The 69,528-nt window shown below is 37.4% G+C and overlaps 9 protein-coding genes and 1 long non-coding RNA gene across 25 annotated transcripts; 4 read left to right on the forward strand and 6 right to left on the reverse strand.

Annotated features, from left to right (window-relative positions):
* Positions 1-290: 290 nt before the first annotated feature.
* On the reverse strand, positions 291-2,181 carry LOC103928037 (uncharacterized N-acetyltransferase p20). 2 transcript variants are annotated; one of them, XM_009337045.2, is made up of 2 exons: positions 1,379-1,934; positions 291-962 (listed from the first exon to the last, which is right to left on the reverse strand). In XM_009337045.2, the coding sequence occupies exon 2, from the start codon at positions 864-866 to the stop codon at positions 351-353; it is 516 nt and encodes a 171-aa protein (XP_009335320.2). In that variant the 5' UTR covers positions 867-962; positions 1,379-1,934; the 3' UTR covers positions 291-350. The 2 variants fall into 2 exon arrangements, with proteins under 2 accessions (XP_009335320.2, XP_048427595.1); XM_048571638.1 differs by having other exon boundaries at positions 698-831; positions 1,379-2,181.
* Positions 2,182-4,392: 2,211 nt separating this feature from the next.
* LOC103928036 (uncharacterized N-acetyltransferase p20-like) lies at positions 4,393-5,168 on the forward strand. The gene has a single exon (XM_009337044.3). The coding sequence runs from the start codon at positions 4,467-4,469 to the stop codon at positions 5,025-5,027; it is 561 nt and encodes a 186-aa protein (XP_009335319.2). The 5' UTR covers positions 4,393-4,466; the 3' UTR covers positions 5,028-5,168.
* On the reverse strand, positions 5,087-9,079 carry LOC103928035 (isoflavone reductase homolog). Of its 2 annotated transcripts, none has more exons than XM_048571544.1 (4): positions 8,691-9,079; positions 6,298-6,538; positions 5,990-6,193; positions 5,087-5,527 (listed from the first exon to the last, which is right to left on the reverse strand). In XM_048571544.1, exons 1-4 carry the CDS (start codon positions 9,018-9,020, stop codon positions 5,376-5,378), a joined length of 927 nt encoding a protein of 308 aa, XP_048427501.1. In that variant the 5' UTR covers positions 9,021-9,079; the 3' UTR covers positions 5,087-5,375. The 2 variants fall into 2 exon arrangements, with proteins under 2 accessions (XP_048427501.1, XP_009335317.2); XM_009337042.3 differs by having other exon boundaries at positions 5,087-5,542.
* A 7,197-nt stretch (positions 9,080-16,276) lies between these two features.
* On the reverse strand, positions 16,277-20,494 carry LOC103928033. 12 transcript variants are annotated; one of them, XR_007253764.1, is made up of 6 exons: positions 20,095-20,494; positions 19,167-19,413; positions 19,015-19,078; positions 18,405-18,678; positions 18,277-18,324; positions 16,384-17,984 (listed from the first exon to the last, which is right to left on the reverse strand). It is a non-coding gene; the product is annotated as an uncharacterized LOC103928033 (long non-coding RNA). The 12 variants fall into 12 exon arrangements; XR_007253765.1 differs by having other exon boundaries at positions 18,405-19,078; positions 19,167-19,234; positions 19,305-19,413; positions 20,095-20,492; XR_007253763.1 differs by having other exon boundaries at positions 16,277-17,514; positions 17,863-17,984; positions 18,405-19,413; positions 20,095-20,487.
* A 1,355-nt stretch (positions 20,495-21,849) lies between these two features.
* Positions 21,850-24,003, forward strand: LOC103928031 (protein CDC73 homolog). Of its 2 annotated transcripts, none has more exons than XM_009337037.3 (4): positions 21,850-22,997; positions 23,163-23,245; positions 23,372-23,475; positions 23,659-24,003. In XM_009337037.3, the coding sequence occupies exons 1-3, from the start codon at positions 21,935-21,937 to the stop codon at positions 23,462-23,464; spliced, it is 1,239 nt and encodes a 412-aa protein (XP_009335312.2). In that variant the 5' UTR covers positions 21,850-21,934; the 3' UTR covers positions 23,465-23,475; positions 23,659-24,003. The 2 variants fall into 2 exon arrangements, with proteins under 2 accessions (XP_009335312.2, XP_048427802.1); XM_048571845.1 differs by having other exon boundaries at positions 21,851-22,997; positions 23,746-24,003.
* A 227-nt stretch (positions 24,004-24,230) lies between these two features.
* On the reverse strand, positions 24,231-25,565 carry LOC103928032 (non-specific lipid transfer protein GPI-anchored 5-like). The gene is made up of 3 exons (XM_009337039.3): positions 24,805-25,565; positions 24,555-24,611; positions 24,231-24,460 (listed from the first exon to the last, which is right to left on the reverse strand). Exons 1-3 carry the CDS (start codon positions 25,118-25,120, stop codon positions 24,333-24,335), a joined length of 501 nt encoding a protein of 166 aa, XP_009335314.2. The 5' UTR covers positions 25,121-25,565; the 3' UTR covers positions 24,231-24,332.
* Positions 25,566-27,113: 1,548 nt separating this feature from the next.
* Positions 27,114-28,430, forward strand: LOC103928030 (non-specific lipid transfer protein GPI-anchored 20). Its single transcript, XM_009337034.2, has 4 exons — positions 27,114-27,555; positions 27,667-27,693; positions 27,888-27,944; positions 28,056-28,430. Exons 1-4 carry the CDS (start codon positions 27,219-27,221, stop codon positions 28,265-28,267), a joined length of 633 nt encoding a protein of 210 aa, XP_009335309.2. The 5' UTR covers positions 27,114-27,218; the 3' UTR covers positions 28,268-28,430.
* Positions 28,431-29,379: 949 nt separating this feature from the next.
* Positions 29,380-31,402, forward strand: LOC103928029 (non-specific lipid transfer protein GPI-anchored 25-like). The gene is made up of 3 exons (XM_048571866.1): positions 29,380-30,586; positions 30,721-30,780; positions 31,036-31,402. Exons 1-3 carry the CDS (start codon positions 30,202-30,204, stop codon positions 31,332-31,334), a joined length of 744 nt encoding a protein of 247 aa, XP_048427823.1. The 5' UTR covers positions 29,380-30,201; the 3' UTR covers positions 31,335-31,402.
* A 39-nt stretch (positions 31,403-31,441) lies between these two features.
* On the reverse strand, positions 31,442-35,689 carry LOC103928028 (probable RNA helicase SDE3). 2 transcript variants are annotated; one of them, XM_009337030.3, is made up of 5 exons: positions 35,463-35,689; positions 34,153-34,957; positions 33,912-34,079; positions 31,998-33,455; positions 31,442-31,868 (listed from the first exon to the last, which is right to left on the reverse strand). In XM_009337030.3, the coding sequence occupies exons 2-5, from the start codon at positions 34,942-34,944 to the stop codon at positions 31,671-31,673; spliced, it is 2,616 nt and encodes an 871-aa protein (XP_009335305.2). In that variant the 5' UTR covers positions 34,945-34,957; positions 35,463-35,689; the 3' UTR covers positions 31,442-31,670. The 2 variants fall into 2 exon arrangements, with proteins under 2 accessions (XP_009335305.2, XP_009335307.2); XM_009337032.3 differs by having other exon boundaries at positions 34,153-34,974.
* Positions 35,690-36,864: 1,175 nt separating this feature from the next.
* Positions 36,865-39,688, reverse strand: LOC103928027 (proteasome subunit beta type-2-A). The gene is made up of 3 exons (XM_009337029.3): positions 39,424-39,688; positions 39,203-39,326; positions 36,865-37,430 (listed from the first exon to the last, which is right to left on the reverse strand). The coding sequence occupies exons 1-3, from the start codon at positions 39,579-39,581 to the stop codon at positions 37,098-37,100; spliced, it is 615 nt and encodes a 204-aa protein (XP_009335304.2). The 5' UTR covers positions 39,582-39,688; the 3' UTR covers positions 36,865-37,097.
* Positions 39,689-69,528: the final 29,840 nt, after the last annotated feature.

The raw sequence follows: 69,528 nt of genomic DNA on the forward strand, positions 1-69,528 counted from the left end.
AGATTTAACAGATATGTATTATACAACTACAACTGATATTGAGAGATGGATGATTTGAACAAAGGACCTTGGGTGCTAAGGTGAAAATTGTTAACCACTCGAGCCATAAGGGTTTTTTTTTTTTTTTTTTTTTTTTTTATATAACTAAAAACGGGTATGGTTGGTCATTTATCACTACACTTAATATGGGTTGATTCAGTTCGTTGGCTGTTCTTTTTCAGGAGGTTTGATTCAGTTATTAGTTTAACTCATCACAATAAATGCAGGAAGATTCTTAATGCAACACAGTGTTCCTCAAAGTAAGAAACCAAACCATTAAGAGATGTTCTAAGAAAATTTGAACAGATGAATCACATAATCTTGTCAGCTGATAAGAAGCTGTAGATAAACATGTCTCTAATCTCACCTTTACAATAACCATACTTCCTTAACAAACCTTCTTTCACAAACCCAACTTTCTCTAAAACCATTTGGGAAACCTTATTCTCAACCTCCACCAAAGCCTCAACCCTCACCAAACATGGGAACTCTTTGAACACTCTAGACATGGCCATCCTCAGTGCCTGTTTGGCAATCCCTTGTCCCCAGTATTCTGCAGACACGGCATAGCTAACATGGGCTCTACACATGTCATCGCCCGCTTCGGGCTTGACCGAAACATATCCAATCGAATGGTCATCCAGACAGATGGACTGGCGCCATGGGTGTGGTATAGCAACCTTCTCAATGTATGCCAAGGCTTCTTCCCTAGAGGTTATGGTGTTCCATCTCAAATAGCGCGTCACTTTGTCATCACTCGCCCATTTCAAGAAGTCATCAGCATCGGAGACTCTGAAAGGACGCATTGAAATTCTTGAGGACTCCATAACTTTGAGGAAGTTTGAGATGGTTCCAAGCTCAATTGGGATATATAAATAGGGGGTATAAAGTAGTCAGTCATACGATTATGTGTGATCCAAAATCTGTTCAAATAATAGATTTGGATTCAATGAACTTGCCTAGTAGTACTACTAGTAGACAAATTGGTCACTAACATCACCATCTGCAACTAGTCAATTATTAGATAATACCTAGTGATATGTGTTACTGTGACAAAAACAGCTGACCGGTTAAAACATAACATGTGTAGAGAATTTAAATTAATAAAAAATAATAAAAAAATGGTAAGAGTAACACATGCTTATGTTTTAACTAAATGATACTTATTATTAAACCTATCATGTAATAGGAAAGTTCCCACTTAATAAATTGCCTAGCAATAAATATAGTAAAAGCATTTTTTAACTGGTTTAAATCCAGATTTACAGAAATAAAATGGTCAGGTTCATGGCATAAGATCAGTGGATAGAAGACTACATGAAAACATCTTTAACTGTACCTTTGTGAATGGTATACTCCCTCAAGAGACCTTCCATGTGGAAACCAAGTTTCTCCAAGACTCTCTGGGAGGCCTTGTTCTCTATCAAAACCAAAGCTTGCATTCTAACCAAATCAGTGAACTCTTTAAACCCTTCAGTGATGGCCATCTTCACAGCTCTGATTAGTATGCCTTGTCCCCAGTACTCGGCTGCTAACGCATGCCCGATCTCCGCTCGACACTTGTCATCACCATCTTGTGGCTTGACGAAGACCATTCCGATCGAACAGTCATTGATGCAGATGGATCTGCAATAAGGGTGAGGAATACAAACGTCATTGATGTAGGAAAGTACTTCCTCCTTGGATTTGAAGGTGTTCCAACGAGTGAATTGTGTTACCGTTTCATCCCCAGTATACTTCGAGAAGTCCTCAGCATCTGAGAGCCTATAAGGACGTAGTGTGATTTCCAAGGATTTGTTTTCCATTTCCATTTGTGATGGTTACAAGAGATGGTACTAAAAATATTCAATTGTGATGAGTTTTCTAGTTTCTATATTGATTGGATAGCAAATTTCCATAACAAATAGATAAAATGTTTTTTTTTTTTTTCTAATTTTATAGGTTTCGGTATTTGGATGTTGACAACAAAAGAAAGTGTGAAATGTTCACTGATGGTAGGTAAACCAACCATTCACAAATTGTTACATGCTATTCTTTGAATTCAAATCAGGAGATGCTTTACTAACCAGTACTAGAGTTTAATAGTATTATTTTTTATTTGTAGGTAAAAGTTTCAGTTCAACGCACATGGATGCATGAAGATAACGTATAATAATTGTATTGAGTCCTGTACTTAATTATGACTTGTGTGACTTAGCTTAATTTACATCTCATAGAGTAAAATACCGTTGTACATATATAAAACAAATAAAATGCTTAGTACCCAACGTTCTTATCAAACTCCTCTGAACATCAACCTTTCCATTCTGCAAGTCATATAACCACCACTACTAGTATGGTAAGACTGTTATTGTCTCCTAACATTGCATTTCACTCAGCAAAAGTTTGGACAATCTCATCTCGAATTAAGAGAAAGGCTGGAGTTCGGTTTTTAGTCGATGTTAAAATTATTTTCATGTTGCAGATGTTAATTATTATGGGCAAGGGCGAATCCACATAGGGACCTGGGGAGGTCTCAGGATCCGTCAGCGATCCTAAATTACTGCTATAAATTTTTCGAGGACCCCTTGTACTCAAGCATGAGGTTTGTGCAGGTTGTAGGTTGCAGGTTGCAGTGGCTGTCTTCTTCTCGGAGAAGATGACGGCGCACGGACAAGAAAGAAAATAGGGACCCTTCTTGCCTCTCTCCTCCTTGCTTCTGCCATGGTCTCATCCGTCGGTGTCACCCACTTCTCCTCCAACATTTCTCTGTCATCTGGCGGGGGTAGTACATAAGCCCAAATTTCCCCAAATTATTTCAACCATCTTGGTAATTTTTCTTATGGGTGAAATTTCCTTCATAATGTTAGTAAGATGGATATGATCTGTCATGGGTTGGTGAAATTTGGGGGTGGAGCTGCCATGGCTTCAGGTGAAATTTGGGGGTGGAGCTGCCATGACAGCTTTGTTCTTAATGAGAGAGAAGGTGGATGTTTGGAAACTAGTAAAAAAGAAACGTGGTGTGTTTGGTTAGAAAGATAATGAGAGTTTGGGGAGAGTTTTATTTGATCGGTGTTTTAAATTTAATGATTCATATTAGATAATCAATAACTTAGATACTCCCTAGTAACTTATGAAATCTCGTAATGGACGCTTGAATTATGATTTTATAATTTGTAATATTGTTTTGCATATGATTTTTGAATGAAGTGTATTATATTTAAATTTTCAATGTTATTTTTGTTTATAAATTTTTTGACCTTTATAATTGGGACCCCCCGAGTTTAAAATCCTGGATCCGCCACTGATTATGGGTAGTGTCATCCATATCTCACACATCCATTTTTACTTTTTACACACTTCTATCAATTTTTGGTGGAACAGATCAAATAAATTGAAGAAGATTAATAACAAAAAATTAATAAAAATATGTAAAAAATAAAAATAAATGTGTGAATAGCAATATCCATTACTATTCGACTAGTTCCTTAAGAGATTGTGTCTCTCTTACACCCAAACTTCAAACGCAGTTGTACCAAACATGCTAACGTAGTCATACAGTTGACAGTTCTTTCACACAAGAAACATAACCAATTAGTCCAGTTGCACAAAGGCGACGTAATAAAAAATGTAATTAAGTTAGTTCCTCAATAGATGAGGAAGAATTCCTTCTTGATAGATGAGGAGGAATTCCTCCTCAATTCACTATGTAACCGATTTATGGAACTTCATTTTTGTGATTAGAATGTTCATATTATAAAGCATTTTGTAAAAATCATTTGTGTAAAAAATTGATAAAATATGAGATTATTTAGTTATTGAACTATGTAACAATTGATGGACGGATTTGGTAAAAGCATTAAGAACCATCAATATCTATTTACTACAATAGAATTACTAAACAATCTTAGTTGTAATTTATTTTATGTAGAGATGATATTTTACAAAAAGATTAATAATATGAACGACCTCGATTATAAACACGAAGTTCAAATCGATCACTAAGTGAAATAAAGTCACTTTCTCAATTATTCCTTCCAAAAATTTACATTTTTGTTCAACACATTAAGCAATCAAAGATCGAAGGGAAGCAGAGCATCCATTTGTGAATCCCTTTTTTTTTTTTCCTTTTTTTATTCCCATGGAAACTTCCTAGTGGTGCCTTGCCAGTTGGTCAAACAAGGCGGCCAAATGCTCCCATACTATTTGCGGCAGTTTTTCTAATTCTTATTGATCACTCATATCCATTTACTTCTTTCTTCACTTCCAAGTAATTGACCGACGCAAGGAACCCATTTGGACCCAACTCAATTATAATTCAACCTTCTAGGCAAGTTCTTGTGCCTTCACTTTTCGTGCATATATATATAAACTTCAAAGGCCGTTACAACTTCAAACAATGGTATATTTTCATATATTCAAAAGTGAAAATATTGAGAATCGTTCATATGGTGGGAAGTTCTACTATGTCAAATGGAAGAGAATGCAGCGAGATTGACTTGTCCAAGATCACCCTGAGGCCCTTGGATCTCGATGATATTGATGATTTCATGGTGTGGGCCACAGATGAGAAAGTCCCAGTTTTCTGCACTTGGGAACCTTATGCTTCCAAAGAAGAGGGCCTAAACTACATCAAGGATGTTATCATCCCACACCCTTGGTTAAGGGCAATCTGCCTTGACAACATGCCAATCGGTTCCATTTCTGTGACCCCTTTCTCGGGCAATGATCGGTGCAGAGGTGAACTTGGATACGTTTTGGGGTCCAAGTACTGGGGCAAGGGAATTGCAACCCAGGCTGTGAAATTGGTGGCTGATGCTATATTCAAAGAGTGGCCACATTTGGATAGACTTGAAGCTCTTGTTGACGTGGACAATGTGGGATCACAGAGGGTGCTTGAGAAGGTAGGGTTTCAGAGAGAAGGTGTGTTGAGAAAGTATTTTATCTTGAAGGGAAGAAGTAGGGACATGGTGATTTTCAGTCTTCTTTCTACAGATTGGCAAACTTGATGTATTTGTACCCAATAAAAGTAATAGGACAAATAATGCAACTAATGTTCTATCTGATATATATTACTGAAATGTTAGTAATATTTGATATATTATGGCTTTGGTGCAACAATACAACACTGGCTATTGCCTTTCGATTTCTCACTCAGCCCTCACTCTATTACATATAACACACACACACACACACACACACACACACATAGTAAGGTTCCTTATCACTAGCAGTATATATGCCACGCTCGTATTGATTGAACATACACTACTACTACACGCATAAAAGTGCATAGATGGATTACAGTACAACATATAATTTTAGGAGAAACTGTTATTAAATACATTGAAATGATTTCATACATATAATTTTAAGTATTCATCCATGCGTGTATATTTCACTTCCGGGTAAAGCTTTGAAGCTTCTTCTACTCCTTCTCCCTCGATTTCGAAGTTTGTCAGATCGCCTTCATAGAAAATGTGGTAAAAATGCCCCACTCCTACCTGGCCTGCATAGTCCATGCCTGAAGTATAATATTTCAGATCGAGATCAAAATCAACTAGATAAGATGTGTAACTCTCTAATGCTGACTAACCACAAGTAGCTATATATGAATGTTGATTGATCCCCGTAGCGACAGATTAACATCCTATAATTTGAGAACTGAAAGTACCCCACTTTAATTTATTTCTATCATTTTTGTAAGTTTTCTATATGTTATCTTACATGGTTGCCTACTTTAAGGTGTGAAATTTAAGTTTAAAGCTTATGTTAGATTTTAAACAATGGATTCTTAGCACTAATTGGTGTCAGTTAATCCTTAATTGATCGACAAGGAGTTGATTGATCAACAGGATTAACCACATATATATAAATGCAGTTAACTGGGGTTAACCTAGAGCCATTAATTTACTAATGAATATATGTTTGTAATTTTCTTGAACACAACTGATTTCAAATGATTAAATACCTTTCATAGAAGCAAGAAAGTCTTGTTTAGAAATAGTGATCTTTTCTACTTTCTTTCCGAGAAGGTTCTCCCACATTTCGACCAATTGCTTCTGAGAGAGTACGTTTTCAGGTGGACGAAGGTACAATGTTTTGTTCAATGTTCGTGGATCATCTATCGTCTTGATCGTGTATGTTGCGATGTCATCTTCATCCATAAGAGTGACTGCACAAAACATGGAGATCATCAACAAAGACAATTAGTTTCTGCGCGTGTCGTTTAAATTAAACCAAACAAATATAGTAATTGATGTAGAAACATATGTGTACCTTTAGAGTTACCATCTCCATAAAGAAGCACTTTCTCCCTTGGAGGAAGGACAGTCCCCATCTGCGAAAGGTTACCCGCAAAATAACCCCCAAAGGCAGCACCACATACATAAGTGAAGGGGATTTTAGCATCTTGTATTGCCTTTCTCACCACCATTTTCTCGTCAAATGTGACTCTTCCCGGTTCAAGTGCATGTCCCATACGTGCTGGGTCTAGACCGAACTCTGATGGCAAGAAACGCTGCACAGAAAATCAAGGGAAGGAAGAGAAAAGTACATAATTCAACACCCCTACAATAACAATAGGATTTTTTTTTTTAATGATATTTTACACTTATCTATACGAAGGAGAGGGTTTTGATTTTGACGCAGTGAGTTGAAATGAGAGACCCTAATCATCAGGGTAACCCACCATTTGCATTATCAATATGGTTTATGATATTAGAGAAATGTTAAGGAGACTCTTGGGACTCTTCGCCACCTCATATTTTTAAAATAATATTTTATAATATTGACACAAGATATTTTATAATATTGACACAAGATTGTGCCAAAATATGAGGTGGCGTAGAATACCTTGAGAGTTCCACTTTTTGAAAAACTCTCCTTAACATTCCTCATTATAATAAACAAAGAGTAACACCATATTTCATAAAGAAAACCAATGAAAATAACATGAAAATTTTGAGTTTTAACGATAAGGACAAAATAAATGGTAAAGTGAATAGTTAGGATTGACTCTTTAGTGTAAAAATATGATTTTTCGTTAAAATAAATAGTAACGAGATTTTTTCGTTAAAGTTTCATATTTCATATCATCACTATTAAACAATAAATAACCGGCCACAGGACATTGATCTTTTGCCCAATTCCACCTACCACCAAAAAGCTCATTAAAAGATTTTTCTTAATGAAAATAAATGGGTTCTCCTTAAACCTGGTAATTTTTTACATGGTTCGTTAACATATGTAAAAAATACGAAAATAATGAGTTTCAGATCAACACGATAACTAATCGGATTGTTATCGGGTTACATGATAACGACCCGTTAATAACGGATTATTACAGGTTTACACGAGGATGACACGTGAGTAATCCGTTTTGACACATTAAAAAAAAGTTATTTTGATGATTTTATTTTTTAAACTACTAAGGCAGCTTATATATGTATATATACTAAGTATGTATTATTGTAATATTATTCTATATAAATTTAAAAATTTATTTATTTATTTTTATAATATACTATAGGCAAAGAGTGAGATTAAAAAAATTACAAAACACATTAAAAATAAAATTATCAAGTAAAGCGCGCTGCCCGCCTTTCAGGCGGCAAGTGTTTGGTAGGCCAACAGCCCACCAAACACAATAAAAAAATTCATAATAATTAATTTACAATTGCGAAAAATGTGAAAAAAAAAAATGCAAAAGCTCATGAATAGTATTTTTAAAAGAGTTTAAAATAAATTAAATCTATAATCATTAATGTACAAATCTAAAAAATGTGAAAGACAATTTTTTTTTTTAATGTTTTGAAGTAATATTTATGTAACAATATGGTATGCATATACTAATTTAGCATTATGTTTTCCAATTTTTGGGTCAAATTATGTTTTTCATTTTCATTATTTATTGATAAAAAAATATTTTTTCTTTAATGAGTCAGGTCATATTATCTAATAATATTAACGGGTTAATTTTGAGTTGGGTCATATTACCCGTTTACTTTAACGCGTGTTACACGATACGACTTGTTAAAATATCAGATATGTCACGAAAATAACACGAACACGGAAAACACAACACGAATGTCAGGTCTAATTATCCTCTGTAAGGAAGGACCTTTATTAAAGGGAAAGAACATGGGTGTGATATCCACACCCCTTGTTTATTTCTCACACTCTTCTTATTTTCGGCGGTCGGATTGAATGAATTAAAAAAATATCAAATGACAGAATTTAACAAGAGATGTGTGAGCAGTAAAAAGATATGCGTGTAAATAGCACACCCCAAGAACAAAAAGCTGTTGACCTAAAATTGTGAATTTCTTCGTTCACCATTCATGTTGAACACAGCACGCACAACCTGTGTGGTTTTACTCTAGACTTGTAACTCCTGCATGCTGTGTGATGTGTGCTATAAAACATCTAATCAAAACCTACATTTTTAAATCCAAACTTTTGGTGCGGTGATTTGTTCATATATAGTTGTGTAACTTGTGTTCGTTCTGAACCTCTATTTGTTAATTTAAAAAATATGAGGTCATACATCGTAGTTACCATGTCATTTGATAATTAAAGTTACACTGTTCTTTTTTATACAAAGTGGACAAATAAATACTACTACTTCAGTAACTAATTGATGACTGAAGATGGAAATAATATACACATACCTTAATATTTCCGGCTTCTTTGATAGCTTGAACAAGCTTGAGCTGCAACAAAATGTTGTGACTCCTAAAATGCACCCCGGACATGGTACAAATGACAACATCGACAAGCTTGACAGCACGAACAAGGCTTTGGAAATCAGAAAAGGAGCCCTCCACAAGGTGAGCCCCTTGCTTCTTGAAGGACAAGAGCATCTGCAGCTTCTCAATATCAAGACCAATCTCTGGCCTTTGAAGGACATAGGTTGGGTGACCTAGGGCTAGGCTTGCCTTAACAATCCTTCGTCCTACGTACCCAGTACCACCTACCACCAGAACCTTGCTCATTTCCATGTGTACCAAATGTTATTGGGATGCTTCTTTTTGCCTCTTGGTTTGTTTGTTTGTCTTGAAGGCAAGACTAGCTCTATATATAATAGTAGTTGAGAACCCCTGCAGGTTGCAGGTAGACTTTCACATTTCCTTCCCGCATACAATAGTTGACATGCAAGCTAGCTCTATATATAATAGTAGTTGAGGCCCTAGACTTCTGCGTTGTCGTAAAAGTCACTCCATATCATTTCATAAGTTGGTGGGGATCTGGCAAAGACAGAACAATAAAAATTGACAAAAATACAGACCTCATTTCAAACTGGGTCGGCCAAAGCAGTATAAATCCTAATTGATTAAGAATTATAAGTGGTTGTGTTATAGATCATGAAACCTCCAGGTTTTTTTTATTTATTTATTTTTTTTAATTTTAAAAATTTACCTTCGCTAGTACTATAAATAAAAGCACAATGAGGTGAGAAAAAAATCTACCTTAAAGTAACATAAACTCTCTCCTCTCTCTTGTTGCCACGCCTCCTCTCTCTCTGCTCTTTAGTTGTTTAGTTAAATAGGCCTATAACACGTTACCAACACACTCTAACCTGACACTAAGGAACTGAAGGTTCGTGGAGATTATTTTAAAAATTCAAAGGCTCAATTGTTTTTTAGGAAAATTAATGAAAAGGACTTGAAAACTTTGAGTTTTAACGATAAGGACAAAATAAAGGGTAAAGTGAATAGTACTAGTTTGACTTTTTAGTGTAAAAATGTGATTTTTCATTAAAGTGAACAGTATCGTGGGTTTTTCGTTAAAACTCTCTTGTTTTTTACCAATCAAATTCTCCTAAAATCCCTGTTTGATATTTTCAACGACCATGATGCATGAAAACATTCTCTATGATGCATGAACTCCCTACATTTATTTTTACCTTCCTAAATATATATATATAGTATATTTGATAAATTTGTCAATATATTTATGTTCATGCATAACGTAATTATAAATTTGCCATGTGGAATTTGAGTCAAAGAAACAAAAGAAAATAGAAGCAATTTTGGTTTTTTTCTAACCCTAGAATTGAAAGAAAAAATAAAAAAGATCTGGGAAATTCGCGTCAAAGCTGCGGCTCGAAGCCGTGCCGAGCCACGCTGGCTAGCCTGCAGCCCAGCCGCGTTGAGCTAACGACTGGGAGACGTCGGTTTGACGTCTAATGAAGGCAGCTGCTCTCTAGGCTCTTGCTGCACGCGAAACGACCATGCCCGAGGCCTGGGTTCTGATCTCGTTGGGCTTGAAGCTCACCAATCTTTGTCCTAAGCCTCGGCCCGCTACTCTGCTGCATGTGCCTGAGAACCCAAGGCTTGCAACTTTGTTGTAGGGTCGTGTACCGGCAGCCGGAAAATCCTTGTCGGACTGCGATATCTTTCAACCCAAATGCCAATTTTTGGTACCCTCGCTTATCAGCCACACCCAAATATTTTTGGGGTGCTTTAGGTTAAAGTCATGCTAAACCATATTTTCGTAATTGCTTGGCCCGAAGAAACCTTAACTACTATGACTTGAACGTCATTATTTTTCTTCCACGATCAAATTCGATATTGGATTAATTAAAGTGACCAATAGTCCATTAATTCGACAATAATCTAAAATTATTGGCCTGAAGTTCACTTTTTTTCATTAACGATTCATTATTTTATTTCTTTTCTTTGCACCGTTGATATCCTTCCGTAGTCCCGAAGCTACTCACACTTTGGTTTCTAAAGCAAACCCCAAATTCACTATGCTTTAGTTATATATCGTATTCTGTGTTCTTGCAGGTACCCCTACATTCCTAACGAAATTACAACTGAAGCAGGCTATTGTTTTTTTAAGTTTTGTTGACAAGATTAATTTGGTCTTTTATCCTCTTTGGATTGGAAAAGAGAGTTTGCTAATATATAGTTGGGAAGTTTTATTTGAACTCATATAACTTCACTTTACACCCAACTTAAATTTAAAATGTGAATTGTCAGTTTTACTCCATTGTATAATTACCATCAAATACATGATGAAATCAAGAATCAAACTAAAATTTATCAATTAACCCACTAATAATATACCCACTGCCGTTTCCAATGACAACTCAGGCATGAGTTAATTATTATTATTGGTGTACGTGTATATATAAAATGATTTTGAATCCTATAATTCTTGCAGATTTGAATTACTGTGGCTAAAACCCAAGTGATGCCTAAGAATATGGATTTACAGATTACAATTCCACCACCCAAGACACCTAATCCTAAAACAGAGGTAAAAACTTGAGATTAAAGCATTTGCAAAACGCTAATGCATCTGTTTATCAAGCGACAATGGGATAAAAACAATGGGAATGCAATTCAGATAAAGCACACAAGGATTAAAACCAACTCGATTTCTATTGTAAGAGAAATAAGCATATTGGTTTAACATTTCAATCTCAAATAAGCACAATAAGACCATAACATATGAGTTAATTGTTAACAAAGCTTACAGAGAGACTTTAGAGAGAGAAGTAGAGAGGAAAGTTTAGGGAGAAACTGATTGTAATATTTCACTTCATTAACTATCTGAATATTACATCTCTTGTTTATATATAAATAATTTTCCACACATAACTAACTCACCTAATACACTTGTGACACATGGCGCACATCTAATACATAACACTTGGCATAATCCTATGCTAATCTCTACAGCCTAACATTCCCCCCCCCCCCCCCAAAGCTTATGTAGGTGGGAACCGAGCATAAGATTGGAGCAATGCACATGGAACTCTGAAGAACACAACCCTTTTGTAAGAACATCGGCACACTGTTCTGCAGAAGACACAAACTACAACAAAATGGTGCCTTGTTGAACTCGTTCTCTCACAAAGTGATAGTCAATTTCAATATGCTTTGCTTTAGAGTGTAAAACAGGATTAGTGGCCAGTGCCACTGCAGAAATATTATCACAATGTAGAAGTGGAATAGATGAATTAGAAATGTGAAGATCCTTGAGAAGTTGTTGAAGCCACACAACCTCGGCAATAGTAGTAGCTATGGCTCGATATTCCGCCTCTGTAGAAGATCGACTCACTATATGTTGCTTCTTAGAACTCCACGATATGGGATTAGAGCCTAAAAACACAACAAAACCAGTAGTTGAACGCCGATCATTAGGATCACCAACCCAATCAGCATCTTATATGCCTTAATATCCATGGAACCAGGTCTAAAACAGATACCATGTCCAGTTGTGCCTTGAACGTACCTCAAGATCCTTTTAACAGCAACAAAGTGATCTTCAAGAGGTGAATGCATGAACTGACACACTTAGTTAAGTGAATACGCAATATTAGGCCTTGTGAAGGTGAGATACTGTAAAGCCCTAACAATGCTTCTATAGAGACTGGGATCTGCAACAGAGGAACTACCATGATTTAACAGCTTTCGATTAGGATGACAAGGAGTGATGAAAGGTTTGTAATGAAGCATATCAGTTTTATGAAGAAGATTTGTAATATACTTGGACTGATGAACAAAAATACCTTGAGATTGATATTCAATTTGTAAGCCAAGAAAGTAGTGCAACAAACCAAGATCCTTCATATCAAATTTTTTGGTCAATTGACTGATTACAGCTTGAACATGACTCTCAACATTCCCAGTAAGAATGATATCGTCAACATATAAAAGAAGAACCACAAGACAGTGACCATTTGATTTCATAAATAACGAAGGATCAACATAAGATGAAGTAAATCCCAAACCTGGTAAAGTGCTCATTCCAAGCTCTCGGAGTTTGTTTTAAACCATAAAGAGACCTTTGAAGTTTGCAAACATACTCAGGATGATTAACATCCACAAATCCATGTGGTTAAGCCATAAAACTTCTTCTTCGAGAAACCCATGCAAGAAAGCATTTTTGACATCTAGTTGTTTCAGTTTCCACTCATGTGAAGTAGCTAGAGACAACAAAAGCCTCACAGTATTAGGTTTAACTACTGGACTAAACGTCTCATAGTAATCACGACCAGCTTCCTGAGAGAACCCCTTAGCCACTAATCGGGCTTTGTAACGAGCAACTAAACCATAATGATTCTTTTTAACACAATATATCCATTTACACCTGACCACATTTTTATTGGGAGGAAGAGGAACTAAATTCCAAGTTTGATGTTGAATCAAAGCATCCATCTCCTCTTGTATAGTAGCATGCCAGTGAGTAATTTTGGAAGCTGCAGAATAAGACTGAGGTTCCTTGACAAAAGAATCGTCCTGAACATGAGCACTAAAAACTTTCTTTTTCTTTATCATACCAGACTTTGACCTAGTTTGCATAGGATGAATATTAGCTGAAGACAAAGACACTTGTTTTAATTCTGTAGCTTGTGACACAGCAACATTGGGATGCAACTCAGAGTGAGCCAGTTGTAGAGAAATAGAATCTGGAACTGACTGTGAAGCTCGATCAGTAGAAACAATATCACTGTTTGACAAATTGCATGGCTGAGAAACATGTGATGATGTAAAGGATTCTGAAAAAACTTGGGGAAAAGGAATAGGCACTAGTGATGGATGATTAAATGTATTGGGATGCATCACCAAAGGTGGCATAGATGACTTAGGTTTAGATGTCTTAGAAGAAGAGAGTGAATGAAGTTGAGGAAACACAGTTTCATCAAACAAAACATGCTGAGGTACAATGAGGTTATGATCCTTAAGAGCATAACAAATAAACCCCTTGTACTGTGCTGCATACCCCAAAAAAATACAAGTAGTAATTTTTGGATTAAGCTTATTATTTCGATATGGTTGCAAAGAGGGATAACATGCACAGCCAAACACCCTTAAATGATCTAACTTGGGTGCGAAATGATACAATACCTCAAAAGGAGACTTCATCGACAATACTGAGGTTGGCATCCTATTTATGAGATATATAGTTGTGGCACAAGCATGATATCAAAACTGAGAAGATAAACTGGCCTGTTGAAGTAGAGTTATGGTAGTTTCAACAATATGTCAATTTTTTCTTTCAGCGAGGCCATTCTGTGCAGGAGTATAAGGACAAGATCTTTGATGTTGAATACCTTTATCCCTAAGAAAAGCTTGAAATTGAGCACTCACATGCTTACCACCACCATCACTCTGTAAAACTTTGATATTTGCAATAAAAGAAGTCTGAATAAAAGCTTGAAACTGAACAAAAGTTCCAAAAATCACAACTTTATTCATTAATGGGAATATCCATGTATATCTTGTACATTCATCAATATAGGACACATAGTATCTATATCCCTCGATAGACATACTAGGGGTTAGTCCCCATACATCAGAATGAATGACTTCAAAGGGAACAACAAACTTGGAAGCCATTACAGGAAATGGTAGTCTAGTAAACTTGTTGTGCAAGCAATACACGTATGAGGAGTATCATTACAAGAAACATGAATGTTTGCTTTACTAAGGGCTACCTTAGTAACTGAATTTGTAGGATGACTCAATCTGCAATGCCAAAGTGCGAAGTTTATTTTTTGTCCTATAAATGCTGCTGGAGAAGGTTTTGAAGACTTAAGCACATTAAGTGGATATACGGCATTATCACTGAGTCCGTGATAGAGTATTTTCTGAGTGGCCTTGTCCTGTATGCACACACAGAATTCATCAACAATACACCTACAGTTATTGTCTTTGGAACATGTTGAGACAGCTTTGGAACATGTAAAAGGGACTTTAGTTGAAAACTATGTGATGGAAGTGAAAGATTTGATTTGCCAATATGAGCAATATGCAAACCTTCACCATTAGCTCATGTGACTGTGTCGGACGATGGATATAGAGTAGCCATTTGCAGGTTGGACAAATCAGAAGTCATGTGATTTGTAGCACCTGAATCCAGCAACCAATACTCATGTGAAGGAGCAGAGGGATAAGCATTTGTTCTGGCAGTCATTGCAATAGAACGCACAGAGTGAGACACCATCATAGCAGGATTATAAGAAGAATACGCCATCATGTGAGAATTCTGTCCATTAAAAGGTGTTGTAGAGGATGAAGACTGAAACTGCTGAGAATAAGGTGGAAAAGCATGTGGTACAGGCATAGATTGACTGGGAGAATTCGTTTTGTCAAAATAGGTTGCTGCAGTATGGCCAACTCTGTGACATATCTGACATCCTTTTTGAAAACAAGTAAGAGCAGTATGACCTTTTCTGTTGCATATTTGACAAAATTGAAAAGGTTGATATGCTTGTCTTGGTAAAGACTGATGTGATGACTGAGAACCAGTGACTGAAGGTTGCTGAAAAGATGGTTGAGAACTAGAATAAAACTTCTTCCCTTTGCCTTTTGATTTGAAATTAGGACCCCTGAAATTGTCCTTTGCCTTTTGTCCACTCATCTGTGAAAATGGCATTGGTGAGACTTGTTGACTCTGAGAAAATGACATTTGTGGAACTGATGACATTTGTGGAACTGATGACATTTGTTGCAATGCAGGCATTGGATGAAATGAAGAAGCCTGCTGAGGACTACCTTGAGAATAGTACTTTAATCCAGAAAAGTTACCATCTTCAAAATCAGAATTGAGAGAATTAGCAAACATGGCAGTCTTCACAGAAGCTTGCTTAACCTCCAATGTAGACTCTTCAGCTTTTAGTTGAGATCAGAGTTCTTTAATAGTGACAAGATTTTCTCTTCCCCTAATAACAGCTTTGATAGTATTATACTCAAATGGAAGACCTCAAATAGCCACAATAACAATATCTTCATCTGAAATCAGCACTCCCACAACAGCAAGTTGATCTCTACAATCTTTAATGGGATGCAGATACACATCAATAGATTCTGGTCCGTTCTTGATATTCTGTAAGTCAATCTTCATTTGAACAATACTAGTTCTTGTCATATTAAAAAACCTTTCTTTGAGATTAGTCCCCATTTCACGAGAACTTTAACAGCCAATGACACAGGATAAAGCAGCAGTGGATAAGGTAGCAGTTATAAGAGTCATTGAAGCTTTGTCATGAATCTTCCACACCTTATATGCATCATTAAGCACTCGTGGATTGTCAACAGTTTCATCTGCAGAATCAGAATCTACATATTTGTTTGGACAGGGAATGGACCCAGTAACAAACCCAAGAATCCCATTTCCATCTAACAATAGTTCCATTTGAAAATTCCAAGTGACATAGTTGGAATCATCAAGCTTTATAGTCACAGTGTTGCCAACACTAGGAATTAACGAAGAAATTGGTGACTGAGGGAAAGCTAACTGAGTAACCGTAACCATTGTATAGTAGCACAACAAATCAATAGAGTCAACAAATATACGAAATACACAGAGATTTCCAAAGCATAAAGATGAACAAATGTGCCAAAATCAAGAACACACCGACAGTTGAATGTGATTGAATCAAGAATCATTCAACAAGCACAACACAAATCCTTCAAAGAAAACAAGAATCAAGAAGTTAATCACCGACTTCCTGCACCGACATAGCATTGACTGCACACCGACATAGCTTCAATGAGCAAACACCGAAAGACAGAGAAGTATACAAAAGCACCACCACTTACCAATACGAGCGGAAGCACAGGTGCAGAGATCGTTGTCAACGAATGGAGTTACCAGTCGCCAGCGAAGATACCATGTTAACAAAGCTTACAGAGAGACTTTAGAGAGAGAAGTAGAGAGGAAAGTTTAGAGAGAGAAACTGATTGTAATATTTCACTTCATAACTATCTAAATATTACATCTCTTGTTTATATATAAATAATTTTCCACACATAACTAACTCACCTAATACACTTGTGACACATAACACACATCTAATACATAACACTTGGCATAATCCTATGCTAATCTCTACAATCTAACATTAATTACCTCATCTAATCTTGTCTTCCCGATTCTAGATTGCTTGTTTGACCAATTCATCAAACACGACTCCATAGATGCATGGACATTACACTCTCAATCAACGAGTTGTGGAAAACAAATTGTAGAACACTGATTTTGAGTTTTTATTTTCAAAATGAGTGTAAAGATAAATTTACATATTAAATTAAGTTTGTGAGAGTAGTTTAGGTAATAAAATTGGGTTTAAAGAGACATTTGTTGATAGTTCAATCAAAAACTATATAGGTGTAAAGAATAAGTTGGATGTAGAAAGAGGTTATATAGATTCAAATAAAATTTTCCTACGTAGTTTACGTATATTAAGTTGGACTTGAATTTTAAAGAAAAATATTAGGCCAACTAAATATACGTATACTGTCCTATGATAGGCCACAAGTTTAAAATAAATGTATGACACTGTCCCTAGATATATTAAATTATGACATAACTATTGCTCCAGATAGTGTTGGTATATTGTACCTGGAAGTCTAGAACTTTGGTAGAATATTTCCTCTAAGTTGGTATCATTTTACTTTAAATCCAATACGTTGAACTGATGAAGTTTAGATGATCACTAAAATTTGTACGCACGCGTCGCTGCGGGATTGAAAACTATATGAAAGATTATACAATTTCAATCTTCATAAACAATGTTTGCGTCAAAAACTGAGTTACCAATGCCAATACAAATTATACACAACCTCATCATGAATGAAACAAATTTAAATATCAAAAGAGAAACCTATTTCGTCTATTAAAAATATTACGAAGTTCTTTGGATACGAAAAAACACTTCCTATCCAAAAACATTAATGGGAAATGTTGTTTACTGCAACACTAAAAGTTGTGCTCTGCTATGTTGGTCATTAAGGAAGCATCCCAGGCAAGGAAAAAAAATTGAGATAAATTTATAGATTGTAGAATTATATCATGAACAAAATAAGGATGATGCGTGCTTACCTAGTATTTTCGTGTGCAGAAAGAAGTCTGATTTTGCACAAAATGGAGATGACCTTCTCTGGCAATTCTATAGGACGCGATCAAACTTTTTTGCGCTTCCAACTTGCCTTGCAACCAAGTTTCTGCAAAAACAAATTGAATTCAAGAAAGTAATTAGACCAAGGCATAAGAGATTATAAGAAAAAAGTATAGAAAATATAGACCACATATACCACTTATTATATTACTTTGTATTCCAAATACACCTAAAAATATATCGATTTCTAGTGAATGGTTCGGTTCCAATTAATTCCACTTTAGTTTCTTTCAAACCCTTCAACTTATCCTTAACTTTCTTTTTTTTTTTTTTTTTTTTTTTTTTTAACGGCATCATAATTAAGAGATAGCTAATAATAAATATACAAATCTGTTAACCTTTAGTTGACCCTCGACATGTGCTCAGAAGAGGGCTCTTCCAACACCCTGAAATCATGTCAAGAGTTAAAAAGGAGCAAGAAAAAACTAATGTAAGAGCTTTGTAACATTGAGGCAGAGCATATTACCTTATAGGGCCTCTTTAAAATCAGATGGACCAAATTCTATTGCCATGGTTTCATCATCCAATTTGTCAACCATCTGAAAAATGAAGAGAGAGTATTTACATAAGTAAAATCTGAAAAGTAATAGCAAAAAATGAGTCAGTTGTTTAAAACAACGATCTGCTAAGACAACATCCATACCTGCATATAATTCACAACTTTTGAGACAGAATAGTGTAATAAGGAATTTCTACCAAGTTCCTTTTCAAAGATCCACCAGTCCCTCTCAAAAATCCCACTTCAATGAAAAGGAAGTTAGGCCACACTAAAAAATGCACTACTCCAGTTTTTTCAAAAATGATATTCTAAGAAGCTAAATGCTTGAAGAACCTAAGAAGAAGATAATATATAACTTTATACTAAATTTTAATACTAAATCTACATATACTAAAGTAAAGTTATGTTAAATGCCCAAAAATAAATCTAAACAAAAACTTGAAACTAAAAACCAAATGGTTATCAAACGGCTCCTAAAGGAATACACGTTTTGGATTTATTAAATGGAGTTTTTCAAGACCTTCAACTAAGTGAAACTAATATACAAATACTAAAGAATAATATCGCATAGCCTTACCTCAATCTTCTCAAAATTGTTTGATCATGACACTCCCTTTTGTACCGCATGGAATATCCCTTACCTACAATGTTGCTAACAGAAGCTTTCAAAGCTATAATGAAGGGAAAGACAGAATCCTCAATCATCCAAACATGGATTACCAAAGTTACCTGATCAGTCTGTAGGGTCACTTGAACGGGTTCAAAATGGGTGACCAGAGGCAACTTGAGATGAAAACCTGAAATTTGAAATAATGAGAAGCAGGCAAATTTAAGGCCCTATGCAAGCAACTTCTCAATGCACATCACTTGGATCTGTAATTGTCTTCAGAAGAGCGCCTCCTCTCCAATATACCCCACCATGACCTTCTGGGACTTGGTGTAGAATTGATATCAGTCCTTGGTTGATACCCAGGTTCTGGTTCACAACTAAATTTATTAATATTCACATAATCATGAGACACAATTAGATTATTAGGTTCACAACTAAATTAAAAAAAAAAAAAAAAAAAAAACTTTCACATAATCATGAGACATCATTCCAACTCATTTCTTAAACCCAAAAGAAAATCTAAAATGAAACTATGATTTCCACCACAAAGAAGTTGGAATTCTCTACTGTCACCACCCTGTTTTCTCTGCCCAGAAATTGGAAGAATCTAATCTTGGACCCATATTCTCACACTAAATAGGGAAAAAAATAAGTTTTAAGAAATTGGGAGCCAAAATTCCATAATTAACCAAAACAAAGAAAAATATCTAAAACCCAGATTTGAAAACATAGAAATAAACATATATGCCACTCGCCATTTCAGTGGCTTCTGGTTCTGTAAGGTTATTTATTTGACTGCTGTAGGGTATATGAAACCAAGCATAAATTAATGGAGCATGTTCAGAAAATAACCCAGATGAAAACCCAAAAAATAAGAAGAAAGAAGACCAAAAAACAAAATGCACGTTCCTAAATTTCTTTTTGAGGTTTTATCAGAAATTTGTAAATCAAAATTAAATTCCAATCCAAACTCAAATTGCAAAACAATCAGAGCATACAAATTTAATAACCCAAAAGGTTAATGAAACCAAACCTATACTTGAGTACCTCACTCAATGTTTCAGTTGGGTGTGCTGCATATGCTTCCCTGTAAGAAACCAAGAGCTGCTTCTTTCTCACTTTGATATTTTCCCATTTACAAATCCAACAAAATGCAAATAAGTCCTTAATAAATCAAGAAAATGGGAGATGGAAAGCACTTCGTACACAGGAAACTCATCAGAAACATTAAAGAACTCAACCTCCCCTAAAATTCAAACGCCAATTTCATCAGTTCCTCCAATTTCCAGAAATCAATCTGAAGCACGCAGCAATCCTTAAAATTGTTGGAGAGAGCGAGAGAGTAGGAGAAGCAGCGATCTTTTTCTTTATTTTTTTTGGATGAGGGAAAGCAGAATAAAGCAGAAGAGTCGAGAAGCGGAAGTCGAAGCAGAAGGTGCATCGATGATGGACGCGTGGGCTTGGAGGGCAAACCCGTCCTTTTGCTGTGTAAAATGGAAAAAAAGGACTGATATCAAAGGAATTAGAAGGCATTTTTGTCCTCACACTGTTAAGGAACAGTGTTTTGGATGAGTTTTAAGTATATGTATAATATCCTGGCTGGTGACCGTTCTTCTGACTTGTGTGGTAAGCTGTTAAACTAACCTTCGATCACAATGGAATCTATTCATACTGTGTAGATCTTGTTCAAGAGAGCATGCAAATAATTAAGAATCCCGTTGAAATATACAGTTTTAATGTATTGTATTTGCATGTTGGATCGGCTTTCTTTGAAAATTAAAAAAAAAAATTTAATAAAGGAAAAATAATGTCTTTGGTTTGGTATTCTATGATAAGTGACTACCTCATAAATTCTCTCTTGCGTGTGGATTTCACATAACCCCGATTGACAACGTATTCTTTTATATAAATAGTAATCTCAAGGTCCTGTGTGCGGAAGGGAATTAAAAGCCCTAAAAGTTGCAAATTTTTCATTGTATCCGGAACATAAGGTGGTACGGCATATGTTATTATATATAAGTGGAAGAAATATTTTTTTTTTCCAAGTGTTCCTCCACTTGTATAATGACATACGGTATATGTATCTTGTGTTCCGAGCACACTGAAAAATCTCTCCCCTTCATCATGCTACCTAGTCGCTAGGTGTGAGGAATTTGATAGTTTCTTCATCTGCTTACTCGCTAGTGGCCTGGATCGCATTCGTCGCTTAATTCCCTCTCTTCATGGTCTGAGGTTTAAGCCACACTCTTTATGGTCTGAGGTTTTAGCCCTATTTTTAAGTGTCTTTCTACTTATATTATGATAGATGATGTATCTACTGTCTTCCAAATATACTAAAAAAATCTCTCCTTTATGACTCGATAACTATTGCTTACATTTTAACAATGTGCACTAGATTAAATTCACAGCACCACCATATGTCAAGGCCCAATGTACAAACCCACTTTACACAGAAGCCCTATAAATGCGAGGGAACCCCATTCCAAAAGAAAGGAGGATTCTCATCCCTTATTTTTTTTATTTTCTTTCCTTTTATTTGAACAGTGATATTTAAATTACGTCGATCTCTTATATTAAATTTTTATAAAAAATATGTATATCTATATATATAAAGTGAGAAGGATTAAAAGGTGAAACATTCAAAATACCAAAAATTATCCTTCAAGAATTCTTAAAATTACAATTGAACCATAAGAATTTAAAGTAATAGAGAAGGTGAGAAGAGGAGGTGAAAGGAGATGGAAAGAGGAGGTGAAATAATCATATTCCTCCCTAAGCGAGCCAAACCCTGAGCCAGATACGTGCCGTTTACTCTCCGCACGTAATCAGAGTGTTTCAGTGATCACTCGGATCACTTTCCACAGTTGAAGCAACAGCATCATCCTCCATGGACCCGCTCTCCGCCCTCCGCGACTTCACAATCCGCGGCGAGCTCGACAAGATCGTCCGGGTCAACGATGAGTTCCGGTTCGGTTCCGACTACAGCTTCCCCTGCTACGCCGAGACCGCCTACCGCTCCAAGCAAGGCAATCTCTACACCCTCGAAACCCTCCTTTATTACGTCAACAACCACCAAATCAAGCACACAGACTACATCCAGTGCGCCCGCACCCAGGGGATCCCCTCCGTCACTTTCCCCGACCGCAAGCCCCTCCTCGACTACCTCACCGGAAAGATCTCTTCCTCCGACTCCATCGAGTTCATCCTCCCTCCCCAGAACGACGCCATACACCACCCCAAAATCCCTGCCGCCCTCGATTCCGCCAGCAACGGTAACCACATCAGCAACGACAACGGCGATTACGCCGCTTTGGATTCTAGGGTTTTCACTCAAATTGAGACGCCGGTGGACTACATGTCTTTGATTTGCTCCAGCGAGAGGCCGTTGAAGGACCGCGAGGGGTTGCTGGAGTGTAAAGGCAGGAACTTTTACGCCGTTTTGACTTCGGCGACGAAGAGGGAAGAGGAACGGCAGCGTATCGAGTCGCAGCAGAGGAAAGACGGGCTGGTGGCGAAAAGCAGGCTAATGGGTTCCGACGAGAGGGGCTTGACCGGGTTCGGAGATGAATCGGGTTACGACCCGAATACGAAGCCCAAATTGCACTTGAAAGGAGGTAAAGTTGGGGAAGGGGTGCCCATAATTTTGGTGCCCAGTGCGTTTCAGACGCTGATTACGATTTACAATGTGAAGGAGTTTTTGGAAGATGGGGTTTATATACCCACTGATGTGAAGGTGAAGCAGATGAATGGGGCGAAGCCAGACTGCGTGACGGTGCAGAAGAAGTTTAGTAGGGATAGGGACCGGGTGGTGACGGCTTATGAGGTTAGGGATAAGCCCTCAGCATTGAAGGCGGAGGATTGGGACCGTGTTGTGGCGGTTTTCGTGTTGGGGAAGGAATGGCAGTTCAAGGATTGGCCTTTCAAGGACCATGTTGAGATTTTCAATAAGAGTAAGTGGAAATTTTCAGTTCTGAGGTTTTAATTGCATTGAAAAATAGTTTTCTGGTTCGTTGAGATTTAGCTTTCTGACTTTGTTTTATGTGGCTTTTGAAACTTCATTGTATTTGTAGCTGATATGATTTGGCTTATTTTGTATCTGTCTGATTGTAATACAGTTATGGGTTTCTTCATGCGGTTCGAAGATGATAGCGTGGAGTCGGCAAAAATTGTGAAGCAGTGGAATGTGAAGATCATCTCAGTAAGAATTTTCACCATCTTGAGCTAGTTAGGGACTTGGTTTTGTAATTGAAATCATTGTCACTTCATGTTTGTTATTTATTTGTTCTGTTCTCGAACGATATTGAACTGTGTTCTAAATGTGCAGATTAGCAAGAATAAACGACATCAAGATAGAGCTGCAGCATTAGAGGTGTGGGACAGATTAGAAGAATTTGTGCGGTCAAGATCACATTCTTGATGTGCATCAAGGTGCGGAAGAAAGAGATTACAGCAGTCATGTTGGTGCGGCTTGCGCTTTTGTGCTCCTTTAAATTTTAAGTTTTGTTATCAAAATTTTGATGATTTTTTAGGATAATGTAACATTACAATTTTTCTGAGTGACGATACTATATCAATCTAAGAGTACATGGAGATGCTTGGCTGAATATTCAGGGTTGGCAAGGAGAATGCCTGAGGATGTATACTTGAAGATGGACTGGTCGTTTTACATATTTGCAAACCCTTGCCTGCTCATTGCAGATATGCAGAGGGTTTCCCAGTTAATCTAAAACTGACTGAGAAACAGCGGTCGGTGCCCTTGAACCATCTTCTCCGGAGATTCAGCAAGACATTGTTGAGGTTCATCTGAGTGTAGGATCTCTGCATATGTGCAAACTAGGCTGAAGTTAATACTGTTCCTACATCTCCAGCCGCCTGTAGGGAGACAAACCTTTGCACAGGAAGTGCAATGTGGCTATCCGGGAGGACGGAGATTGGAAAGCTTGTATTACAATAAGTGTAAGTTTTCTACCGAAGTTGTTATATATTGTGATTGATGTTTATTATCATAATTCTAATTCAATTGATAATTTTGTCACCCAAAAGCTAGAAAAAGTTTATTATAACAAAAAAGGGAAGGGAGCAGGATTGCCTCTTTCAATAGTACAAAAACCATATTAACCTCTCTGAGTGCAAAAATAAAGTACAAAAACTATATCAACCTCTCTGAGGTCACAAGGAATATATCAATAATCTAACAACTGAATTCAAAATAATAATCGAATACGTTAACAATCACAAACAGTATTATGCGTAACTCGAAATGTTTGGCCGACAGAAAAGAAAAATTAGCACATTGTAAAGATAGCATATGCCGCAGCCAAGAGAAGAAAGAGTTGAGTCGTGGTAGACATCTTGACGGAGTTGCCGGCCGACGAGCCACCTTGAGTCGATGGTACATTTTTTGATCCGGTTCCTGCACGATATGAACACCAATACAGCGTCAACCTTGTAGAAATTGCTATAGATTCATTCACAGCTAAAATAATCATATGAACTGTTTTGTGTACCTGAAGGACTATTTGGAGAGTCCGCTGCTCCTGTTGGTGAGTCAGCTGGAGAACCGGCTGCGCAAATATAACGGTATACAAGTTATTAGAAGAAGATTAAGACGATCATTAGAATGTGAGCATCCACCCGAAACCAATAAATAGGGTGGAAAGGCCTAAGATCATTTATACTATTAGGCAAGGCTTCAATTCCCTGATGTGAGAGTCACTCTAAACACCGACAGAAGGCATTGAGCATGTGCAGGCTTACCGTTACACTGGCTGAGTGGTGGAGTCTGGACATTGCAAGCACCAGGCAATGCCAGAGCCTGAGTCCGATTCACGTTGACCCCCAGGGATGATCCACCGCCGTTAAGAACCTCACACAAGCACTGTGGGGAGGAAGCAACAACGCTAGCTAGCTGCGAGCAGCATTGGGAAGAAGGGGTTGAGGAGTTTCCAGTGATGTAACTTAGGCAGGGTGACATGCTGATGATCACGTTTGTGCAACTGGACTGTGCTGCTGCCCTTGCCAAGAACATGGTCGCTAGGACAAGGACTAGAGACATCTCAAACTTTCGTGCCATTGGAAATTTGGAATAAAAGTTGTTTGGATTTGTGTGAGAAGTGATTGGGAAGTAGTGATATCCGAAGTGGGATACGACTGTTTTGATTGATTTGGTGAAGTTAGAGGAGAAATATGTGGCTTTTTGTAGCGGGGGAGATGAAGAAAGAGGACAAAAATGTTGGATTAATTGGTAACCTAACTATTCCTACTTGTATTATGTCACAACGGGTTCTTCATTTAGTTAGAAGCTAAGATTTATTAAATTGTCAATTGTTGTGTGGTTTAGCTGGCTGTGGAATAGTATGAAGGTCGGTTTTTGGGTTACCAACTTCTATTGTTTTTGGCATAGATTAGATCACAACTTAAAACATTTTGGATGTCTAAAAATGGGTCGCTTCATATTTATGATTGGATTAAATGATTCATTATATTTAAAGTATGTTGAATGAAGAAATGTTTTTTTAATTCCATTTTGAGCAACTTAAAGAAATAGTATGTTGAATGAAAAGTTATTTACTACTACGTTCAAATAGACCTCAAATTATGAGTTATTCAATGCAATTTAATAGGCACCAAACGAGCTCCATAAAACCTTACAAACTAATTTATCTTTTATTTCTGGCTATGAATAATAATAATATTAAGAGAGTGAAGAAGAAATAATAATAAGAGTTACCCTAAACACCATCTCAAATTTAAGAGTTAAGATGCAAGTGGCCATTTACCACAGTAATGGAAATGAATTGAGCTCTTGTATGATGGCGTGAGTTCAAACCCTGTCGGTGACTAATCTAACATCTAATACATAAACTTGTTAAGGCACGTCTTCTTAAATTCCTAGATGCTATGTATGTTGGAAGAGATTTTGGGGAGAAGGTTACCGTTCTTTTATTTTCAGAATAATGCACACGATTTGTTTGACGGCGATATTCTTGGTAGTTTCTAGAAGGAAAGTTGACTTGAGTTTATGATTGTGAACAATGAGGCATGTTTTAACACCTGTTCATGAGATGAGGTATGGTGAACTACTTTTATCTTGTATTTCCATGTTGGTCAGCAAAATGTTCGAGTTGTCAAATGATTATTGAAACCCTAAGTTTGGAGAGCAAATTATACGGAATCAGTTTACTGCAACTGTGATGTCATGCATTGTCATGTTGAGAGAAATTTAGACATGACAATAGGTTATGAACTTATTAGACAGAAATGTTACGTAATAGTGAAATCATTTTATGTAAATTCTTCTCTAAGTCTATAACAAAAAGGAAAATGATTATTGAAACAATTTTTTTTTCCTTTTCTTTTTAGAACTAAAGAATTATTCTCTTTTCATGAAAAGTGAAAAATCTGACAACTCGAACATTATCGTTAAGCTTTTGGAAACTCAACGATAATGCTCCTTGTACATAATTCTTTTGCTAATTCCTAATTGTGTACAAGAAGCATTATCGTTATGTTTTGGTTCTCAATTTTAGGAGTCCTTGTATTAGAGAAGTCAAATAACAAGGATCAAAATTGAGGCAAAATCTTAAATGTAATTGATTTACTAACATCTGTTTATCTCACACATCATATGATTGAATTAGAAGAAAATAATGACGAAATCATATGACATGTAAAACACATTAACAAACCATCGGATACACGGAAGAATCTCTCACACCTTTTTCACTTGGTGTTACTTCATTTTGGTCACATTTTCATTCTTTATGTTCCTATTAGTATGATTCTAAACAAATGATATGAACCAACCATATGAAGCCACATAATAAAAACCAGGGTTGGACGTTTCTTACTCACCAAAGTCTCAGCGAAAATGCAAATCAAAAGATGGTGCATAAATCTGTTACGCCATGCTAATCCCACCGCTAACAAAAGTGACAAAACACCCTATTTTTTTCCACATAGGTTCGTTAAGGTAGTTGAGCTCCAAAAACCAACTCAGAAAATTCACCTTTTCTTGTTCCCTCCACTTCCCTTCATGTATAAATTCTCTCACCCTTCTCACTTCCAAACGCAACTCAAACAACTCAGAATTCATCATAAGTTTGTACGCATTTCCAACTCCTACATAACCACAGATTTCCTTCCAAGTTCCACCAAAAGATTCAGATACTATGGAGATTTTCGTGTCGTTTCCCCGCCTAGTTATGGCAATGGCAGTGACTCTTGTCCTGGCTCTGGCAGTCTCCGCGCAAGTTCGTTCCCCTTGTACTGCCAACACGATTGCTAGCTTTTCCTCTTGCATGAGTTTTCTCACTAACAGCAGCGCCAATGGTACAGCACCAACCGCAGACTGCTGCAATTCGCTAAAATCCATCACAAGTACTAGCAGGGACTGTTTTTGCCTCCTTGCGACTGGAGGCGTTCCCTTCCAGTTGCCAATCAACCGGACTCTAGCCATCTCTCTTCCTCGTGCCTGCAACCTCCCTGGCGTCCCTCTCCAATGCCCAGGTTAATTTAAAACTTTAGTAATTTTGACATGGTTTTTCAGTATTATAAACATGATTAATTATGTGTACTTTATGATATGATTACTAACATGAACACATGATCAACGTGCAGCCGCTGGTGCACCTATTCCTGCTCCAGGTACCATTTTACCTGAAGTACTGTAATTTTAGGTTAATGTTCCCTTGTCAGACAGTCGAATATGTTATATTACGATAATAATTGATATTGACAATCTAATATCATAACATGTCGGACTGCCTGACGAGTAAACATTTTCTTATACTGTATGGTTGTTAGTTGGTGAACTAATGCTGTCTAATTGAATTTGGCAGGTCCTAGCTCCCTGTCGCCAGCTCTTTCTCCTGGAGCTTCACCATCTGCTCCAACAGGTAACTTCTTAAATTAGTACATTTTCATCGAAGCTGTTTAATGCTAAAAGCGCTCGAAATGGCGATGGTTCTTGATATTGATTGCCTCATAACATGTTTTCTGTTGAACAGCTTCCTCTGTCCCAGCACCCACCTCCTCTGCTGAGTCACCAGAATCCGACAACACACCGGATTTAACTCCGCCATCTACAACAGGGGGTTCTGCAGCTCCAAACGCAATTCCTGGGAGCCGCCCGGTTCTGACTCCTTCGGCTGCCACACTCTCTTACTCGCCTTCCCTTCTGCTATTGGCATCCGGCACTCTAGCTATGAAGTTTTTCTAGGCTGATTGTATATGTTTGCCTCTACACATTTTTCGTACATTGTTTGAGAAATATTATTTATAATTGAGTGTGATTATTGTATTTCATTACTTCAGATCATTGTAAACCATATTTAGGTGGTTATTGATAGAATCAGTGAAAATAAATATTTGTTTCATTTTAATTTGGGACCTTTCACAAATTCAGTTTCAGTAAATTACTTCAAGACTCCTACGAATGGCTGACACAATTTTCTTTCTTCGTGAGACGTTGCATCGATCACTTCACTACTCACTCCACCCTAGATGCAAGAATGTTGGGGTCAAACACTCAATTTTGCGCAGAGATGTAATTGATTATGACATTCTTGAAGTTTTGTGTGGACGGAGGAGTGAAGTGTTTGATGAAATGACTCATAAGGTTATCATTTGTCTGCAATGAAAAATGATTTTGGTTTCTATCTGTTGACTTTGAGTAGATATTTGGATTCAAAATTCGAATTTGTAACCATATGACGTGGTTATCTTCAAATTTGAGAATTTGCAAACTTTTATATAAAAGCTGAGGAAAAACAGACTCATCATCTCATTTCACACAATGTTTGTGCTTAACTTGTGGCTCAAGTCACAAATTAAAAACCTCCTCTGCAGTTGAGAATTCATGAATAATACTCCTCACAATCCATGTGAAAGGGTTGTATTTTATCAACCCACCATGCAGGGCGAATTGCATGATTTTTTTTTACGATAAAAAGACGAAAGGAGTGATACGTTTCAACTCATTTTGTTCTGCCTGTCACAATATGAATTTGTTCCTATACAAAGATGACAGAGCATTTGCTTGACAAAAAAGATAGCAGACATAATCGATAATGTTTCAAATTGTAATACAAACCAATTAATAAAATGGCTTTTCAACTTTAACTTGCATTTTGGTGCGGTCGCCTGGGAATTAAGACAGTTAAATTTCAGTAAATAGTTTCGTTATCAAAATGCTGGAATGCTGTAAACTAACAAATGTATCAATAGAGCAATATTTCTAAAATGAAATGAAATAAATTGAAGGAAAATAAGGCATAAAATCAAAGTGTCAGTTGAAGTTAATAAACATGCAGGAAAAAGACATAAGTAATACTTCTTGAGCATTGCTGGAAACCCAGTAATGTTGGGATTATTTCCGTGGATGATTCTGAAACTTGTTTCACTGCCCTTAATCAAATTCTCCAAGCTGGGTATGAATGCTTGTGCTCTGATAGGAGAATCCTTCCCACCCCTACCTTCTTCCGGCATCTCGCTGTCATTGCCATTATCAAAGTCTAACATATCTGCACCTCCTTTAACTCACTGTCCAGGTATAACTGTGCCATGTCTATCTTCTACTACAACTGATCCAGGAACCGTCCTGTTGGCCCCGGTTGAAGCACTGACGACGCTACAATAGAAGCACATCAGTCACAGGCCCTCAAGTAACCAAAACCAACGACGATACTCCCAAGAGGAAATCAAACAGAGAGGACAAGACCAAGGTTAATCCACTACCAATGCTGCTACTGCCATTTGCTCTTCAAGCTTGTAAAGCATTGTATTAGCTTTAATGAATTCTCTATTTCTTGTGCCACAGTAAATTGACCAATAATGTAATTTTTTCGAATAACGATTATGTTGAGGCTTCTATCATTTTCTTGTTGAGCAATGCTAAAAGGATCGCGTTACTAAATGTAAGTCGGTTGGCCTAGGCAATGTTTCCGCGTTATGCACCCAAAGTCGATTCCTTCCAGTAGATTGGAGTAGTTTGGCTACAAAATTTGTTAGAAGCAAATTCTAACCGCTTCCATAAGGTTAAGCTTGGGCAGTTAAAATTACACTCTTCGTTATTAACTGCAGACCTGAAAAGGGCACTTCTGGAATTATCAAAACTCTTCTGTTTCCCGCCATTTCTCTCTCAAACTCTCGAGCATGATAACCACTGCCACCGCTCCTCCGCCCCTCATGGCCATCCTCCTCGCCTTGACGCTCGCCATTATCAGCACCGAAGCAGCAGAACCGCCTTCGCCGCTACCCAGTTGTGGTGACGAGCTCGTGAGATTCTCGCCGTGCCTGCCGTACGTGTCGTCTCCGCCGAACAACCTCTCCGACTCGCGCCCACCCAAGTGCTGCGACGCTTTCTCGCTGTCGCTGGAGTCCGGTGGCGCTCTGTGCCTCTGCTACCTGGTCCAGGATCCTCCTATGCTCGGGTTTCCCGTGAACGGGAGTCGCGTTCTGTTTCTGTCTTCCACTTGCCCTCTCGGAGACATTTCCACAAACACAAGCAGTGCAGAGTCTTTGGAATCGCTCTGCTCAGGTTCTTGAGCCCAATTTATGGTTTTATATATCGATTCATAAATTACCAATCTTTTAACTTCTTGACGCCATGAATGCGAATTTTCAAGAAACTTTGGTTCTGAAAATTCTGATTGTATTGTGTAACTGCAACAGGATCGCCAGAACTCCCTCCTCTCCTCAGCTCAACAATTTCAGAGATTTCTCCTCCTTCTGGTAATTAGTCCCAATTACTCCACGATTTTCTTGGATTTTTACTTTCAAAAATGCATTTATTATTTAATAATTATTGTTAATTGTCTTTGAAGTGCATTGAGATTCAAGAGGGATGCTACATGCTAATCTTGGCTAATTAAGAAAAACCCTAAAAACCCCATTTGTCACTTTTCTAATCTCACTTCTAAAATGCCATGCAGAAAACTTCGATTTTGTAAAAACCCTAAAAATCCCATTTTTATTATTATCTTGCAGGTTTTGAGTCTGTTGGCAATGCTTCATCTCCTCTCATGAGCTTAGCACCAGAATCAGCAAACACTACAAGCATTCCACCGGGAAACAGATCTCCGACTCCACCAAGCTCAGCGGTATATCCGGCTAGGGTTTCAGCAGCAGTGAAGCAAATTCACACAAGCAACACTTGGTTTCTACCTGCACTACTGAGTTGTTTCCATGTCCAGCTGATGCTTCCTATATTCATTGAGATTGTAGATGAAAATTCCACCGCCCTTTCGGCATTTCTCGTACTGACTTCATCAGGAAAGCTTGTGTAGTTACCCTGTCACATTGGCATTCATGAAAAATTATACATTCACATATAAATTTCTGCCTAATTTTGAGATGACAACCTGTGATAGTTGAGCAATGAAGTATAATGAAATTCACCCACAAATATGTTTCATCTGCATAACTTATAAAATCAACTTTCGTCTTTCACACAAACACAACGAGCTGAATGTAGTCCTACATGAAATTGGCATGTCAAATCATGCTGGAATAGTGCCGTAGATTCATGGCACGTAAAATAAAATAAAAAGTAAAGTAAATTATAGTTCTGGCTAGCATCCATGGATTCATAGTATATGAAGAAAATAAACTTCTGTTCCAATTTATATGTTCCAATCAGACCATTCAGCTTCACCAACCCCAGCAGGCTGGGGGACTTCTGTTTGCAAGAATTCTTCCGGCTGCCCATCATCTATAGAGAAAGATGTGTCTTCATCATCTTCCTGTCTCTCAGGGGGACTACAACCCTGATAGGATGAGTTGTCAGCACAACGCCAAAGCAGCTTGTTCCAGTTCCGGTCCTGCCAAAACCAATCAACTGAAATCATAAGAAAATAATCCTAGGATTGCACGCACGCGCACACACACCAGTAGACACCAGTAGTCGAAAGATAATGTCCTGTAACCTGCTGTAAGACAAAGGAACATACCTTGGTGATGATGTGCGGGTTACCAATTACAATTAGCAAAGCTTTAGCACGAGTAATAGCCACATTAAACCTTTTTGGGTTGCTCAAAAATCCCAAGCAGTACGTTTTGTCAAACTCATTGTGTTTGATTGTTGATCGGACAGTTGATATTATGATAACTTGCCTCTCTTGTCCCTGGAATTGCTCAACACTTCCAATCTTGATATTAGGCATGTTCTCATTCTCGAAAGCTTTCTTCAGTTTTAGCACTTGCTGCCGATAAGGTGTTATGATCCCAATATCTTCCTCGCTCAAATTCTTTCGTGCAGTCAACCGTTTAGTGATCTCTACTACCTTACTTGCCTCAGTCCGATTAAACCATGATGGATTACACCCTTCCCTCTCATCACAGCCTTGGATGCCAAAGAAAAGAACAGGGAAATCCTTGTTAGGAAGAAGGTCCACCCTTGCCATGAAGGAAACTGGGTCATCCTTGCAAGCAATCAACTCTCGTCCATAGAACAGCTCATTAGGGAGATGCAAAATTTCCGGGTGAGATCGATAGTTTTTAATCAACTTTGTAACATAATTTCTGTCCCCATTTCTATAAAAATCACATTCGTAAATCCTCTCTAAGTATGATTTCCCCAAACCAAAGGTTTCTGCTTCTCTGGAGTTTATGATTGGACCTAATTGCATCGGGTCACCAGCAAGAACAACTACTGTATTCTGTTTATAGAGACTCGATATCGGGATCATGGTCTCTGGTTCTGAAGCTTGGCCTGCCTCATCCAAGATAATATGAGAGAAGTGGCCTCGACGGACACCTTCTGCATAAATCAAGGAGGCACTCGTATAGGTGCATATAATGATCCGATAGCTCAACAGGGCATGGAGTTCAGGACAGGTGAAGGCATCATCATCATAGAAGCAGTAGTCAATAAGGTCGGGATTGACATCTTCATAAGGGCGGGTAGATGCATTGAGCCTCAATATATCAAACTCTTGAACTACAACATCAGCATTTGCATTGAGCAGTTTCTCCAGAATGTGGTCTGCTGCGCTATTTGAAGGAGCACAAACAAGGATTCGATCTCTCTTCCGGGTTGTGTAGAGTTGCAGGATTGTTTCAACTAATGTCATAGTCTTACCTGTTCCAGGAGGGCCGTAAATTACATAAGGTGGCCCTCCTTTGCAGCCAAGGATCATCTCAACCGAGCGCCTCTGCTCCTCATTAAGGGTACACGATATAGGCACCATTCGCATGGCTCTAATCATCCTTCTTTGAGTGGACTCAGATGGAAAAAGGAACCCTACATCTAAATCTTCTGTAGCATCAACAGCTTGATATAACCTTCTCATGCCGATTCGATTATATGTGAATTGTACCTTATAAAGGTTACCGTCTCTATGATGTGAATGAAATTCTGGGGCAAACTTCAAGTAAACATCATCGGCCTCGACACGGTAGATATGACCCTGAACAGAACACATTAAATATTTTGAAAGATAAGCTACATATTCTGGATATTAAAATAACACGGAAACATTTTAGCAACGACTAAAAAAATCCCTAACACATGAATTAGTCAACAGCTTATGAAACACAAGGCATACGCATGGATGAAATTCTCTTTCTTCATGGATGAACCCACCAATTGGTTTAGGACATAGTCATGAATGACCAACTTCTGCCAGACGCTAAACATTTCAATTATTTGGTTTGGCCAAAAATCACTCTAGATGACAACTTTAAGAACATGAAACAATTATTAAATGTACCTTGGTAGAACTAAGCATTTACAAATAGATAGATGATTACATAAATAATTCGAATAGCCACTCAATTCATCATACTAAATATTAACAATCATTGAATTTAGTAACGGATTGGAGGTTTGGTCTTGAAGATAAGTTTTTGGTTTAGGAAACAACCTTATATGGAAGGCTTCTCTCATCTTCATACTCAAGCTTGGCAAAAACATAATCTCCTTGAACAAGTGAAGGCCTTCTCTCAGCAAGCCCTGGCACTTCAAGGGACAAATACTGCTGTCCCCTCTTCCTCAAAGGAACGCCTTCCATATCATAACTTCTCATGCTGTCCTGAAGGAATCACAAAATTAAGCACAAATCACAAACAACTTCATAAAGTGTTGTTTCAAAATGAAGAGCTTACCTCTAGTGCTATTTCCTCCATGATGAGTAAATTTTTGAAGAAATGTTGATAGTTCCCTCTTGTAAGACCTTCAGTCACAACAGAGGGAATCTGCCCACTCTCAATCAAGCTTCTGATGTCCTTTGGAATGTCATATCGAGGAAGCCTATTTTTGTACATTCGATATGTTTTTCTACTTGGACGTACAGACCCAATATGAGATTCCACATTAAGAGGTTTCTTTTTAATGCCTCTTGTGTATGGCTTTGTAGAGGCTAAAGACTGGGATATCTTATCTTCTGCCAATAGAAAGACAACACGTTCAATCACGTCCGCCTCAAGATCAAAATGCACAATTGAGGTGTGCACTCCAATTTCCTTGGGTTTGCATGATAGCCATACAGTCAGAGTATCTCCAGGATGCAGCGCTCTGTCCTCCAGGGAAGTACACTCAAGGAAGGCTTGGATGGTTTCCAAATCAGAGTTGTCTGTTGGAGGTTCCATCAGAGAAAGCTTGAATGAGTCCTCTGGATTCGATGCATAAATTGTAACACCCCACTGCATGGGATCAGTGGTGGTGTTCTTAAGAGTTATCTTATCCACAGCTGTTTCTCCTACAACTACTGATTGAGGCTTTCCACCTTGCTTTCCATCCACAAAAGGGAAAGGAACTGAAACAATAATTGGACCCTCTTCATTAGGATTGTAATTACGCACCGATTTATCATGATCGAAATCTATGTATCGGACTTCTCCCTTGTCTCCGATTACAGAGCGTTCTTCATCATCCCACTTATCACCAACTGAATCCATCACCAAACACAGACTGACAAGAACAACAGTCTGTAAGTTTCAAATAGGAAACTACATTACAGGTAGATAAATGAGAACTACCACAACTCCAATTCGCTACAAAGTAATTGTTTTTAGTTTATTGGAAACCGAAAACCAAATTTTGAAAATTCACATGAGTAGCATTCGGATTTTGGTTTTCGTTGAAAACTTGTTTGGTAAAAAGGTGTAAACAGAAACTGAAAACGAAATGGTTCTCAAACGTCCGTTAGTAAACCTACATTGAAGCAAAGAAGTGGGGAAAAAGGGGACAACGAACAATGGCATACAAGCTCCACCAACAAAAACCAGCACAACCACAATCAGAGAAAACACAGAATACAAATTACCAACAAAATCAATAAAATCAGACATCAATATCCAAAACCCATACGCGAATTAAAGTCCAAAATTCGACATAAATTAAGCAGAATCGGGCAGAAATCGTTAAAAATAAGATTTAAAAAAAAAAAAAAAAGGAATTTGGTTAAGAGACGAACCTGTGAAGAGATATGAGGAGGCGGCCAACAAGAGAGATGATTGCCCAGAACCCACCGCCGATCAAACGAAAACAACCCAAAATATTAGATTTTTTAGAGAGAAACGAAGAATCTGGAAAAGGGTTCAATGCAGTTCCATCCAATTTTGAACCGAGAAAAGAGAAAAAAAAGGTCGGAACCTGGAAACAAGTGTGCACGGAAGAGTGAGAGAGTGAATGGTCACGGAAAAAACCAAGTACTAATCCTCTTAAACTTCCTAGTTAAGTTTACTATAATGATTACTTATGACCCACATTGTCTACTGATTTTAGTATGATGATTCCCCTTTCTCGTCCAATAATGCACTGCCGTCTGGATAAATACTTTTACATGGCATTATTTGATTATAACGTTGTGTGATAGTAAACGTGTTTCATTTAAGTCCTTCACATAATCGTTTGAAGATTTCTATATACTAAATTTTTTTCTATTAGATTATTGATCGAGAATTTATTGACCAAATTTAATAGCTGAAATTTTGATATATTGGATACGTTGAAGCATAATATGTTCAATGTATCAATTACATCGAGTGTGGATAAAAAGACAAAGAAAGTAGTTTTTGGTGACAAAGAACAAAACAAATTAACCTGCACTAATGATTCGTGATAACTTAAGTGGCATTTTCATTTTGGGATTAATCTTCTTAAGCTTCCCCATTATCACTAAAGTGGTTACTTTGTGACCCATTCCCCTATGGACTATTAAGTATTATATTTTGAATGTTTTAACAGTTATTTTAATTTTTATATTTTAAACAAAAATTTAACATTTAAAATATTTGGAGTAAATATAATCCCGAGTAAACAAAAAAGTCCCCTATGCCTATGGTCATTGGATTCCACTGCTGCCCAATAGCGGCTTCCCGTCCTGTCCTGCCAAAAGTCATTGTTTCCAGGTCAAGTCGTACAAATCAAAACGGATGGTGATATAAATATCTAGTTCTACTTTCATGCAAGTTTTGTGGGTGGACTCAGAGGCCCGCGGGATTCGATATCTTCCTTGCTATAAAAGCAATGAGCAACTCATTGCCTCTTAAATACAATATCATTTTTTTTTTTTTTGGTCAATTTTATATGATGCTTTCGTACAAGTTTTGCTTGCATAAAATATAAAACGGAAATGTTAAAAGTGACCGTGTCACAAACCACACATAACCATATAAAAAACTTAAAACACAACAATCGCTATTCACTTTAGAGTGCCGCCATCTTAGAATTCCTATTTCATGCGAGTCTCAATCTAATTTGAGGGTTTGCGATTTATCTTCATGAAAGATATATGAAAATATAGTTTTAGGGTTTGGAATTAATCTTCCAAACGGTAAATGTTGGTTCCTTTGACATGAGGGTAAATGCAAGTATGGTTGTTAACAGATTTCTTGGATAACAAATAACGAGTCATTTGCTTCCTCCAAAATACAAGTATTCCAGCAGCTTTCGTATCATAAGTGCAAACAAGAAGGGAGCTACTGTGAGTATTTTAGGTGGGTTCTGGAAGGCCTTCAAATTCACTTACTAGAGCATAGTCAAATGTAGCCAACAAGCGTTTAAAAGTAACAAAAACACGAGTCTTGTGATACTTTGAAAGGATCGATCATGCAGCAGCAACGTTGATATCCCTGATGGACTCCCGCCATGCATACACCCTCGCCCCGTCCTTGTCGACAATCTTGATCACAAAGTTTGGGGGAGCCACCACTAGTCTTGACCGGATCTCGATGATGCACTTGTCAACCAAGTCAATTGCTTCCTCCACGGACATGCCACTGTGGTAGTGCCTGTCCATCAGTGAGAGCGCAAAGTACGACCCATATCCGAAGGCTCCCTTCTCAACCTTGTGAAGAGAGGCAATGTAATCGATGTAGTAAAGGGATGCCCCCGCCTCCTTGTCAAAACCAGCCATCAAGATGTTCACCATGTACGGATTCTGCAAAATCAAATTTTTAAAAACCAGCCATCATTCGTAACAACTGAACTCTCTCTGAAGTTAAAAGCATCCCTCTAAACTCAACTGTACATGGTTTTTTGTTTTTCTCACATGAAAATTTAAAGCGGATAAAGAAAAATTTTGCAACTCAAAAAGGAAAATCATAGAACAATATAATCCCCTTTGAGATTTTAACCACAACCCCCCTTATTTCAGGTTAGAGCCATATTACTTTGAACCATACCCATGAGAAGTGAACTGGTAGTGCCTATAACACTGGTGCAGCCAGCATGAGGAATACAAGTTGACTACATAAAATTTTAGGAATACCATTTAAGCATATTCACTTTTTCCTCAATAATTCTTTCGCCTAGGAACAGCCTCAAAAATGAGAAGCATACATAATTACTTGAGACTTGCCACATTTGCCCTCAACATTCCAAGCATTTGACGAAAAGGTACAAACATCCATGAGATTGTGTTCTAGAATGTAGATGCCATATTGTTTGAAGATGCCATATTGTTTGAATTCATACGTTTAAGCAGTAATTCAAAACGAGGTTTAATGTACAAATACAAATGGGAAGAAGGATTGGTAGGATACTCTGAAGACTACTAGGGTTGGACTTGAAGACAAGAAGTCACTAGAATTTTATCATTGATTCTGGAATTTAGAGCAGCAACTACTCCATAATTTTAGGTGCCGTGGCGATTAAGCTAAAGGCGGCTATCAACAAAAATTGGGGAAGAGTAAACTTAGGCTATCAGAATATTTGAGTGAATGGTTTTTGGTTTTGAAGATAGAACAAAAATCTGGAAATACCTAATCAGACCACACAAGAAGGAAGCCCAAAAATGCCTCAAAAGGCACAAATGGGGCTGAAAATTGTGCATCCAATGTTAAACACATGCTACGTTAGAAATTATGTTATAATATGGTGGCATAAACATATAAGACAAAGACTTCAATAAAAATGAAAACTGAAATAAAAAGAGTTTGATAAGTTAGCTTGCAAACTTTCAGACAAACACTTTGAAGCTCAAGCGTCTAGGAAACTTACCAAGGGGCCTCATTTCTATTAAAATGTTTGACTAGTTAACTAACTTTCAAATTTGGTTTTTTAGATACATTCTGGAAGTTTGGATTTCGTAGAAACATTATATGCAAGTTATACACGTCTAAAACAAAATTTAGATCAAAATTAGATTTCCTTAGTATTCCTAATTAGAGTCATCACTCTTGTCAACCCAGATTGTAAACGAAGTATAACTAGCATCTACAGAACCTGCATACATCCCTATCAGATTATTTGATACACGAATTCAATCTTTCAGTCTCTGATCACTTAACTTTGCAATACAACTTTAAATCGCTAAATTAACTCATATGGGGCTGTCAATTAAAGCATACCGTTGAGAGATTTAGTCAATGTATAAGGTCAAGAACCAAACAGTCTTACTCAAAAGAACATTACAACTGCATTTGTTCAAACCAAAACAACGTGCACAACATAAAGTATTTACCCGACTCACATTGTTAATCTTTTTTCCGCTTGAAGCCCACTTCATGTAGTTAATTTCGACATGCTTCATTCTAACTAAACCCCAATCACCATACCTCAACAAAAACCCTAAACTTGCAGGAGAAGAAAACCCCTCACAATAATAAGACTATTAACCTTAACACCAGATCCCTAATGCTGGGCAAAAATCCAATCAACCAAACAATGAAACCACAAATTATATCTAACGTATCAAGAAAAAGCCCATACCTTTCGCAAGGCGGTGGCAAGCTCGCCGCGGGTGAAATTGGCGGCAGCAGCGGTGGTCAACGGAATCCCATTCCGGAACTGGTACAAAGCCACGTTCTTCTGTATGTACTCCGTAAACTGAACCCTAATTTCCCCAAAATATTCCAAAAAAAAATTCAATCAGATTCCATACCACAGTGATCGACAATCAAACCGAAAACTAGAAAGAAAAGATTTTGAACCGGTCGCCTGGCTCGCCGCTGGCGGCGACGAGCTTGTGGGAGTCGAGCACCATGATCTTGTCCTCGTTGGACTTGTGCACCAGTATGCTATGCACGGCTGAAGTGTCCGCCGCCACGACCGCAAAGCCATCGCCTACCAAGCCGAAGATGGACTCCATTGCTTGTTGATCTGGTGGGTTTTGGAGGTTCGATCTCTGGGATTTTGATTGCTTTGGAGCTGGGACGCAATGTTGTTCGGTGCCTTTGGGCTACGAAATTGGAGTTACATTTACTTATTATTTTTTGTGTTAATATTAGGGGACTTTACTTGCAAGTTGGGCCCGGACTGTTTTTTCTTCCTTTCAAACTGATTTTTATTTGTCAAAGACCACTTAGGATTTGTAGCATTCTAATGAGAAACGATAATTGCAATTTTTTAAGTAGAATGACAGTATTAGCAGATTGTTATAAATAAGTCAAAGTTAGAGGAATAATCTTTTTAATTGTAGGTGCAAGGTAGATGCAAAATGCCACACTAAAACTATAGCACAAGAGGATAACAAATAAAAGGAAGAAGATAACAAATAAAAGGCAGAGGAATAGATGATGTTACTGATATTTTTCTCACGTTCTCTTCTTCTTATATTTTCTGTTCCTTAAAAACATGCGGAGTGCTCTATTTATAGAGCAACTCCAAACTGATGCAGTTAATGCATTTTGAAATTTGCAACACTTCGTCTGACTATACAATCTCTATGTATTCAACTTTTACTTTGCATGGGCATTGAAAACTTCTGCCCATGCTGAAGACTTTTGCTAACATACTGTGGGCATTCATTGCCATCAGACTTTTCAACACTCCCCCTTGGATGCCCACATATCAACATGAGTTGCCTCGTTAAAACCTTGCTTGGAAAAACCCAGCGGGAAAAAACCATAGCGAAGGAAAAAGAGTACAACTTTTCCTGGATCGTTGATATAGTGTCAAGTATGCTTATGTTGCCTCGTTAAAACCTTGATAGGAAAAACCCAGTGAGAAAAATCCTAATCGAAGGAAAAAGAGTACAACAAGCATGTATCATGGATACTCTTCCTGATATGTATCTTCCCCTGATTCCGCATTCTCCAAATTTAGCTGTTTGGTAAGTCGACGTAATCCGATGCCTTGCACTAACTTCTGAAATGTGCACTTTGGTAAAGATTTGGTGAACAAGTCTGCCAGATTTTCATTTGAACGGATTTGTCTGACTTCAATAACTTTAGCCTTTTGAAGCTCATGAGCACTGAAAAACTTTGGAGATATGTGTTTAGTCTTATCGCCCTTGATGAATCCTTCCTTCATTTGGGCAACACAGACTGCATTATCTTCATGGATGACAGTTGGGTTGTCTATCTTCGAAGCTAGACCGCATGAATTCCGAATATGATGGATCATTGATCTTAACCAAGAACATTCATGACTTGCTTCATGTAAAGCAAGTATTTCTGAATGATTTGAAGATGTAGCAACTAATGTTTGCTTGGTTGAGCGCCATGAGATTGCTGTATCTCTATTCTTAAACACATATCCAGTTTGTGAGCGGGCTTTATGCGGATCAGAGAGGAAGCTAGCATCTGCATATCCAACAAGGGCCTGGTCATCTGTGGAGTTCTTTGAGTAGAAGAGACCCATGTCTGTTGTCCCACGAAGGTATCGCAATACATCTTTGATACCCTTCCAATGGCGAATTGTTGGAGTATAGCTATACCTTGCTAACAAGTTAACTGAAAAAGCTATATCTGGTTTAGTACATTGTGCTAAATACAACAAAACACCTACTGCACTCAGATATGGTACTTCTGGACCAAGGACCAGTTCATCATCTTCTTTTGGACGAAATAGATCTTTCTTAATGTCCAAAGAACGAATGACCATTGGCGTGCCTAGTGGATAAGCCTTGTCCATACCAAATCGCTTCAGAATTTTTTCAATGTAAGCTGATTGGTGGACCAAAATTCCACTAATACAATGCTTGATCTGCAGGCCGAGACAATATTTTTTTTTTCCAAGGTCTTTCATTTCAAATTCGCTTTTCAGATATTCAGCAGTTTTATTGAGCTCTTCAGGAGTTCCAACTAGATTCATCTCATCAACATATACTGCCATTATAGCGAATCCATAATTGGATTTCTTAATGAACACACAAGGGCAAATAACATTGTTGATATACCCTTCTTTGATCAAATACTCACTGAGACGATTATACCACATTCGTCCAGATTGTTTCAGACCATACAATGATCGCCTTAATTTGATCGAGAGCATACCTCGTGGTTTGTTACTTGTTTCAGGCAACTTAAGTCCTTCTGGGACTTTCATATAGATGTCAGTATCTAATTCTCCATATAGATACGCAGTGATGACATCCATAAGTCGCATGTCAAGTCTTTCTGAAACCACTAAACTTATTAAGTAATGGAACGTAATTGCGTCTATTACAGGAGAGTATGTCTCCTCATAATCAATTCCAGGTCTTTGAAAAAAACCTTGTGCAACGAGTCATGCTTTATATCTTGCGATCTCGTTTTTCTCATTGCGTTTCCTTGTGAATACCCATTTGTAACCCAGAGGGTTTACACTAGGCGGGGTTTGGACTACTAGTCCAAAAACATTCCGCCTTTCCAAGGAATTTAATTCTGCCTGGATTGCATCTTTCCACTTAGGTCAATCGTGTCTCTGTTTGCATTCATCAACAGAGCGGAGCTCAATATCATCACTTAAGATGATTTCAGTGGCTACTGCGAATGCAAACATATCATCGATGATTATTTCATTCCGATCCCACAATTTATAGAGATTTCTTTGCTTTCATGTACTTCTGTCTCTTCAGGGACATATGTCTCATCAAGGACATTTTTTTTTTCTGGAAGTCCAGAATCATGAATTGTGGATGTGTCATTCATTTTCTCTTCTTGAATGATTTCATTTGGATTCAGTTGTGCCCTCGACTTTCTCTTTCGAATGGCTGAATCTTTTGAACCTTGGAATCTACCACGCTTCAGGCGTGCACCAGGTGAATCATTCGCTGCCTCTTTATTTTATCCAACAGGGACATCAATTCTTGCAGGTGCATTTGCAGCTGGTATATATGATTTTGTCACTTTCATAGCATCATTAAATGCATCCGGCATTTGATTGGCAATGCTTTGAAGATGAACGATCATTCTCACTTCATTTTCACATTGAATGCTGCGAGGATCAAAATGAGACAAGGTGGGAACAACCCATGTCAGCTCTTTCCATTCTTCTGGAACGGTCTTATCTCCCCCTAACAACGGGAAAATTGTCTCATCAAAGTGACAATCAGCAAAACGAGCTGTAAACATATCACCTGTCAAGGGTTCCAAATATCTAATGATAGATGGTGAATCAAAACCCACATAAATTCTCAATCTACGCTGAGGTCTCATTTTAGTGCGTTGCAGCGGTGCAATAGGCACATAAACAGCACAACCAAAAACTCGTAAATGGGAAATGTTTGGCTGATGTCCAAACACGAGTTGTACTGAAGAGTATTGCTGGTTAGTTATAGGTCTCAATCAAACCAATGATGCAGCATGTAAGATGGTATGTCCCCATACAGAGACTGGTAATTTGGTTTTCATAAGTAGAGTGCGAACTATTAACTGGAGTCGCTTGATCAATGCTTCTGCTAAACCATTTTGAGTATAGACATGAGGAACAGAGTGTTCAACATCAATGCCCAATGTTATGCAATAATCATCAAAGGTTTGAGATGTAAATTCACCAGTATTATCAAGTCGGATTGACTTAATGGGATAATCTGGGAACTGTGCTCGTAACTTAATTATCTGAGCAAGAAGTCTCGCAAAGGCTACATTCCAAGTAGACAAGAGACAAACATATGACCATCGGGTAGATGCATCAACCAAAACCATAAAAATATCGAAATGGTCCATATGATGGTTGAATAGGCCCACAAATATCCCCTTGAATTCTTTGCAGAAATGATGGGGATTCAGCATCAACCTTTAGTTGTGATGGTCTAATTACCAACTTCCCTTGAGAACAAGCTTTGCAAGGGTTATAATTTAAGGCAGCAATGTGTCTGCTCACTAATGGATGTCCATTAGAGTTGGTAATGATCCTACGCATCATGGTAGATCCTGGATGACCCAGACGGTCATGCCAAAGCATGTAAACTTTTGAATCAATGAACTTCTGGTTCATGACAGTATGTGATTCAATTGTCCTTATGTATGTATAATACAATCCACTCGACATACCACGCAACTTCTCCAATATACACTTCTGGGTATCATTGAAGGTAAGGCATATATACTCCACATTTTCTGTACTTTTTGTTTCAATGTGGTATCCATTTAAACGTATGTCTTTGAAACTCAATAAATTTCGAGTAGTTTGAGTGGCATACAATGCATTCTGTATGGACAATATTGTTCCATTTGGTAACATAATCTGGGCTTGCCCTGAACCTTGAATTACATCTGAAGGTCCTGATATTGTTGTTACCCCTACTTTTGTAGGTATTAAGCTTGAGAAATACTTTCGATCAAGAAGTATTGTATATGTGGTTGCACTATCTGCAAGACAAATATCTCCGCCATTTCTCATGTTCTGAGAATAACCACAGTTTTTATCCATGCTCTCTGAGTAAGAGAATCAGAGTTAAAAGCAAGTTATAACAAGAAAATTTACATGTCACTTTTATTGAATCTGAAATACTACAAGTTCAGCATAATAAAAGTACATCAATGTTTTAATCGGACCGGTATACTTCATTTCCCATTTCCACAATAAAGTCTGGAACATCTAGATGAGTTGTGTTCAACTGCCCTGATAAGTCAAACACCGGATCAGGTATATCCATTGGTCTAGCCTGGTCGAGAAAATTGGTCTCGACACCTTTCTCCTTGAGGGATGCTTGATACAGATCCACTAAATGTTTTGGGGTATGACAAGTACGTGCCCAATGCCCATTGCCACCACACCTATGGCAGGCTCCTTCAGAGTTTCTAGGAGCATTGTTCATATGAGCTTTGCCTTTGTGGAGATTCGCATTTTTGAAGCTCCGACCTGAATTATGCCTCGGAACCTGGTTGTGAAACTGAACTCCATGGTTCTTGCCTTTCCTATTCCATCGACCTCGTTTGTGGTCACGTCCTCGTTTATGATTATCACCACCAGAGGATGTAGCGTTCACCTCGAGGAAAGCAGCATTCACTTATGGGAATGGTGCAGATCCAGTAGGTCGGGAATGATGGTTTTTCATCAGGAGCTCATTATTCTGTTCAGCTACTAAGAGCACAGATATCAGCTGGTTATACTCAGTGTAGCCTCGCGCTCTATACTGCTGCTACAGGAGCACGTTGGAGGCATGAAATGTACTGAGAGTCTTTTCCAGCATATGCTCCTCAGTAATCATATCCCCACAGAGCTTCATCTGAGAGGTAATTCTGAACAATGCAGAATTGTATTCTGCCACTGACTTGAAGTCTTGGATCCTCAAATGAGTCCACTCATAGTGGGCCTTTGGAAGAATCACCGTTGTCTAGTGATTGTATCTGTTTCTCAAGGTATTCCAGAGAGCTAACGGATCTTCAACCGTTAAGTACTCGTTTTTTAGCGCCTCATCAAGATGGCGGCGAATGAAAATCATGGCTTTTGCCCGATCTTGAGAGGATGTGTTGCTTTCTTCCCTGATGGTATCTCCAAGATTCCCTGCTTCCAGATGGATCTTGGTATCCAGTACCCAGGTCAGGTAATTCTTCCCGGTAATATCCAGGGCAGCAAATTCAAGCTTCGCCAATTTCGCCATTTTCTTTTCTGAAAGAAAATGAGATGTGTAAGAAATTGTAATAATATGTATTTCTAGAGGAATATAATGTTAGAACTTCTGGTTCTTACAAATTTTTCATTTTGATCTTCAGGCCAAAATAATAAGCACTCGAAACTTCTAGCTCGAGATTTTCAGGGTGAATGAGGAGGGCGATTGTACCGCACCATTCTCATTGAAATAATGTAATATAGAATGGGCGATTATTCCGCACCACTCAAGTAACAGGAAAATTAAATATGCAGAGCAGTGTGGGCGATTATACCGCACCACCTAAAATTGCAATGAAATTAAACAGCAGGTAAATTTATATATGCAAGGTAGGGTGGGCGATTATACCGCTCCACCTAAAATTTGCAGTAAAATTAAATCTGCAATCCAAGATAGGCGATGATACCGCACCGTCTTGGATCGCAGTAAGAATAAATTTGCAGTTCAAGATGGGCGATTGTACCACACCATCTTGGATTACAGTAGAATTAACATGAATAAATATTGGGATAGTAATCAATCTCTACACCAAACAAGTAATCAAAGATGTATGTAACCGTTAGATTGAGAACTAAGAGCAGACATGGAGCAAACAGTTCATCGCGAGGGTATACGGCGCAGTTGAGGCAGAGGAAGAAGATGAACAATAAAAACCTTAAAGGAAACATTCTTTCTTTCTTTCGTTCGTTCGGCGAAGAGAGATGAGAGAATAATTATATTTAGAGACTCGTGCTGATAACGTGTTATAAATAGGTCAAAGTTAAAGGAATAACCTTTTTAATTGTAGGTGCAAGGTAGATGTAAAATGCCACACTAAAACTATAGAATAAGAGGATAACAAATAAAAGGCAGAGGAATAGATGATGTTACTGATATTTTTCTCTCGTTCTCTTCTTCTTATATTTTCTGTTCCTTGAAAACATGCGGAGTGCTCTATTTATAGAGCAACTCCAAACTGATGCAGTAAATGCATTTTGAAATTTGGACACTTCGTCTGACTATACAATCTCTATGTATTCAACTTTTACTTTGCATGGGCATTGAAAACTTCTACCCATGCTGAAGACTTTTGCTAACATACTGTGGGCATTCATTGCCATCAGACTTTTCAACACAGATTAAATAATTAGTGGATAAGAGAGAGGAGAATCGATGAGAATCAAACATATACTATAGTGCATGATTATTTATTTTCTGCTATTGTGTAGAACGTTAACACTTTTTTGTTTATTCATTTTATGATCTTTTATTTATGTGATTGATATATGTATGTTTTTATTTCCTTTTTGTTTTGTAAATAGAATTGCATATAGCACAGATTTTATTCTTGTAGTAGGGGATGTGCAATAAAACTTGGGACTTATACGATAATGAAAAAAGTAATTTGACTAAACACGAATACGATCTCTTAAAGTATTCTTCCATAAAAGGAATAAACAACTCTTTGAAGACAACTTCACAATGCGGCAATCTACGGCTGCAAAAGAATGGTATGGTGCCTCAAATCGTGTATGCGTGGGATCCACCTATTGGAGAGAAGGTGAAGCTTAATGTGGACGGTTCTCAGATCAATACTATCAGAAATATAGGTGCAGCAGTTCTTAGAGACAACATTGGTGATTGGCTTGGCGGATTCTCGGTCAACTTGGGCAAAGGTCAGGTAGCTGATGCTGAAATTTGGGGGCTATATTTTGGATTGAAACTTACAGTAGACGAGTATTTCACGATTATGTGTGGAGATGGATTCGGCTCTTGTGGTTAAGTTAATCAATAATATGACTGATACCAGTTTTCATCCTCTTGGCAACATACCAACAATGCTCAACCCAAAAAACCAACTAACCATACCAACAATGCTCCAAAAAATTAACAACTTGACGATCCAAAGGAAAGATAATTTTTATTGATGATTTGGTACATTAACTAAAATGTGGGGTGGCTCCCTTTATTTGCATTACAAAGAGGTGACTTTACATATTAACTCATGATTTCAATAAGATTGGTTGAAGAATGAGGTCGAGGCCAGTTTGGACACTTGGGCGGACCAGAAGGACTGCATGGAGCACCGTCCGACATCGCACAAACACAACTATCATATGGAAACCCTCCACCACCAGCTCTGCAATATGATGCGACCTTGCCAACGCCGCGGTAACAAGTACTGCATGTCAGGGCACACTGGTACTCATCAGGACAACCCCCGCCGATCGTCGCCAAATAACACACTTTGTTGGCCTTGACAATTGTCGCCATTGTTTTCACTGCACCAAAAAACACATTTCTAGAGTTTCATATTCATAATAATTTTATGATACATGTTCAATACATCTATCAATTACGAAGAAGCTAGGTGCTAAAATATTGAACAAACCTGAGAAGAATGCAAAGAGGACGGCGAGAAAATAAAAGGAAGCTGAGGTGGCCATTTTAATGGTTTGCAAGTTGCAAGAACGATGAGACAGTGGAGTTGGAATATGGATGATGGCGATATTGCTGAGATTGGTGGGTTTTTATAGGTAAAGATAGTTCGTATATGCTTCTTACCTCAGGGTAATCATACACATTATTACTAGATGCAATTTTCTATGGAAGATATGGTTACCAATTATATGATTCGTGTATTGATATATTACCAATTTTGTTTAATAATCTGTTGCACCTGGTCAACGCAAATTCTATGCGATTAACTCAAATATTGGATACCATTTTTTTAATATTTTTTTTTTTTGAAAATCGTGGGGTACAATGGAAATTTATTGATATATAAAAAAAAAATTACATCTAGTCAGAAGAGACATAAACCTACCTTACAAAATACAAGAAAAAGAAGGAGAAAAGGGGGAGGGGGGGGGGGACATACACCTTGTCCCTCTTGAAAAAGAGGGGTGAACATAGGACCAAACCCATTTAAAATAAAACCTAAACTGTAAGAATCTGCAAGACAAGTTACAAAACAAAAAAGAAAAATTCAAAAAGATTACGTAAAAATGAAAAATCACACATCAAGAAGAGGAGACAAACATGTAGGCTGGCATGCTGAAGAAATCTGAATGTAGAAAAGGAAGAATCTCTATAAGAGGAGTGACATGCCAGTCAAGTGAAGGTGAGAGAAGCCCTAAATTGGCTAATTTGTTAGCAACGACATTTCCTTCTCGAAATGTATGAGATAACAAAATAACATGTGTTGTAATCGAGAAATACAGTTTTGCCAACGAGTCTGGAGCAACCAAGGAGGAGAAAAAGAACCAAAAGCATAGCAAGATATCACGCTAGAAGAGTCACTTTCTAGTTATAAATTTTGCCAACCCGCCACGTAAGCTAACTCTACAGCAAGGATGGCAGCATGGAACTTTGCATAGAAAGAAGTACGATGCCCCAAGCTCAGGAAGAAAACACCAAGAAAATAACTTTAGTAAGTCCATACGTGTTCAATTTGACACAAAAAATTGGAGAGGGGATGCCAAAAGATATGAACTATAGAAGGAGCTTTATAGTACTTAGCCGAGATTCCATGAGGTACTAAAAGTTGCTCATCCAAAATACCACGCACATGACCAGGAGTGAAAACTCCAACCTGCCTAATCCAGGCCAAAGCGGATCGACAAATGGGTGAAAGGCAAGGAGATGCTTAGTTTCAAACTTCATTTTATTACGCATCTTCCAAATAGATATTAGTAAGAAAAACCTTGATGCTAGCCAGACATTGCGAAATTGTGGAGAAAACTGCTTTGGCACACCAAACACATTGTGAAGAAGAATAGTGCCAAATTGACTAGCAAGCCAACACCAAACACGTTGTGCAAATTCACAACTAAAAAATTAGTGCCCAATAAGTAAATTCACAATGTGTGATACCAATTTATTCTCTCACCTCTAAATGTAAATATATCGTTCTATAAAAATATCAAAATGATTAGGATGTCCTTTAATTGAGCTAAAATTTTAATTATTATGTTGAGACCCAAAAATTTTGAATAATAAAAGTTTAAGGTTAAAACAAATTTAAACAAAAAAAATTAAAAATATATGCTTCTAATGTGTTTGTGCCTAAATTTATATATCTAAATTTTTAATTTGAATCAATTATAAGGCCAAATCATGGCTTATAGTGCGATTTATTAGAAAATAGGCCTATTGAACTATATTTTCTAATGATCTTTGAATTTAGGTCAAATGAATATTCACAATATTATGGATATATCAAGCATATTTAACTTATATAACAAGAAGTGAATGAATTTTCCTAAGATATGCATCTGAACCAAACAAAAATTACAAATACGCATCTAATATGTCAACCTGACTTCAGATTTCTCTATTGCAATAGGTATTCAGACTATGTTGTATTTTTTATTTTATTATAATCAAATTAATCACAACTTATATTGGATTTCTTTTTTTTTTTTATTATTATAATCAAATTAATCACAACTTATATTGGATTTTAGTACGATTATTGGCTTCAAATTCCTTTTTACTTTTTTTTTTTTTTTTTTTTAATTTTCATTTTCAACCCGAACATATTTTTCACCAAATTAATTGCTTTAATTTTGTCTTAAGGTTTAGCTTTCAGGTTTTGGTGTCGAAAACACGAGACCTAACCCACCACTTGAAAATCATATACGACCGAGGTACATCGCATTTGAATCTCTAGATCTGAAAAGGCTGCTTTGATTATAGATTTATGGAACGATGATGAAATCTAGATCAATAGAGATGAAGCCTTCGCCATGTGCTTTGTTCATCGAGAGTAGGAATTAAAACAGTGAAAGCCTGAGAGTGGGATTTGCAAAGTAACGTTAATGTTGGCATCATTTATATGAAGGATTTGTCCCCGTGTTTGAATGAACATCAACTTGGGGAAACTGAAAGCTCATCAACTTAGCCTCTGAATGAATGAATCCCGTGCAGGCATCACAAGTTCAATCAAATCTCCAATACAAATACCACATTTAGGTCCTTGCTTTACACTTTTTATTCAAAATTCATACTGAGAATCAAATATACCTTTTATTGACAGTTTATTTTATTCGGCAACTTTAATTAATTAAGAGTTCTATTGACATTATTTGTGTGATTGCTACTTAAAGCATCTTGCAGTTGTGGGGGACGACAACCATCAAATGGTGGACATGGTGCACCCTTGCTGAAGCTACAAATACATCGCCAAAATGGCGCAAAATCCTGGTAGCACCACGCCACAACCTTTCCGATACCGACCTAGCAAGGGCGGCATGTTTCGAGGCACTTTTTTGAATCCGGACATCCACCACCACTCCAAGAGATCTCGCAGTCTTTTGCTTCCACTTTAGGTACCAGCATTTTCACTGCACTTTCAGCAAGCACCAAGGCAATTAATTACATATACAGTTTGATTTTCTTAGTAAATAAGTGAGCAAGTTATTAGAAATATTAATAAGAACTTAAGAACAAAACCTGAACAGAAAGCAACCAGGACCAAAAGCAAGTGAAAGAAGGTGGTAAAGCTTGCCTTCCCCATTTTTTCCAGCAGAGGATTAAAGAGGGGCCAAATGTGGACGGAAAGCTGCGGGGAAAGGTTGTTTTTATAGAAATATAAGCTCTACCGGTGGATATGTAATCATTAATTAGAATAGATAACCTTCCATAATGTTTCAATATATTTCTCTTTCCGTAAAAAACTTGTTATTAGCATTTAAAAATGTCATCTTGCACATTTTTAGAGATCGTTTGATAATCATTTTGTTTTCAATTTTTACTTTTTTGAAAATTGAAAACACTTTATGAGTTTTTGGAATTTGATTTTGAGTTTTCACTTTTTTTATTTTTAAAACGAAATGATTATCAAACGGTCCCTTATAAAAACATAAGAAAGAAGTTGCACTTTGAGAAGTGCACCTTTTTGGAGTGTCATAAGCCTGTAACAACTTTATTTATGAAATTCATTAATAATTAAAATTGAAATTTAATATGGAAACTATGACACTCCTAAAATCTCATTGTTGCACTCCTCATAAGTGTTTTTTTCTTTCTAAATATAAAATGATTGAAGTGCACATTGAGAATATTAGAGTGTTAGTAACAACTCCCTTTAATGTCGTGAATACTAGTAGTCATTCGTGTTTTTTTTATGCTAGCTTGTGAGCTAGTCACATTAATTGAGTTATTTATGGGGTTTTATTGCAATGGTCCCCGAAATTGAGCCACTTGATCAAGATAATCATTTAAATTGAAAATCAATCAACGTAGTCCTTGAAAAATGGGTGGCATAAATCAATATAGTTCTTCCGTTACAATTCCGTCAAAAATTGTGTTATGTGTTGATGTGGCACATAAGTGAGTCCTACAAATCAAATTAAATATTTATTTTTATATAATTAAAAACAAAAAATAAAAAAGAAATTTTTTGTTATTTTTTTCCTTTTTCCTTAAAAAAAAAAAAAAAAAAAAAAACAAATTCTGAGTCTGCTTTAAACACGATGGTCAATGATTGTGGCAGGCGGAATCAAATTTGTGTTTAGGGGCATGAACGGTTAATCAGGCGTGGAGGTCCGGGAATCATGGTGGTCTGGTGTGAGATGGTTCGGGGCAACGGTGGGATGGGATTTAAGAGCAGTGGTTTCACAAGAACGTGAGTCGGTCTGGGTTGTAGGTTAGGCATGTGCAGGCTGGTGGTTTGTGTGTTGGGCGGAACTAAACAGAGTGGTGGATGAGGATTGGGCTTCGTGGAAGCAACCCACTGCCTCGCAGCCACCGCATTGAGTCTCAAATCGGCCCAATTCCCCATTCTTTTCTTCCTAGCTTTTTGTTAGGTTCTCATCCAAAAAACAAAACCCAAAAAATAAGGGAGTTTTAACGAAAAGGGCCTAGCACTATTCTTTCTTAATCAAAAGGACATTTTGTGTATGAAAAATCTATAATGGATTAAGCTCTTTTCTTTATTTACTTTTATGTCATTATTTTATTATTGTAGCTGGGTCCACAATGATGTTGACATTTCTTCTATTTCTTCTTTGAAATTTTGAGGCTTCCAATAGGGTTGATGATTGATCTTTGTCTTGCTGTAAATATACATTTCTTCTTTTGCTGCTACTAATATCATATCATACATAAAATCTTCAAACTCATCTAAGGCTAACATTTGGATCCCTCAAAATTTTAGAATATTTTTGTATGAATGAGTCCACGTATGTGAGGATATAGGGGATAGTCTAAAGGACTCTTCATTAATCATGGCTATATGCCTAGCTTTCTCCTTATGCATATGTACATATCAATCTGGATGACTACTAATAAAACTTAGGCAAATTTCTTTCCATTTTTCCAGATAATCTTCTGCTACTTTTATAAGTTTTTCAGGAAATAATTTCAATTGGGAAATATGGTTAATGAATATTTTATCAAAATAGTCAAACTCTAATAGTAAGGTTGGGGTAACTTCTACCACATTATGCTTTTTCTGATGCTCATAACTAAAATGCCATGGTCTAAATCTCTCATATTAATCCTGGCCACAGCTATGCTAACCTCTAGTTTACAAATACAATTCTTTGTACTATCACAAAGACATGGTGGATACATGTTTGTAATAATATACATCCCTATTTTTGTATCAAAGATGGACTGATACAAAGCACATTGTAATTGTAATTGGAACTTTTTCATGGACTGTGATGCTTTACTCATGATCTCATTTTGCATATCTGATGGCATTATTCTTAATTTTGTTTTTGAAATTTCTTCTAATAGGATATCATCTATTATTGAGTCTAAAGGCATATTTCTAAGAAAACTTTCATATTTTTCTTGTTTTTCTTTGTTACTCAGATGCTGATGCTGCTCATTATTTTGATGCTGCTTCATTTCAATATCTTCTTCTAAGAGCTTAATCTTAATCTCTTCTATGGGCTTATTAGCCTTTTGTTCTATGAGTTCAATAACCTCATTTTCTTTATTCTTATGCTAATCAGTTTCTAAACCTATTTTCAATTCTCTTTTTAGGGTGTGACTTGCCTTTTGCTGCATTAGAAGAGATTGGAGTTCTTGGTTTATTTTGGTAAACTTACTAAGTAATGACTCATGTTCCCTATAAATGACTTGAAGGTTGTGCTCAAGAGAATGAATATGATACTGGTTTTGATGGATACTAAAGCTAAAACTATCAAACTCTTACTCTAAGGCTCTAATTAATTTTTCATGACTTAACCTCATGATTGGCTGTTTAATTTGGATATTCTAAAAATTATCTAAGAGAACTTGTTACCTATTAGAAAGCCCCGGTACTATTGACCTATACCTCAGAGTTGGATTTCTGATTCTTTCAACAATATTTCCGTTAAAATTGAAAGTTGGTACTGGTGGTGATGCTAGTCTGCTTATGCTATTTTGGAATCCATTGAATGGTGGAGGTCCATGGTGCATCATTATGCTATTGAAATGTGCTCTTCTGCCTTGTGGTCTTGTGCTATATGGGGATGATGGTCCACGATATTCAATTCCTGTTCAACAAATTAATCTTGATAAGATATCAGCTAATGTATTGTCATTACCTTTTATATGTTCAAAAATTGGTTTAAAACTATTTCCTGTAATTGAATCAACAAAATTAACCCATCTTCGGGCTGCCCGTTTATTAGCATATATTTTGTTATAATGAGAAACTATATTTTGACAATCTGTTCTAATCGTGAATACTTCATTATGTAAGAATAAAGAAAATGCCTCAAGTTAGTTAATTATCCTTGAAATTTCTAAATTTGTTGACGGTAATCTTGACTGTACATCATTAAATTTAGTTGGGAATTTGATTTAAGAGAAGAATTTGGTTATAAATTATGAAAATTTAATCGTATGTTTTGGTAAATTAATTATGGTTATAGTTTTTGTGAGGGATTAAGAAAATTAAAAAAAGAATCGTGATTATTGGTAGTAATGTAAACAAGAATTTAATTTGGACCTATCATCGAAATTAATTCCCGAAAATAAATATTTCGCCGGGGGGGGGGGGGCAGGGCGTTACAAATGGTATCAGAGCAAATGATCCTACTTTACATTAAGAGATATTATTGAGTTTGTGGATGTGAATTATGAATTGCATTGATATTGCATTATTCCATAAGTTCTATAAATAATGAGGAATTTTAGTGGAAAGTGTATGTTGTAAATCATCATGAAATGAATTGAATTGAATGGGAGTATTTTAAAATGTATATTTCATGTAATAGCCTTAATGATGAGCGCTTGATTAAAGTTTCGGATTAACCTTAAATTAGGGTTGAACTTATGTTATGCATTATGGAAATTTGAATGTTAAAGTGATTGTGAAATTGTGACAAGTAGATGGAAAAGTCGTAATATACCTATGCAATTTGAGAAATGTTGATTTGGGTGGAAAAAGGCCCGTGGATGTTGAATTGGGTGAAAAAGGCCCGTGGATGTCGATTTGGGCGTGATAGCCCATGGAATGGGAGGATGTGTGATTTGGGCAAAAAGGCCCGAGGATGTGTGATTGGGCAAAGTGGTCCCGTGAATGATGAATTGGGCAAAATGACCCGTGAAATGTGAAGGAATGATTGAATGGGCACAAAGACCCAGTGTTTTCAGGAGAAAAGCTCCATGTGTGGGCTGCGAGAATGAGTTATCAAAGTGATAAATACGTGTGATATGTATGTTGACCAGGTATATTACGATTCCTTCCAGACTGCTAGTTACTGGTTTGGATGAAAAGAAAGTTGTGGAAAAATCTTTGTTTGGTCAATGATGATTATGTTTAGAAATTCTTTGTATTTGTATGGCCAATGATAATGATGGTTTGAAATTTTATTATTTATGAAAGTCATGGTGATTCATCGAACTAGAATGCAATCATAAACTGAGATTATGATTTGCCCATTAGAAATGAAATGGTGGAAAGACCATGAATATTTCTTCATTGATCACTGGAGGACATGAATAAAATTATGGAATGAGACTTTGAGTTCGTTTAATATAAACGATTTTCTAGTTGTGTTTTTTTTTCGTTTGATGAAAAGAATTGATGGACAAAGTTGTAATTACAATTTTGATTGGTTTGGTTGCCTTAGTCATGAGTTGTCATTGTTGGATTTGATACTGTGAACAGAACTGATGAAGCACACATATTCTCATGGTTATGTGATTAATAAGGGTTAATTTCGTTGACTATTAGAGTCGTGATATATAAATTTCTCTCCTTTGGTTGATGGAATGTGAATAGTGTTCTGGAAGTGTGAGCCACTAATTTATTTGATATGTGGCTCTACTTTGAAACAATTTAAAAGAAAAACAATTGAAAGAAAGATTTAAGAGGCTTTTAAATTTACTATGGGTAATTTAGTTTAATTGTGGATATGAATGAAATCATAGAAAGAGATTTTGATTTCGTTCAATGTTAACGGGTATTTCGGATTCGGTTTTAAACTTCTTTCCATTACCCAGTGAGTGTGATTGGAAATTTCAATGATTTTGGTTGAAATTTTTTATATTTGATTTGCCAATTATAAAGGTTTGTCTTGAAATTTTGACATAACTTAGCCACTGATGATTATGGCTTGAACTTCTGATATCTATTTGGCCAAAGATAGTTATGGCTGGAATTTATGATATTTGTTTTTGCCATTATTGAGTATGGCAAAAAAATTTCTGATGTTGGTATCGGTCGTATGTGTGGTTAGAAATTTGGAGGAAGGACCGTTGTAATGATGGCGTATAACCAGTGATGGTACGTAGTTACCAATGATTGTGGTTATTATGCTAGTATTTATCTAGTCAGTGGTAGATGAGATTTAAAATCTGGTATTATTTAGCCAATAGTAAATGTGGCTTGATGTTTGACATTATTTTTGCCAATATGTATAGCTAGAAATTATGATATTTATTCTACCAATGAAGGTGGTAGGAAATCAGAATATAGTTGATTGCTTCGTGGAATTATTTTAGTACGAGGTAGATGCGGTAGAACTTGGCCGTTACGTATTCTTTGTCTCTTTCAATTTCTTGCAATATATGAAATTATTATGTTATATCGTTTCAGGTTTTTGTTTGTAAGTACTCTCCTATGGGGTTATATTTCATTTCAGGGGTCTTTGTTCTACAATTGGTTTGGAGCTATTCGGTGTGGTTGTAGAGGTTTAAGGGCAGTTTGGGAAATAGTGGGTGTTGATGGCATGCTAGATAAATTCTAGTTGATGAACGAATCAGACAATATATATCTTTCATGAACAAAATTACCAGGTAAAATATCTCTGATAGATTGTGCAGGATTTTTCTCATTAATTAGTGTTTAAAATTACGCACTTTACATTAATATGGGCGGATCTTCTCATTGGTGGTCTACTTATAAAAACCCACCAAAGTAGCACCAATTCAATAAGCAATGTCTTCCTTCTTCTTCCAATCCTGATCTTTCTAGTTGCTGTACAGTCGCAAGCATAGAAATGGCCAAGTTCCATGCTTTCTTCTACTTGCTTCTGGTCCTTCTCCTATTCACCTCAGGTATTTGTGTACTTCTTTTTTGTTTTACTTTTATAAGTAATAAACGTGATTATAGATGAATGAGAGAACATAATTTGTATTATCAATGGATCCTCATTGATCATAGATCGTAATTAGTCGACTTTATAAATATTCTATTATATCATATATAATGCTCTCATGATACGCTAAAAATTAATGACCCGGTAAAGTCACGTAGTTTGTACGTGGGTTTAATTCTAATTCATAGGTTTGCATGTTATATATCTAATATATCATTCGCACCTACGTATAAGTTGTGCCATATTAATTTGTTATTGTTTATATATTTTGGCTCAATTAATTAAGTTTAATTTGTTTCATTTAAATGGAGTAGTGAATGCCAAGGTCTGTAGACTAGCTACTATTGGTGGTGGTTGTCCCGACGTCAACGAGTGCAACTTGACATGCAGTCCTTGTTACCGGAATGTTGGGCGTGTCACCTCCTACTGTGACCCCGGTGGTGAAGGATTTCCATTTGGTTCATGTGTTTGCGTCATGTCCGATGGTGCTCCCTGTAATCCTAGAGATCCACCAAAGTGCCCGAACTGGCCTCGATCGGTAGCTGCTACTGCTACTAATTTCACAGCAAATTTTAATTAAATATAAACCAGGCATATTAATTTAATCAATGTAATATTGAATAAGAGTAAAGCTTGTCCAAATTGCCGTTTATCTTTACTATTTTTGTTGAGAGTAATAATAGGTAGATTAAATTTGCAAATTAAATTATGTGTCACTAATAAGAAATAGGGAATTACCCAAAAATGGGACAATTTCTTAATCTTGGGACAAAATAGGACATTTCGAATATGCACATGCCATGCACAACAAGTGGATAGAAATAAGATTTTTCCTACACCTTGAAATGTCGAAATTGTCCTCCCATATGAATAGGTTATCCAGAAATTCCAGCTTTCATTTCTCATTTTGTAGAGAGAGAAACAAAGAGGAGAGAGAGAGAGAGAGAGAAAATCTCTCTCGCCCAATTCCAATTTGAAGAACTCTAACCCACCCATCTTAATCAAAGAGCTCTCTCTCTAACCCACCCATCTTCTTCATCCAAGCTCTGTCTCCTTCTTTCTTTCTCTCTCCCCTCTCTACATTTCGAATATGCACAAGAGCTCTCTCTCTAACCCACCCATCTTCTTCGATTTTTACCTTTTCATTTGTAGGTTTTGTGAATTGGGTTTGCTTAATTTGCTTTTTGATAGATGGATTTTTGGAGTTGAAGTAATTGGTTTGGTGTTTCTTGGACAAGACCCAAATCCTTCAATTTTGATTTTTGATTTTTTATCATTTCTCTGATTTATATGTGGGTTTTCATTTCTTCTGTCTTCTCCCTCCCTCTGCTCCCTCTCTCGATCCAAATTTACAAACACTAAAATAGGGTTTGGCTTTTGCTGCAATTAAATGAAAAAAACGTATTAAAGATTAGTTGCCTTTTGGAGAAGAGATAAATTTGAGGGAAAATAGAGAAATCAAAGTGGAAAGAAGGAAGACAGAAGGACATGGATGAAATTGTTTCATGTACTCGTTCACTCTCTTCGTATTGAGCTCACTCATACATTGTATGTACATGACATGCACATCTTATACTCACAGATCTGAGCTCAATCCAAAAAATCATAGCTCACAGCTCTCTTTTTGAAATCAGAAAAATAACCCTAAACTTTATATGAGGAATCGAAGATTCATTAGTTTGAATTTGGTATCAAATTTGATTGGGTTTAAATATTTCAAGGATTTGAAGATTGCAGTTTGAATTGGCATGAAAGAACCCAACTGAATCAAAGGAAATTGTTTTTTTTTTTCATATTAGCAGGGCCTGCCTTTGAATCAAAGGAAAAAATAGTAAACTATGTTAATGCGAACAGTATCAAAGATATCAATATGCACCATATACATTATATGCACACCACATGTACATAATATGTACAGTAAATGCACATGATATGCACAGGACGGGAGAAACTTTAACGGCAACATATTGGTATAGTAGATACAATTAAAACATAATTATTACGTACATAAGGTTACAATGACGGTTTGAAAAGTCTTGTTACGTATATCTACCACCACTTAACCGTGCAAGTGGAAAACATGATACTCGTTGTTGTTATTTTATAGACACGCATGACCCTTAACATCCTCTAAGCTTTTCTTGTTTTATTCTTTTTTTTATTTTTTTGAAATGTTGTTTTTCACGGAGGCCAACTAGGTTGTGGTCATACTCAATAAATTCCGAGGCACAACATACGTGCATCATAATGCACGCTATATGCACATTACGGAAAAAATTTCACAAATTTCTAGAATTGGACACTTGAACCATAAATTGTTTAATCCCAGTTTTCTAGCACATCAAAACTTGAAATTTATTCTACAACCCCTATAACCCAACATGAAACACAAACCCTATGTAACTTCTAAGTATTAATTCATCTTACAAACAACCCATTTATTCCATAAATAATTGATGAAGGAACTTGGAACTAAACACCCTACCTTACTATGCCTGCCAAAGCTTTAGTCATCGAAAAAATGGAACCTTTCAGTCAAAACAGAAAATATGGTGCAAAACCCAGCTCACTCTTCTCACCACTCTCACGCATCCCTTTGTTCAAAATAAGAGGTATGAGGTCAAACCAAAACCCAGCTCACTGTTCTTGCCTCTCTTTGGACTTCCATCTCTTCGAAATCAGAGCTTAGAGATCTAAGTTCAACCCAAAAACCCATAACTCACTAAGCTCTCTCGACAACCCTCTTTTCCAAATGAGAAGAGTGATGCAATGGGCTAATGATGTTTAGTATTTATATGTGGGTATCTTAGTAATTTCAATTATGTGCATGGGGTGCATGCCCAATTTGTTCTATTTTTGTCCCAAGATTAAGAAATTATCCCATTTTGGGTTATTTCCCTAAAAAATAAACACATTAATCAATACTTCAGTAATAATTCAATTATCAACTTCTATGTCATTTAGTTTAAAAAATTTAGGGTAAATTACATAAAACTACCTCAACTATTGGTCACATCATAATCTCATGCATTATATTTTAAACATTGTAATGTCATACATCGGCTTACAAATTGATTGCAATGTCAGTTTTCCGTTAAACAATCCGTCAAATTGCCTGTTAAGTGATGACTTGGCAGTCAATTGTGCCACTTAAGAAAAAAATAAATTATAAAATAATTCAAAATAAAAATAAACTTTTATGCAAAAATATTAAATAAGAAAGTGATCCCACCCCTTCAGTACCACCACCCAGGTGCACGCCGGTTCCAAACCACCATCTCTTCCCCACCCCTTCGCCGCCGTATGATTCTCCAGCGGCTCTCCCAATGGGGGCCATAAAGTCGCCTCTCTGTTTCTCTTTCTCATCGCCATCACCATCGATAAAGAAATCAAAGAAAACCTCCACAATCGGACCCAAACAAGTTGAAATTTTTTTCAGAGCCTCAATGGCCATGGAAACCCAGAAAACCTATTCCCCAGTTCCAAACCAAATAATTCGAAACCCAAACCCATACCACCTTAACCAAACCTAGAAAATCATAACCCAAACTAAACCCAGAAATAATATTTCCAAAGCCACAAAATCATACCATCCTATCCCAAACCCATAAATCTATTCCAAAAAATTCCAACAAAAATATCAAATCATACCACACCCCACCGTTCCTCATCTCCTCCACTGATTCTCTCTACCAATTCCGCCATCCTCACCTCACTCCCTTCCCGGCCATCGCTTACAGATGCGATAAACCCAAACATCTTGGTCGACGGCTTCGTTTCATGGCAAGCAGTGGACTTTCTCCCTCCCAATTTTGCAACCATTTGCGCCTCCTTCCCTGCAAAATCAGAATTCCTAAATCCTACATTTACCCTGCTATTTCTTTCCTTGGCTCTCCCATTGTGGAGCTGAGGCAGGCGGCGTGTTGGGGTTGTTTGGGTTTCAGTGATGGTGGAGACTAAGAGAAGGAAGAAGAAGGCGTGGGGGAGCCCGAGTTGGTGGGGATCGTGGGTGGCGGAGGACAGTGGAGACAAAGGTGGGGATGTACGGCCCAAATTGAAAGTATATAATTTTTTAATTCTTTTTAGTTTAAAGATTATAAATAATAATTTTGTTTTTGTTAGTTTTTCGTGCACTTGGCTCAAACTTGATACTCATATCAGCAAAAATATGGGCTTATAATTGTCACGTCAATATGTAACAGAAAAATTGACAGACAAACTAACAGATGATTTTGCAACAAATTTGTAAGATAAGATGTGACATTGTAATTTTGAAAACATAAAGTATGTAATTTTGTAACATAAGGGATATTATTCCCGAACCTTAACCCTGCAGAATCTACTTCCATCTGGATGGAATAGATCATTGATTATGCACATGTTCGAGCCCCTACCAATGTCATTGAGGAGTACCATTCTCGTAGTTAATTTGTGAGACTAATTTTGCTCCACCAAACATCGTTGGAAGAGTAGAATTTTGATATGGATAACCTTGTTGGCCGAATCCCCTTAGTAAACCACTTACTTTGTGAACTTTTATTCCATGTTCCTGGGTTCCAGCTTGGTGTTTGTTTTTAGTTATGGATAATTTTATTGATATTGTCCTCGATTACGAGTTAATTGAATCATGTTTCTTGTATACATGTGACCGAATTCAATTAAACCGGTGATTAGGTACGAATGTGGGAAAGTTAGGTGTCTGGATGAATGCGATATTATGCACACTAACTTTATACCTAAATCACATCTCTAGCAATTATTTTAGGTCTATCCAACCTAATTAAGAGCATTGGCACACTCCCCATTGTATGAATGGTATTGAATTATCATGTCAGAGACCTTATATTATCCCTGTTTTGGAAGAACGTCGTTGAGTTTTAAAGGATATTCGAGATGACCATGATCATGAATGAAACCACTGAAGAAAATAGAGTGAAATATCTTTGCACCACCTCCAAAAATAAGCCTAAAGCTTTACTTTAGGGTCAATGGGCTGTCTCCCAACTAGGGAACATACCCCATGTGGTTGGCCTAGAGCTAGGTGAATGAGCAGTTTACTTGCTTTGGCACAACCCTTTGGGACACTTAGTTCGAACAATGATGCTATGACGCATCTCCTTACCCAAAGTAAGGATTTTGTGCCTACAAGCACACTTTGCCAAGCCTGCTCATTAGGAAAATTGATTTTCTGAATCATCCTTTGCAAATATACGAAATCACCTTTTTTCACAGTGGATTCAAGGGAATATATATGGACTAATCCAATCCAAATGCGAACCATATAAATACTTATGGTTTTGGTTGATGAATCAACAAACTGGTCACATGTTATCCACACACATTGCTGCTAAACCTTCTGGCCTATTTTAAGGGTTCACCACCCTACTTGTCCAAATACATTGCTGCTAAACCTTCGATAAAGTATTGCATGTCTTTTGGATTTATAATTGAACATCGAATTCTCATGTTTACCCCAAATAGCATTGCCTAGTGATCATAAAGTGCAATTTAAATGATCGCCCGAACCTTGGTGAACATACCAAGTTTTTCGGTTTCTGCCTAGGGTTATGCAGTCTTGTACACAATTATGTTTGTCCGCCTTGAGGCCCATTCCCACCCAACCTATTTGATGTTATAGTTACTGGGTACGAACCTGACCTTTTTTGGATTTACACATTTAGGTGTGCATTTCATGTGCCAAGTTGCGTCACTGTAACGTACCAATATGGGTCCTCAAAGAAGGATGTGAATCTTTCTCGATTATGATTCTCCTTCACACTAGCTCTCTTAGAGCCCTTGCATGTGATTTCTTTACCGCTCATTTGCGGGTTGTCACTTCAATAAGACAGTCTTCCCGCTGTTAGGGGGAGGTAAGAACGTCAACGTTCCTGTAGAATGGCGCAAAGTTGCGTGGACGGTGCCCACTATGCCTTATCTCAATCCCCGTACCGCATAAGTGTGATAAGCAAGTGCAATGTATTCTAGCTTTCAGAATGTTGCTCCAGACGCATTCCTTTGATCTAGCTAAAGTGATGAGATCATATACCAACTACAAACATGCCTACAAGGATAGACATACTTAACGTACTTCGAGTCAACATCCCCGAAAGGTGTGCCGCCCTTGTTGGATGGTTTGAACGCCTCTGTTGAACGGTCTGGTACACCAACGGATAGCCAATCAATCTATCTTAGCCTGAAGCATGATAGATCACTTGGTTCATAGGATTCACTTCCCTAGAAGAGGAAGACACGATACAACAATGAATCTATACTTGATCGTTGTCTCAAATCATTTCTATCTTATGAGATTAATCCAGATTACTCCTGAGACTTGAAGTTCTTGGTCCAGTATACTAGTTTGGATGAGTTAATAGAATTGAAATGAGATTACCATCAATGATGTTTTCACTTATATGGTAACTACCGACACAAATGAAAAACGACGATATCGAACCATGTTCCGTTGATTAAGTGATAACGTAGAATTGATTGGACAACCAAAATTACCAGGTCAAATTCCTTACCAATGTGTGTTTTGGGCCTATCATTCCTACATTGCCCAAGGTAACCCTGTTATGTTACAAGTAGCAAAGGAAACATAATGAGATGAATGAAATAGTATGATATGATGCATGCCTTACGGCGCAAAGTATTTCTCAAACATCCTGTGATTGATAGCAACATTATGAAATGTGGTTAGTGTTTTCTCCATGGGGATATAGATACGGAGATTTACATGTAAGTTCCCGAATAATTACATGGACTGGTTCAAATAGTTCAAAATCACGGAACACCCTCTTAACTTGTTTGAGGCGTTCACTTACAGATTGAAACAATATGACGGATATGGTATACTCATCTAAGTGATTATTTGATCAATCACGGATATGAATGAATGCCCTTGCGTGTTAAACTATGAAGTCTTATTCTAAATTGCTAGAGTTACAGTTTATGTTGTTGACACGAATCTCACTAAGACTCTGGAAGAGCTTGAGAAAACTGATTTGCACATGAATATGGAATTTGAGATGAAGCATTTTGGGAAAACTCGTTTATGCCTTGACCTGAAGTTGAAGTATTTTTCTAACGATACTTTGGTCTACCAGTCGAACTACACTCCGAAGGTGTTACCTTTGAGTATACCTATGATTGTCCATACGTTATATGTAAATAAGACCCTTGAAGAGGTTATGGAATCTGAAATTCCATATTTGAGTTCAACTTTGCACTTTGTTGTACTTAGATCATTGTATTAGACATGACATCTCCTTCGCTGTTGGTCTATTGGTAAAGATGCAACACCGTGCCTACACGTAACCACTGAATTGGTATTAAAGATGTACCCTGAAAGTACTACGAATTTGGGCAAATCCCAACGCATCTCGAGCGGATCCAACCCCCTTGATTGTCGGAATGATGCTTGTTCGGTTTGTTATGCTGACGTTGGTTACTTATCAAACCCGCATAAGGCAAAATCCCTAAATGGTTATGTCTTTGTTGTTAGGGATTTCGCAATATCTTAGAGGTCCATTGATAGGAGCATATTTATGCGACTTAAATGGCTTGTTCTCGTACATTTACGTTATGTTTCTTTAGTTATTTTAGTTCTTTATGCTTCTTTTGTGTGTTTTCAGGTTCTAAGGGCAAAGTATGCAAAAGGATGCCTTTTGGAGCCTTTTGGAGCAAATTAGAGATTGGAATGGATATCATATGCTTGGAGCCAAAAGGATGGACGAAATTGAAGACTTGAAGTAGGAAAGTTAAATCCTAAAAAGACCTCATGTTTGAGCATCATTGAAAACTCCTACGCATTTTAGAACACAAAAACAACATTCCTAGCAACCTTAGGACATTGTCGTGTGTTTCCTTGTGTCTCCCTTCCTTGCCATGCAAGGAAGGGCTTTGTTCCCTATTTTAAATACTTAAACATCCACCACTTATCATTCACCACATATCATTCACCACTTATCATATCATACATTCATTTATCACTTATCATAATCATTCACTTATCACTTATCACTCATAATCACCTACAACATCCACCTACTTCACCTACAACATCCACCTACTTCACCTACAAATGACATAGCCATATGTTCCCTCCACTACTCCTATAAATACCCTTGCATTCATTCACTCCCCATCTCAATTTCCATTATACATACCACAACACAAACACACACCATCTTCACATCCTGAAATTCCCTTCCTTGCCGTAGGTTTCTTTCCATTTTCTATCTTTCCTCATCCATTTCCATAATTCCCCAATCCATTCAACACACCAACAACATCCCTTAGACCTTGTGCCATAATAACGAAGAAGAGAAGAGTGCCTAAACGTTCATACAATTCAAGTTTGAGTTGTTGGAATGTTTAGGTGTTTCTTTGATTTCAATGTTTAAATTCAATTTTCTTTGTTTTGTAATGGAAGAGAAGAGTGCCTAAACGTTCATACAATTCAAGTTTGAGTTGTTGGAATGTTTAGGTGTTTCTTTGATTTCAAAGTTATGAGGAACTAAACCCCCCCTTTAGCTAGGGGGTGATTCAAATTACATGTTTATGCTTGCAATATGAATTGATTACTTTTGGTTGGAATTTCATAAGTTGTGGATTCAATTTGTTTAACCGTTTGAATGAATATGACGCTAGAATATAAGTGAGTTTCACTTAATAGTTACGAACTTATGTTCACAAGTAGTGGAGGTTGCTTATAAACAATCGCGTTAAACGAATTCTTGGCATAAGTTTCATGCATATTCCATAGTAACGAATGCCTCGTCAATGTTTATGATTTCCGTTGAACTTAATGATCTTTGTTGAATGTCTCTATCATGCGTATTCCATGGTTAGGGACTTTGATTAAGAATAATTTGGTTGTAATGCGTATTCCATTCAATCCAACGAATCTAGGGAAATCTGAAAGTTAATTTAAGCGGACCTAATTAACTTGGAGCATTGAGTTTCATAATTTATCGAAAGACCAACCGAAAATCAATCTTGTATGCAAATGTAACATGTGTGGAGAAGAACCCCTTAGCTATTTCATCATCCATCTTTTCATCACATTCATCTTTACTATCTGTTTTAAATTATAATCTGTCCGTTTAATTTAATCTCGTCCAACCACAATCCCCCCTATTTTGTTAAGTCTTAATCATTTGATTTGTCTTATTTTATGTTTTTAAGTATTTGGAGTCTTTTGAACTTGTTTTGAGTCTTTTAGTTTGTCTTAGTGTTTTAAAAGTTAGTTTTATTTATTTGAGTCAAGTGTTTAGCATCCCTAGTTAATCCCCGGTTAGAACGATCCCTACTTACATCATTACTACAATTGTCACAAATAGGGTTTAGTTTGTGTGCGTATAAATCACGCATCAAATTTTGGCGCCGTTGCCGGGGATTAGCAACTTTGCTAATCTCTTGGATTGTTTTATTTTCGTTTGTGTATATATATATTTTTAGTTTTATTTTAGACGCAAGACATGGCACTTGATAGTGTTTCTCTTTTGTCATAGCTTATGGAAGAGTACCAAACGCAAAGAGTTGGTACATTTGATCATAATCAATCAAGGAACGACGTGTTTTCCAATACTTACAATTCCGATTGGAGTGATCATTCAAACTCTATATGGTGGGAACCTCAACATGTTCAAGAAAAAGGATATTGGCAGCCATATGAGGAGTTCTATTCAAGACCTATGCACCCACCACAACCTCATATTCAATATGCCCAACCAAATTTAAGTTCGTCAATAGATTATAATCAAAAGCTTGATGAATTAATTTGTTTGGTGCAGGGCTTACAAAATCAAGACAATGAGGCTCAACAAGAAGGATATTGGCAGCTGTATGAGGAGTTCTATTCAACGCCTATGCAGCCACCACAACCTGCCCAAAGTAATGTAGGTAATTCAAATGATAATGATACGATTTTTCAATTACTTACTACTCTGGAAAAGCAAATTGGGCAGATAGCGGAGTTCGAAGGACAATTTTGCGACCAAGGTGAACTCCCTAGTTCAACCATTGCAAATCAGAAGGGAGAATTTGAAACCACCAATGCTATCATGTTGAGAAGTGACAAGGAGGTTGGAACGGACCCTCAACCATCAAAATCAAATCACAAGGAAGAGGAATACACCCAACCCACGGAAAGGGTGGAAACACCTTTACCGCAGGCACCTATCGCTCCTACGCCATCCAATTCAGGTAAGGTTGTTCCAAAGTTAATTATTTCTAACCCCGTTCCACTGAATGTCCCTATTCCTTGCAGGATTATGCAATCCAAGGAAGAAGAGGGTGAGAAAGGCATCTTCGAATCCTTTCCAAAGAATCAAGAGCAAGATGTGACTGGGGAATGTCTAGAAAAGGATATACTTGAGGCAAACAACCCCAAAGAAATTGAATTTTATGACACAAGACAAGGACCAATACTCACATGCAATCTGGCCAAGTCCAATATCCCTGAAACTTTCTAGGGAGTGGTGTTTATTCTTGAGTTTATGTCGGAGCACACAGGTAAGCCGCCTCCCCGAATTTCAATTTTCTTTTATACTAATATGTTGTTAATGATCCAGGCACCCACTTTAGAATTTGAACCAATGCCGGTTCACTTCAAGTATCACCTTCCATTCAAGGACCAATTCCATGCCGTTTGATTTTATTTATGTAAAATAAAAAAAAAAAATAAATAAATAAAAAATAAAAAATAATAATAATAATAATAATAACAACATGGCAAAATAATGTAACTTTCACAAAGGTTGTTTGCTTGAAGCCCCACTCCTTGGCAAAACTCTAGAAGCGGGAGGCATCGGAGCAGAAGGCATCGAGGCGGAAGGCATCGGAGCGGAAGGCATCGGAGATAGAGCATTCGAGGCCTCAATACTTGGCCAAACGCTGGACGAGCCAGGAAAAATGTGCCTCTGGAAGTAAGCCGCAAGCCTTTGACGGTCACTTTGACGGTCACTTTGCATGCGACCATTGGATTCTTGCAGCTCATCAAGCTTCCTCTTCATGCCCGTCGAATAGTTGTTTGCAAGCACATGCAAACTTTTATTCTCGTACTTAAGCAGTTTGATCTCTTGCTTAAGACTTTCCACCTCCGCCATCAATGATTCCACCTGACGGGAGCGGGCAAGCAGGCGTTGGCCCATGTTGGACACAGAACTCGCACACTGAACACTAAGTGCGAGGGACTCTTGAACGGCCAACTCATCGGACCGTCCTGACAGCAGCCTACTATCTTTTGGAGTGAGGAGGTTCCTAGCTACTATTGTAGCTGTTGTGGCGTCCTGCATCACTGAGTCTTCACCTAAAAGAGGACCGTTAGAAGATAAGAAAGAAGGGCGCCATACGTTACCTTGACGCGGCGCGCCCGTATCACTGCTAAGGCTCAATTCCAAGCTAAGGTTCGATGGGTTTGCCATTTTTCAAAAGTGTTCAAAGAGAAGGGGTGGATGAAGTTAAATTTCAAAGGGCCGGAGACGATGTTCAAAAATGGGAATTCTTCAGAGTGTGTTTGTTGTGGTGATCGATACCTCTATAAGAAGCCAAGGCGACGCGTCCACCGATTCAAAACGCCGGAATTTCAGGCGTAAGTTAAGCGAAGCTTTCTCAGCTTTTCAGAAGACGCGTTCAACTTTGTCAAAAGATTTCTTCTTTTCAGACAACACGTGGAGGCCATCATCGCAACTACACATCTTTAGCCGACAAGCGCAAAGTTCGGCGACGCTTTCTCTGCTTTTCAGAAACCGCGTGCAGCTTTGTCAAAAGGAGCCGCATCCGCACTACTACGTGTCGTTCAGAAAGCAAAGGGGCGTCGTTCAGAAATCGAAGGGGCGTCGCTCAGAAATCGAAGAGGCGCCACTATTTCAAAAAGCTGGATTTGCGGGATCAAAACGTTTGTCGACAAGGGTAAAAGAACAATACTACCACTTGATATTATCTCTATATATGTCGACCTTCGTCTTTTATGGCAAGGCAAACCTGAAGAAAATGCCCAACTCTCCCTCACCTCTGAGGGTGCACTCCCAGCAAAGCCTCTTGAAATACTCAATTTTTTCTCCCCCAAAGATGATACCAGATGCCTGGAGTATAGATGACCCAGGAGGAAACGGTGGATTGGAGTGTGCTGATTCATTCACCGCTTCTTCAAAAGCAAAGGTATCTCATATCATTAAGGTCAAAAGCAAAAGTATCTCATATCATGCTCTTTCCCTGTCTTTTTCTTTGTCCTTGTTCTTACTCGCATGGCAAAGTAAAAGAAGCAATCAGCCGGCACTTGGAGTCAGTCTTCCGATCTGGAGCCAACTGCCTGGAATCTATTCCTGATTGCTTACCTAGCGTTGCTCTCGAGTAGTCATCTTCAACGGTTGATACACTTCCAGAGAAGGGACCACTCCTGCAAAGATTGAACAAAGAAACAGATAAAAGGGGAAAGCTCAGACCTCCGGGGGAGACCAAAAGAATCATGCTGCCCAGTTGAAGAGTAGCACAAAGGAAAATCAACGATGGGAGGAACCCCTGTGGAATCAACAACATCAAGCCTCAATGAAATCAACAAGGAGAAGATGGAATTTACATTCCACAACCAGATTTGCGTCTCTAAACTCTTCTCTTTGTTATTTACATTCTGCCATGTTTAGTATGTTTAGTTGCTGTTTTTATGTTTACTTTTGTTTGGTGTGATTTTAAGCTTAAAACATTGAGGACAGTGTTTGATTTAAGTGTGGGGGGGGGGGTAA

This window comes from the organism of the source record quoted next, unplaced genomic scaffold, assembly GCF_019419815.1.
Source record: "Pyrus x bretschneideri cultivar Hongxiangsu unplaced genomic scaffold, Pyrus_bretschneideri_v1 Contig6, whole genome shotgun sequence".
Classification (NCBI taxonomy): Eukaryota; Viridiplantae; Streptophyta; class Magnoliopsida; order Rosales; family Rosaceae; genus Pyrus; species Pyrus x bretschneideri.

Excerpts from the sequence above, each read along its gene's own strand:
- LOC103928029 (XM_048571866.1), top strand. The coding sequence starts at position 30,202 with ATGATAACCACTGCCACCGCTCCTCCGCCCCTCATGGCCATCCTCCTC. Across the intron at positions 30,587-30,720 it reads TTTGGAATCGCTCTGCTCAG|GATCGCCAGAACTCCCTCCT; the intron begins GTTCTTGAGCCC and ends TAACTGCAACAG. Across the intron at positions 30,781-31,035 it reads AGAGATTTCTCCTCCTTCTG|GTTTTGAGTCTGTTGGCAAT; the intron begins GTAATTAGTCCC and ends ATTATCTTGCAG.
- LOC103928027 (XM_009337029.3), bottom strand. The coding sequence starts at position 39,581 with ATGGAGTCCATCTTCGGCTTGGTAGGCGATGGCTTTGCGGTCGTGGCG. Across the intron at positions 39,327-39,423 it reads AGCGGCGAGCCAGGCGACCG|GGTTCAGTTTACGGAGTACA; the intron begins GTTCAAAATCTT and ends TGGGGAAATTAG. Across the intron at positions 37,431-39,202 it reads TTGCCACCGCCTTGCGAAAG|AATCCGTACATGGTGAACAT; the intron begins GTATGGGCTTTT and ends TTGATTTTGCAG.
- LOC103928035 (XM_009337042.3), bottom strand. The coding sequence starts at position 9,020 with ATGGAAATGAGCAAGGTTCTGGTGGTAGGTGGTACTGGGTACGTAGGA. Across the intron at positions 6,539-8,690 it reads AAGAAGCCGGAAATATTAAG|CGTTTCTTGCCATCAGAGTT; the intron begins GTATGTGTATAT and ends TTTTCTGTGCAG. Across the intron at positions 6,194-6,297 it reads TGGAGATGGTAACTCTAAAG|TCACTCTTATGGATGAAGAT; the intron begins GTACACATATGT and ends TGTTTTGTGCAG.
- LOC103928031 (XM_009337037.3), top strand. The coding sequence starts at position 21,935 with ATGGACCCGCTCTCCGCCCTCCGCGACTTCACAATCCGCGGCGAGCTC. Across the intron at positions 22,998-23,162 it reads TGTTGAGATTTTCAATAAGA|TTATGGGTTTCTTCATGCGG; the intron begins GTAAGTGGAAAT and ends ATTGTAATACAG. Across the intron at positions 23,246-23,371 it reads GGAATGTGAAGATCATCTCA|ATTAGCAAGAATAAACGACA; the intron begins GTAAGAATTTTC and ends CTAAATGTGCAG.
- LOC103928037 (XM_009337045.2), bottom strand. The coding sequence starts at position 866 with ATGGAGTCCTCAAGAATTTCAATGCGTCCTTTCAGAGTCTCCGATGCT.
- LOC103928032 (XM_009337039.3), bottom strand. The coding sequence starts at position 25,120 with ATGGCACGAAAGTTTGAGATGTCTCTAGTCCTTGTCCTAGCGACCATG. Across the intron at positions 24,612-24,804 it reads ACCACTCAGCCAGTGTAACG|CCGGTTCTCCAGCTGACTCA; the intron begins GTAAGCCTGCAC and ends ATATTTGCGCAG. Across the intron at positions 24,461-24,554 it reads CTCTCCAAATAGTCCTTCAG|GAACCGGATCAAAAAATGTA; the intron begins GTACACAAAACA and ends CATATCGTGCAG.
- LOC103928036 (XM_009337044.3), top strand. The coding sequence starts at position 4,467 with ATGGTGGGAAGTTCTACTATGTCAAATGGAAGAGAATGCAGCGAGATT.
- LOC103928028 (XM_009337030.3), bottom strand. The coding sequence starts at position 34,944 with ATGGATTCAGTTGGTGATAAGTGGGATGATGAAGAACGCTCTGTAATC. Across the intron at positions 34,080-34,152 it reads TGGAGGAAATAGCACTAGAG|GACAGCATGAGAAGTTATGA; the intron begins GTAAGCTCTTCA and ends TGATTCCTTCAG. Across the intron at positions 33,456-33,911 it reads AGAGAAGCCTTCCATATAAG|GGTCATATCTACCGTGTCGA; the intron begins GTTGTTTCCTAA and ends TGTTCTGTTCAG.
- LOC103928030 (XM_009337034.2), top strand. The coding sequence starts at position 27,219 with ATGGAGATTTTCGTGTCGTTTCCCCGCCTAGTTATGGCAATGGCAGTG. Across the intron at positions 27,556-27,666 it reads CGTCCCTCTCCAATGCCCAG|CCGCTGGTGCACCTATTCCT; the intron begins GTTAATTTAAAA and ends ATCAACGTGCAG. Across the intron at positions 27,945-28,055 it reads TTCACCATCTGCTCCAACAG|CTTCCTCTGTCCCAGCACCC; the intron begins GTAACTTCTTAA and ends TCTGTTGAACAG.